At 43.0% G+C, this 71,862-nt stretch overlaps 3 protein-coding genes across 3 annotated transcripts in view; 2 read left to right on the forward strand and 1 right to left on the reverse strand.

The window, feature by feature from the left end:
* Nucleotides 1–1,369, reverse strand: part of ALDH7A1 (aldehyde dehydrogenase 7 family member A1) — a 32,111-nt gene extending 30,742 nt beyond the window's left edge. The window contains exons 1-2 of the mRNA XM_034773122.1: nt 1,036–1,369; nt 352–405 (exon numbers count right to left, since the gene is read on the reverse strand). Of these exons, the coding sequence (XP_034629013.1) occupies nt 352–405; nt 1,036–1,227 (246 nt within the window). The 5' untranslated portion in view covers nt 1,228–1,369. The remainder of the gene's footprint in view (nt 1–351; nt 406–1,035) is intronic.
* Nucleotides 1,370–15,288: 13,919 nt separating this feature from the next.
* Nucleotides 15,289–32,942, forward strand: PHAX (phosphorylated adaptor for RNA export). Its single transcript, XM_034773123.1, has 5 exons — nt 15,289–15,497; nt 17,160–17,776; nt 20,494–20,614; nt 29,905–29,988; nt 30,830–32,942. Exons 1-5 carry the CDS (start codon nt 15,393–15,395, stop codon nt 31,097–31,099), a joined length of 1,197 nt encoding a protein of 398 aa, XP_034629014.1. The 5' UTR covers nt 15,289–15,392; the 3' UTR covers nt 31,100–32,942.
* A 1,027-nt stretch (nt 32,943–33,969) lies between these two features.
* TEX43 (testis expressed 43) lies at nt 33,970–43,668 on the forward strand. The gene is made up of 3 exons (XM_034774205.1): nt 33,970–34,111; nt 35,309–35,417; nt 40,977–43,668. The coding sequence occupies exons 1-3, from the start codon at nt 34,077–34,079 to the stop codon at nt 41,181–41,183; spliced, it is 351 nt and encodes a 116-aa protein (XP_034630096.1). The 5' UTR covers nt 33,970–34,076; the 3' UTR covers nt 41,184–43,668.
* Nucleotides 43,669–71,862: the final 28,194 nt, after the last annotated feature.

Consider the following 71,862-nt stretch of genomic DNA (forward strand, 5'->3'; position numbering starts at 1 on the left):
TCCTTAAAAAAGATTATGGGAAGGGAGAGTAGCAGAATCTCCTCCTTTTCTGCAGCACCTCCAAGACTAGAGAGAGACTGAATAGCAAAATTGTCCCCTTCCCTCCAAAACACAGGCAGGAGCTTCACATTTACCAGCCACCTGATTGCCAGAGACTAACATGGGTAGAAGACTCAGAGACAGCAACTTGATCAGAATTTCATCTCCCTCTCCTTCCTAGCAGCTGGGGTGGAAGACTGGTCTTCTCATCAGGGTTTTGGACTTTATTTTCCAAATTAGCCTTTGGCTACCATGTGCCTTTTTTGAGCCCTTGCTCTAAGTAGGCACCAGAAAAAGAAAAGACAAACTTACCTGTCGCACACTTGCTATTGGCTCATCATTAGCTGGGCAATATGTTGTCACAAGCTAAAGAGAGAATATTTTACAGTCAGGTTAGGAATATTCATAACCAGGGGGAAATGTTGGTGTGTATTGGATGGAGAGGGTATGATACCTAGGGTATTAAGACACAGTGCCTTTTTTTATGCAAAAAGGAATATAAGCAATAATGCAAACACATACAAAAATATACTAAACACAAAGTGTGTCAGAAAAAACTACACCAACCAAGGAGATGTTCCAGGTGGGAGAGAGACCAGACTATATGCAACAAGATAACATCACCCTACAAAGGAGGCAAGCCAAATAATGCATACCAAAAGCTGGAGCCTGAAGAAATTGCCACATACAAACTTGTAGTTATTCAATCCTAGTGATTATTAACTTCAGAGGGCCTATAACGGGGGATGGGACAGACAAACATCTCTACTTTGCTCTCCCACTGAGACATTTTTTTGGTCACAGAAACAATAACTTTATAGGGTTTCAAAGCTGTCCAACTGCAACATAGTTAACAAGTTTTTTTCCTTTTTTCGGCAGCACATTGATTTCAGGAGCCTCCACCTTTTGGCAGCTGCTCGCTTTTCCTAATCCAGAAAGTCAGCCACTCTTTAAATCAGTGCCACTGGTTCAGGGTTCCTCGTGTTACAAACCTACCTCTCCTCTTCCTCCCCAGATCCCATTATACACGCCTTCATTTTCTTCTTTCAGTCCCAGGTCTTTCAACCACGCGTACTGGGGCTGATTGATCAGCAAAGTAGACATGAATGCAGCAGGCCTCTTACAAGATGCTAAAATTCTCTTCCTCAGTAAAACGTGCCTGGAGAGAGCAAAGCTTAGCTGCAGCATAGCAAACAGAAGCTGTAATACAAGCAGTCAAACCTACTGGAGGCAGCCAGCAATACGTAGCCCTGACCCGCCCCCAAACTCTGGGAGACATGATTGGTGAATTCAGGGGTCTGCCCACATTCTTGATCCGGGGAGGTTATTCCGCAGGATTGTCAAGACAAGCTGTTCCTCCAACCATCGATACATGAGAGAGTTTATTCTTACAGGAAATAACATATCCTTTTTACAGACCGGCTAGTGAAAGAGGGAGCGAATGAATTAGTTACTGCCATCTAGTGTATGAAGAAATCAATGCTACAGGCACCAAGCTGGGGGATGCAAGGAACGCCTTGTGTGCAAGGAGCGTGTTTGCTTCACTGTGCAATGAAATGTATTTTTAATTTTGCAGTAGAGAATGTTAAACTATGTAGCTTCCTTTTTTGCGTCAGAGTGAGGCTAACAGACAGTTTTGTAATAACTCATACTGGGATTTGAAACGAAGGCATTTGAGAACTCTGAGACAGCAAAACCCTTCAAAGCCTGAGTTCATAGAATCATAGAATATCAGGGTTGGAAGGGACCTGAGGAGGTCATTTAGTTCTGGAACTGCACTAAATTCTGTAGCTCAAAGGAGATAAAACACAATAATCCATCAGTACCGAGGCTGCAAATCAAGATCCACTCCAAAATATTTCACAAGGAAAAGATGCCATCGTAGAAAAGAACAGGGCAGCCACAACTGAAAAGTGCCAGAGTCCTGGAGTAGTGTCATGCTGAAAGCTCCCATGCCTGGTTTTCCTTGGCTTCTGTTGGCACACAAGATTACTGCTCGCTGGCAATATTTAGAAGATCTCTGGTCAGTTCCCCTCCATCTGTTGATACTTGGTTTCCCCTGCATATAGTCCTTGAAACAGGTTAATACAAATGGGAAAGGGCTGCTGTCTGCTGATCACTTGTCAGATTGCTTCTTTCTCCTTTTGCAGTGCTACCAGACTGCCAGTCTTTCACAATCCCAAGCAAAGGTGTATATAGTCTTTTGAAAGGACTTTTAGTAAAACATCAAATTTACAGCACCTATTTCCCCTCCAAAGGATCTCTTTAGAAGGGCTATGGCAAAAAGGTTCAGAAGTGACTACTGTTTTGGGGTGCCTCCATTTTAATATGTCTGACTGGAGACACCTTGAAGCTAATATTCACAGGAGCTGTGCTGTGAAGTCAGTGGCAGCTGAGGGATTCAAAACCAGCATCCACCTTTAAAAATGTTGGACTAAACCTGTAAGCCCTGAGCTTCTGCCTCACTACATCTCCGTTGAAGCTTTGCCCCACCAACCATGGAAATATGGGAACTGACTCCACTCTTGCTCTAATTCCACAGCTTTACAGGCAACCACAGCACTGCTCACTCAGACTTTTTGGGGCTACCTTCTCTAGCTCTGTGACACCTTTATGCTGCCTCCATTTTTGAGAGCTGCCTCCTTGGGCACCACTCCACTCACAAGTAAACATCATTTTTTGCCAGCCTTACCACTAGACTCTCACAGTCCTCAGCTAGTGTTTATTTTATGGCTCCAGAGCTAGCATGAGTGACCTCAACTCATTTTAGATCCCTTTGATGTCAGGTGTAGGGGCAGTGGTACTGGAACAATTTTTATAGTGGGGGTGCTGAAGACAGAAACCATGTATTTGGGTTGTTAATACTACCTCAAGCCAGAGGCACCCCTAGTTCCAGCACCTATGTATAGGGGACAAGTCTGTAAATTTGTTATGCCCTCACCCTCACTGCACAGGTTGATTCCAGACTGCCTGAATCCTTATGGCCCTAATTCCCCACTGCCTTGCACTTTGTGTAGTCATTTACACCCATGCAAAACAGGTGTAAAATATTCCTTTTCTCATTTTACACTCAGTTTGCACTGACTTTGCACAGGTGAAAGTGACTACAGGAGGTGCAAAACAGTAGAGAATCAGGACCAATATCCCCACCACCTCTAATGGTAGGTCAAGTGGAAGAACTGTAATTTAGCTTTCATCCTTAGAGTCCTCCACCAAAGTTGTCAAAGTCTTCCAGTAAAAAGAAAGAAGTCAGGACTTGATATTCATAATGTAGAAAAAACACTCAAAACACACAGGACTTGAAAGCATTAAAACTGCAGCCATGTTTATACAATATAAAAGAGTGATAGAGGACAAAGGCACATATTCTTATGTTATTTGCTTAAAGGAATACCGTCATCCTGAACTCAGTTCAAATCTCACAAAATAAGTTAAAACTGGTTTCAGGTACTACACCTGCCATTTTGCACCACACATGCCAAAGTTTATGGTTTTACAATTGCATTTTCCTATTTTTAAAAATGTTCTTTCCCCATTTTGTAAAAACTAGCACAAACAACAGGAGGAAATGACTAAGGTACCAATTCTGCACACTTACATAAATGCTTAATTTTGAGCATGAGTATTCTCTTTGAACTCACCCTCTTCAATGTGAGACTATTCACATGCTTAAAGTAAAGCATATGCACAAGTGTTTGAGTGAACAGGGTCTGTTAAAGAAAACATCCAGTATTTTGGTGTTGTTTGTTTGTCTAATTGCTTTCAGTTATAGCACTCATGATACTTGTATCTTCTCCCTTTAAATTGCAGTTCACATTTAATGCTTATGGGAATTTAGATGACTTACTATGGCCACTAGATAACTACCATATGTTTTCAGGAATGCAACATGTTTTGAATAACCAAAAAATATATAATTTAAAGTGGACACTAAAGCACCTGTTACCTCAAGGGGAAGAAGGTAACGCTTCAAAGGAAATACTAGAGAGATGGTAGAGGGAAGATATAACAGGGAAAGCCCCTTTTCTCAGAAGCACAGACGTGGCTCCCTTCCGTGTCTGTCACTGGTGAATTTAGCTACTCATGAAACAGAATAAAATAAAGAGAAGACAAGATAATATGGTGCAAATAAAGGTAAGTGTATTCGGGATAAAAGGTACAGAAAAATGGGAAGAAGGGGGGGGAGAAATACAAGAATAACACAGTAAAACAGCAAAACCATGAATCAGTAAAACAGTGAATCAGTGACTGACTCTAAGAGTTTGGAACTCAGGCCCATAAACCCTCCCGTGGAATTCTACAAAACAATAAACAATACCCCAAAACAGAAACCTTTCTTCTATTGCTCTGGGTAAGTTATTACATCACTCTTTGCCTCAGTTTCTCCATCTGTAAAATGCAACTGATACTGACCACTTTTGTAAGCGCTTTGAGATCTATCAAAGAAAAATGCTATATAAGAATTAAGTAGTAGTATTCTTATTATTTATTATTCCATGACAGTGATCATATGCAATGAAAAATTCTGCCTGGATGCAATAAAAGAGAATCGTAAAGGAAAAGTAATCAACCATTTTATTAAAAGGCAGCCAAATTCAAAGTGCATTCTATTGATGATTCCAGAAAACACCCTTCCAAAAACAAACAAAATGCTACATATTCAGTTCCACAACAAAATGTGCTGTTGACTTCAGTGGCTGCAGGAATGGGTTCTATTTGGTTTATCTGAAGAATATTCTTGGATGTTGTAGGCACTTGGGTTAAAAAGGAAGTGATCCATTTTACTCTGAAGGGAAATATAAGAAAATTTTGAATAAATACCACTTTAAAGTAAAATCAATGGTTCTGAAAGGTACCTAATTTTCCTCACTAGAAGATGAAGTCTTTTATCTATCCACACAACAAGCACAGCACACAAAACAGTAGTTCGAGCTTCCTCACCCCTTCCTGACAGAGTGCCTTCACAACTATGACCTGGAGGTCTCTATAGATTATAAAATAGTTCAGTCTCCATGACTATTCAATCACTGTCCACTCTGCTAAAACTACCAAGAAGGATGCCAGCTGGTACTAGAATTATACCATCAATTCCTTTCACACAGGTCACCACAAGACCTGTTAGATAACAAGTTTCAATCACTATTGACCTGGGCTGGGTTTGAACTAGTGACCCAGAGGTAAAAAGCACTGTAGCCCATAACTTCTTGAGTCATTCAGTCTCCCTGTAGTTGTAACTCTTAATGCAAACCTTATTCCTAAGGTTAATTTAATACCTAAGATCAAGCAGGTTCCAGTTGGTTGTAAGTTATGCAGCTTCTGATGCAGTTGGAACTTCAGCAGCTCCAGAGGTGGATCAGGCAAGGGCATGCTTTTAGAACAGTACCTGATTCACTTAATTAAGAGGGCTTTGTGGCCATAACTGCTGTGGCCTACCATTCCCTGACACAATGAACCCCCAGAAAGAAAAGGATCCCAGGCATCTGTGTTTGAAATTGACGAGAAGCCTCACAGAGATTATGAACTCAGATGACCCTTCTGAAACTTCAGAGAGTTCATGTTCAGAAGTTCTGACTCTGACACCTCTCAAAGGGACAATAAAAAGACACTAGAGAGGTACACTAGAAAGACACAGGTTTTCTCTCAATATTGAACACTGAAGTTCTAAACCTAGTACATAAAGACTGTATGACAGATCCAGCATGAAGAATTTTGAAAGGGGATATTTACTAATGCATTTTGAAAATCTTGCCCAGACCTTGTCTTTTCAGAAATATGCCCTCATTTGTATGTTTCACAGTGACCTTAAATCCACAGTATCTATAAGGTTTCTTTGCATTTTGGCTTTGGAGTGCTTCTGAGAGAGAGGCGGGATTGTCCAGTGGTTTGGACACTAGCCTAAGAGTTAAAAAACCTGGGTTTAAGTCCCTCATCTGGCCCAGATATCCTGTATAGGCAAGTTACTTAGCCTCTCTGTGCTTCAGTTCATCTGCATATGAGGATAATAGTACTTCCCTATCTCACAGGGGTGTGAGGATAAATATATTAAAGATTGTGAAGTACTCAGATACTCTGGTAATGGGGGGGGGGGCACACTTAATAAGTATATAAGATAGTCTTATTGTGTCCCACATTTGAGAACTGAAAGACTCCACCCTCTGAATGTCTTCCTTTTTCATATTCCTTGTTTTTCCATCTGCTCCTTAGAACTATGTTAAAAGTTTACTGTTAGAGTTTTTTATATCTTGAAGTGAATTTAAGTGTGAAATGTGCTAGATTTACAGACTTGGGGCTTGAAATCATCTACCCATGGAACAGATATAGCACATGTAGCACACAACTTGTCCACACTAGCCTGCCAATCTGTATCAATCCTGATTTGCAGGGCTGGCCCACAACATTTTGGCACCTGAGGTGGTGAGCTCAAATGATGCCCCCATTCCTCTTCGCTTGGGCCAAAATTTTAAAAGGCCTCAGTTCTGCCTTCTTCCTGTTCTACTCCTCTCATGGTACTGCTCTGCTACCTACCCCAGTAAAGGAGAACTAACAACTTAAAATGCCTTGTTCAAAAATTTTAAGTAACATTTAACTTTCAAACGCCTGAACAGCAAATGTAACTTTTCTTGTATGAATAGTAAACACTGGCATTTTTATCTCTTTGAATAATCAAAGTGGTGCTTTCCGTGCCTTCTTGGTTGCAAAGATTTGAACTGCTTCCTGAAGGTCCACAGTCTGGGCCAGCTCATGCTCTATTGAGATGGCTGCAAGGCCAACCAGCCTCTCCTGTGTCATTGTGGAGCGTAGATGTGTTTTTATTAACTTCAGCTTGGAGAAGCTGCATTCTCCACTGGCAGCTATTACAGGAAGTGTTAGAAGTATGCGCAGAGCAACAAAAGCATTTGGAAAGAGGGTGGTCATCTTATTTGTGCACATATATTCCAGAACAGCCTTTGGAGTTGATCCTGCTGAAATGTATCTTGAAAGGGCTTTCAGTTCATCACCTAAATCACTTGCATCAATATCGTGCATGTCATCATATGTCAACACTGTCCCTAGTGCCCTGCATTGCTGGTGTAGGTCTTCTTCAGGTATAGTGAGGAGTTTTGGAATATCATACAACATCCCAAATATACTGCTGTACTTCCTTGAGCTGCATGAAACGTTCTTCAACTGACTGTATTGCACAATCTAGCACCTGGTTAAAGAATTCAACTTTGAATTGTTGTTTGGGGTCTTTTATGGGATTATCCCATGCCTCGTAATCAAAATGTTGTCTTCTTTGGTGACTCTTGTATTCTTGAATGGGTGGGAAAATAGCTTCAGTGTGAAGTTCCTTTGCCAACATCTGTGCACTCTTCAGAACGTTTTGAAATCCCTCATCTGACCGGTAAGACTGAAGGTATGACTTCGCTTTGTCCAGTTGTTCCATTGCTCCAGATATATCAAGGTCAACACCTTGGAGTCTCTTGCTTACAACATTTATTTCAAACAGTATGTCATGCCACAACACTAAGCCACACAGAAATTTGAAGTTATGTATGTTTCTGGTGATTCCATTTCCCTTTGCCACTGTTCTCCCACAAACAGTTCCTGTCATAGCATTATCCTCCATAAGGGCAACTATGGCAACATCTATCTTCCCAATTTGGTATTTGATAGGCTTTATCGCCTCCACTCGACTTTCCCATCATGTGGCACTTAGTGGTTTCAGAGTCAGAGAGGATATTCCCAGATGTTGCTTCAAAAATTGCCATCGATGAGTTGATGCAGAGAAAAATACATAGATGCTTTGAATTACATTAAAAAATTCAGCAGCCTCACTAGAAGCTGAAGCTGCATCACAGACCACCAAGTTCAATGCATGAGAGAATTGCATCAGACAAAAAAAGATTGAGGGTTTAACTCTCGGATCCATGTCTGCACTCCTCTGTTTTTTCCTGTCATGTTGGCACCATTATCGTAGCCATGTCAGCTATCGCAATTCCTGTATCTTCCAGCTTTTTAAGAAGCACATTTGTCATACCAGCTCCTGTAGTATCATCAATGTCAATAAATTCTAGAAAATGCTCTCTGACAGTCACCATTGCAGGGACATTTTCACTAGGCTCTGTTGTTGTTATAAAACACACCATTAAAGTCATTTGTTCCGTATGGCTGATATCAGGTTTGCAGTCGAGAATACCAGAGTAATATCTTGCTGACTTCAGATCTACCACAATCTTCTGTTTGACTTTTGTTGACAGTAACTGTATGATCTCATTTTGAATGGTTTTTCCAAGGTAGTGGTGTGTTTACATTTCTTGGGTGGTGACTCTTCTTAGATGCTCCTAGAGTACAGCATCAAACTCAGTCATCAGCTCTACAATTTGAAGGAAGTTTCCATTGGTTAGCGCATACAGTTGATCTGAAGTGCCACGCAGTGCTAGGTTTTGGGTAGCAAGCATTCTCACAATGGCAATGAACCTTTTCAGAACATTTTGCTAGTAAAGAGACTCTGAACCAATCTTCTCTTGATGTTGATCATCTATGCTGGTCTTTAACCTTAGTCTCATCTCAAGCTCTTTCCACCTATGGAATGCTCTCTGGTGATTTGCTGCCTTCTCATGGCATGCCAGATTTCTAGCCAGATTTTTCCAGTCCTTCGTTCCTGTAGAACCCAGTGTGGCTGGAACATTAGACTGGAAGAGTTTGCAACAAAAACAGTATGCAGCATTCTGGGTTTTTGAGTACATAAGCCATGGCCTCTCCACTTTGTCACCATTGGGGATTTCACGGCAGTAATGTGTTGGATGGAAACTTCTATTTTCACTGTCTTTGGGGAACATGAAGTTTTTCACTTGCTGTGGCCCATGCAGTACAAGGAAGTCCCTCAGGCTACTGCTCAAGTGGGTCCACAGTCCTGGATCATCTAGACTTAAGGAACTAAACTCTGTTTCTTGCACCTCCACCACAGTCTTCTCTGATCTACACTTTTCTTCAGGAATGTGCATGGTTACATCCATTTGAGATGGAGATATGGATGCTGCAGTAGCTGCCAGGTCACCTGCACTCTGACTAACTGGAAGATCAGGCATCTCCTCACCACTCACATCCTCACTGGGCCGGAAGGCTGACCGTGAACATTTGTGTCTGTGTATCTCAGGAGAGCTCCTTCCTGCTTAGATAGAAAAGCTTCCTTTGCTTTCTTTCTTTTTCTAAATGCTGCCCCACAGAGGCATTTTCTTCTTTCACTCATGACTGCTGTTCTGTGCCAGCTATAGTGGCTCTCAACACTCCGTTGAAGGGGACAAATAAGCAGGCTGGTCGCAGGGCCTGAGTGAAGGAAGATATCAGCCTAAGGGCCTAACTGGCTCCTACTACTTCAGTTGACTGCCTGTTCTCCTCAAGTGGGTTCAGGGAAGCAGCAGGAAACAGGAAGCTCACTGAGAAGCTGGTGTTAATCAGTCCAGGCTCCTGGGGGTGCTAGAGAAGTACATAAGAGGCTTCTCCTCCTCTCTCTCCCTGCAGCTCCTGCTGCTTTCTGTTATTCCCTCTCACCTTTTCTCTTGCCTGCCTGTTATGTCTCTTGTGCCCTCCTTTCTCCAGCACAGCACTCCACCATCTCTGTGCATATAGAGCAGAGAGAATACATATGCACGAGCAGCAGACACAATTTTCTACACTCTGGGTCCTAGTGGAGGCCGTCTCAGTTCGTCTCACTGTAAGGCCAGCCCTGCTGATTTGGAGGAACTATAGTATATAGTTAATACCACATACCAGGTAGTTTAACATCCACCTTTGGCTACTCTTTTGATATTGCCAATAAGAGGACAATTAGGATTTTCTTATACTAGAAGTATAAGAATTAGATAAGTTCATGGAGGATAGGTCCATCGATGGCTATTACCCAAGATGGTCAAGGATGCTCTGGGTGTGCCTAAGGCTCTGACTGCCAGAAGCTGGGACTGGACGATAGGGGATGGATTACGCAATAATTGCCCTGTTCTGTTCTTTCTCTCTGAAACATCTGTCACCAGCCACTGTCAGAACACAGGATACTGGGTTGATGGACTATTGGTCTGATCCAGTATGGCCATTCTTATGACAGTCTCTCTCTTACCCTAAAGTTTAAACAGGAGAGATTGAGAGACACCCACACATCAAAATATTCCTGTAGTGGGGGAGCACTCTTCTGATAGGTGTGGGAGACCATTGTTCAAATCCTTTCTCCACCTTTAGGCAGAGAGTGGAACTAACATGGGTCTCCCTGATAAGTGCTCTAACCAGTGGCACCCTTCGACCCCTTGCTTAGACTCTGAATAGGGCCAAATCCATGAGGTGTGCTCAGACCATGCATTCCAGATCAGGCCCTGCAAAGAAGATATGGGAGGAATGCCTATTTTCTCCCAGTTTGTGGATTGTGCTGGGCTTAGGAGGGAGATAGAACAATGTGCATACCCAGAGGCAGAATCTTAGGCACCAAGGGAATGTTTACCTTGAAAATTTAGGAGCCAAGCGAGTTTAGGCACGTACAGGGAGTGGAAGTTTTGTGAATCTCAGTGAAGCCTAAAACTGAGACACAGGCACATAAATCTGTGGTTTAGGTATCTAATTACCTTTGTGGATCTGAGCCTAAGGCCCCTATTCTGCAATGAGCACCATACAAACACAGGGTTCTGCCCTTATTGCAGGGCCAGAACCTAAGTAAAAGCTGAACTAGAACTTCAGGATTTGGAACTTAAGTATTGCAGCCCATAGAGCTAGTTTTAGTATTGATTTTATTTAGCAGTAATGCAAGGAACCTATAGGCCTGTATCCTGTAAGATATTGGCTTTAGCAGTAAGCATAAGGCTTGAGGCCAAATTGTCATCCCTAAGTTTTGGGGAACTGGGAATAGAGTGTTTAAGGGAGAAGTCTGTACAGAATGACACCAGGCAACCACAAGAATATGAACAAAAAACAGTTTTTGGATATTTTAGGATAGGAACATCTGCAGATGTCTGACCACAAGACTACCATGGCAACAAAGTGACAGATATGATGATAAGTTGAGATTATTAAAATATTAACCTATAGAAGAAGGGCACCTCAACATTAGTAGGGTGAGGAAATAAAAATAAGGAAGAGGGAAGAAACCTCTACTAAATATGATTAGGCATACTATCATAACTAAAAGTTGTATCCCAGCCTGTGTACAAGAGGAGAGAGAGATGTAGCCCTTGGGAGGTGCCAGGATTATGGACAATGGTGATGATGAGGAAGGTGATGAGGAAGATAATGGTTAACATTTCAAGCTTTTCTGCAAGGCATAGTGAGTATATGGCTGTTCAGATGTACATTCTTTATTATTTCTCTCTACCATGCTGGGTTAGAGTTTTTGTGACTTTGCTAAATGTATTAATAAACTATTACAAATACAGAAGGGTTCCTAAAATGTGAGTGTTGCAACTGTGCACATTGTGATTTCTAACTGAACAGTAAGTTTAATAGCACTGGGCCTGATCTTGGGACAAGAACCTGTCAAACTTCAGAATGATAACTAGGAATTCTTAAGTAATCAATATAATTAATACACAATCCATAGATCAGGCTACAGTATAAAAACCCTTTTACACTGTTTTACTGTGAGTTAACCTGGGAAATTGGAGTATATAATGAGTCACATTTTATCCTGGCTGCATGTAACACGGGGCTAGGCCATACTTGCATGGAGGCCCACAGTAACTTACTCTGTAAAATTGGAATAATCATGTATAACTATCTAATAGCAGTTTTCTAATGTTTCATTAATATTTGTAAAGTCCATTACAGGCTAGGAAGGAAGGTGTTATATAACTGCACAATATAATTATATAAATAAAAATAGGGACTGTAATTGGCCCTGAAGATTGACAAAAGATAGCAACACAATCATACAGTATGGCTATCTGTTGAGATAATGTGGCAACACTGCAACACTATGCCATCAGGAAGTGGCAATCTGGTGACACCTTGCTGATGTGCTACCACATGGTATGCTCAGAGACAGGGCCGCCCAGAGGAGGGGGCAAATAGGGCAATTTACCCCAGGCCGGGGGCCCTACAGGGGCCCCCAGCCCCGCCTCCACCTTCCCCCATCCCCTGGCGCCTCAGCGCGCCGCGTCAGGAGTGGCCCTGGACAGCGCTGCAGTGGCGTGGCTCCGGCAGGGCCTGAGCTCCTCCCATTGAATTAGAGCCGCGTGGTAAGGGGGCGGGGCTGCAAGCTCTGGTCCCGCCAGAACCACACCGCTGCAGTGCTGTCCAGGGGCCAGGGCAGCTCCTGGACGCGGCGTGCTGAGGCTCCGAGAAAGGGGAGAGGCGGCGTTAACCCAGGAGTGGCCCTGGACAGTGCTGCTGGGGGCGTGGTCAGGGGACGGGGAACGGGGGGTTGGATCATGGGCATTCCGGGATCTGTCAGGACTTGGCGGGGGGGTAGATGGGGTTGGGGCAGTCAGGGAACGGGGGGGGGGGGGGGGGGGGGGGTCCCGGGGTGGTGGTTGGGAGGGGCGGTGAGACGACATGGAGCAGGATGGGTCAGAGATTATGAGGGAGCTGTTGGGATCCACTAGGCATAGCTACCAGGTAACTTGGGAGAGTGGAAGGCCAAAAGTGCCGATGAAGCTCTTTTGCTCTGGGTCTGTGAACCACAGTGACTCCATCTTGGGAACTCTCACCTACTTCTATGCTAACTGCTTACATGCTCTGAAGTAGGCTGAAGCAGAAATGTATTGGTCAGCATTTCTGGCAGATGGCTGTAGTTTCACTCATATTAGCAGAAATAATAGAGATAAGGAGGGAACAGAGAGAAATAGTTAGTTTGTAGCCGCTTTCCCATATATCCCCAAGGTATTTAGTGCAAAGGGTCAAGGGATGTACCTTGTTCTCCCTTCAAAATGACAAATGTATCCGCAACAGATGTCTCTTGTATCCCCTTCCCCAAAATAATATATGTATTCTGTGTAACCTGTTATCTATAGGTCAGCATAATGACGTAAAAAGGATGAGAACTGAGTTGTTTGTTACTGGTTATAAAAAGGGCCTGTTCGGCCATGTAAGGTGTGTCTCTTCTGGCATGAGTCGAGGAGCACCCTCTCAGCTGACTGACAAATAAAGGACCTGGTACCCGTCTTCTTGTCTCTCCGTGCCTCCTTGGTGTAATTAGGTAAGCTCCGGGGGGAAACGGGCCCTATTTGGCCAACAGAGCTAGTCAGGGGGCAGGAAGTGGGTGGGGGTCAGAGAGGGGGCAGGGCCAGGCTGTTTGGGGAGGCACAGCCTTCCCTACCCTAAAACTCATTCAGCAGTTTGAGGCTTGCAGACAGCTATTTAACACAATGAGCCAAGCTGTTATCTTTTCCCTTAGGGCTACCATCCCTTTCACTTCTCAAATGCCAAATTATAGTCTACATTTAATTTCAGTGCCATAGGGAGATTCATGTCAGGGGAGGGTAGCTTCATTTAAAATTAGCCACTTTAGATTAACAGTGATAGAGCCAAGAGAGCCATGGGGGAGGGATCACATGAGAAGAGCAATATCATACACCACCTACCTCCTTCCCAACCCTACCAAAGGAGACCCCCCCCCTACATTCCCTGAGGCTCCAGAGGGGTTAATTCAGTGGTTCTCAAACTTTTGTACTGGTGACCCCTTTCACATAGCAAACCACTGAGTGCGACCCCCCCTTAAAAATTAAAAACACTTCTTTATATATTTAACACTACTATAAATGCTGGAGGCAAAGCGAGATTTGAGGTGGAGGCTGACAGCTCGCGACCCCCAGTAATAACCTCGTGACCCCCTGAGGGGTTCCAACCCCCAATTTGAGAACCCCTGGGTTAATTTAATTTTAGCACCCTGTGTCCATTCACATGCATATGCTATTTTGAGCATTTCAGTTTTCACAATGTAGGCTCATTCCAGATTCTGGAACAAGCTCAAATGCTCAGTTCGTGGAGTATGTACATACTAAAGACAAACCCACAGTAACCGTCTCCAGTTTGTGAGGGACCCCATGGAGCCAGTCGCTAGGAAACAGATAAATTCATGGAGGTTAAGTCCATTAATGGCTATTAGCGAGGATGGGTAAGGAATTGTGTCCCTAGCCTCTGTTTGTCAGAGAGTGGAGATGGACAGCAGGCGAGAGATCACTTGATCATTGCCCTTTAGGTTCACTCCCTCTAGGGCACTTGGCATTGGCCACTGTTGGTAGGCAGGATACTGGGCTGGATGGACCTTTGGTCTGACCCAGTATGGCCATTCTTATGTTCTAACTTAAGTGAACCCAAAGTTATGGAGACAGATATGAGTATCGGAAACCTGGAAAAATCTCTGACTGGATGGGCTCAGGCATTTGTCACAAGCTGAAGTGGTTCAAAAGTTTTGGATTTTTTTTAAGCAGAATTTATTTATTGTTTCTTTAAACAATCAAACACAGCAAGCAGCAAATATTTCGCCACACACTTCTGAACCCCCAAACCATGTTCAGGTTTTGGCAGACTAATTTCAGCTTTTCAATTAAAAAAACCACAATAAATTTTGAAGGAAAGCAGACATTGTCCGTGATTTTTTCTGCTTTTTAAAAACCCCTAGTTTTTGATCCAAAAAAAGATTTTGACGGAAAATATTTGTCCAACCCTTTTAATGAGCTTTAGTGCCTTTTAGCACTAGCTGGTGCTGAGAACCAGTGATAAAGGTGACTTGAAAAGAAGTTTTCTCAAAACTGGGTTTGTGCCGAGATGCGGAAGGTTTTCAAATGTTTATTTTTCCCAGGGCTGCCGGGGAGAACTGGGGGGGGGGGGAGGGGAAGTGGGGCCGCAGGGGCCCCCGCGAGAATATAGTATTCTACAATATTGCAACTTTTTTTATGGAAGGGGCCCCCAAAATTGCTTTGCCCTAGGCCCCCTGAATCCTCTGGGAGGCCCTGCTCAGAGAGAGCCACAGGGATCTTTTCTATCAAGCTCCCATAACAGCAGTGACAGGGTGACATGCTCTAGCAAAGCAGTGGGATGACGTTGCCCGTGCAGAGACCTGACGTGGTGGCCGATGATGTAGGATGTGGCAAGGTGATGCCCGGACAACGTGCCTGGGATTCTTTTTCCCTTGGAACAGTCCCAACTAAGCCTTCCCTGGGGATTTCCGACAAAGACTACAGGTCCCGGCATGCCCTGCGGCGCGCCCGCCCGCCCAGCGCAAGGTACATTGGGGCATGTAGGCCCTGCGGATGCTCCTTGCATGGGCGAAGTAGGTGGCGCCATTTGCTTCCTTCTCTCCCCTGCGGGCGGAAGCGCTGGCGGTCCCTGGCCCCCTGCCTCGCCCCGCCCTGCTCCCTGCACTCAGTGGTGCGCCCGCGGTCTCGGGGAAGATGGCGCTGGAGGCGCGGCGGATGGAGCAGGATGCGGAGGACGGGGAGATCTCGGACTCGGACTCCGACATGCCGGCCACTGTCTCGGCCAGGGGCCCCGCGCAGGTGAGGGGAGGCCCCGGGGGCTCGGCCGCCTCCGTAACAGGGACCCCGCCGCGGCTCCTGACCCAGCCCCGGCTTCCCGCCACTGCTGCTGCCTTAGGCCGGGCCTTAGGGCGGGAGACTCCCGCGCAGCGCTGGGGGAGCCCGAGAGAACGCGTCGCCCCGAGGAAATGCCCCGTGCCCGGCCCCTGGCCTGCCGGAACGGCGCTGAGATGCTGCCGGGATGAGGCCAGGAGAGATGGGTTGGGAACAGCCCCCTTGAGAAACCGTCTCCCCTCAGCCCCCGGCACATCTCCAGTGCGGTGCTGGTGTGTTGCATAGTGAGCCTGTGTCTCTGGCTGGGGGGATTGGGGAGGGGAGCTGTTGTTGCTGTGCTTTGTGGGGAGGAGGTTGGGAGATGAGCAGTGGGATTTATTGTTAGGTATTGCTGGGTGTTTCTCTTCGGAAGAGACATTGAATGAGCCTAGTTAGTGTTTTTTATCAGATAGGTAGGTACTGTTGTCCCGTGAAACATGAGTAACCCCACCCGTTTGTCTAATTGCTTTTCCTCTACCCCCGTTTTCCAGCGTTATTGGTTTTTAATGGTTAGTTGTGCTGTACATAAGAATGGCCGTACTGGGTCAGACCAAAGATCCATCCAGCCCAGTATCCTGTCTACTGACAGTGGCCAATGTCAGGTGCCCCAGAAGGAGTGAACCTAACAGGTAATGATCAAGTGATTGTCTTCTGTGGTTTCAGAAACAGAACAGCAACTGAAAACGTTTCAAAAGGACATGTCATGACAGCAATTACTTCTTTCTGAATTTAAAGCTATGTCTCTTTTGTGTTTAAGCCTTTACCTGCTGAAGAGACTGCACTTAATTGGCTTTCAAACTTTTTTTTAGTAAATACTGATTTTCATGTGTATATTATCCGATCATATGAGAAATATATGGTGGTAGGAGCGCAGAAAAGCACTGAATAAGATAATATAGTCTTGAGATGTGCACCAGGAAAGGAGCATGTAAACTACAGATGCATTTTTAATGCATAGGGCTATGCTCGCCATGTTTTTCCAAAAGCAGTTATATATTTCATACAGTGGTAAGACAAGCTGAAGAGTCTTTACTTCTGTTGCTTTATGCCAGAAAATAATTCAGGAATGCCATCAGGTTACTGGAAGAGTGTGTGGGTTAAAGAGAGGAATGTAGTCATCTAAAATTGAGGGGACAAAAGATTATTTTTAAGATTATCTTGTTTTTTAGGAGCTCTTGTTATCATCTTTGAAAGAACTGGAATTATCGGTAAAGAATGCTAAGTTTACAATGGTAGCAGCAGTATGTCTTGTGGTTTGTCTGTAACTAGGAGCAAGAACTAGGTTATACTATCTATTCTTTACAGATATCTTGTGTAACCTTGAACATCTCAGTTTACCCATCTGAAATGGAGAATCATCAATGGGTATTCTGAATGAGACTTGGTGTCAGTATGGTGCTTTGAAGTCCTTTGATGAAAGTTCTAGTTAAAAATAAAGTATATCTAGTCTAGTTTGTTTTAAAATTATTCTCACATATGAATCAGAGTAAATTAGTCTATTAGTGAGTCTAATTGTAATCAAATCATCAAGGTAGCTTTCCTTTTTAAAAATACTAATTGAATTAATACAAAATGACTTTGCCATTTCAGAAACCACATGATGGCAACAGTTCAACCAAACCTTTCCAGAGCACCATTTCACCCTGTGCACCAAGTGTTCCTTATCGAACAACCAATGGTGTGGACTCAAGTGATGAGAGCTTCTCTGATTCAGATGATGACGCTTCTGTGTGGAAACGGAAACGACAAAAATGTTTTAACCTCCCTCCTGTTAAACCAGAGCCTTTTCAGTTTGGCCAGAGTCACCAGAAGCAAACTGTCCTCGGGGGTAAGAAGATCAACAATATTTGGGGTGCAGTGCTTCAGGAACAAAATCAGGATGCAGTGGCTACTGAACTTGGAATTTTAGGAATGGAGGGTAATATTGACAAGAGTAGGCAGTCTGAGACTTACAATTACTTATTGGCTAAAAAGCTGATGAAAGAAACTGACCAAGATGTGGAGATATTAAATAAAGAGCTAGATGAATACATGCAGGATGACAAAAAACCAGTGTCAAAGGAGGAAGAAAATGGACAAGGACTTCTCAAACGGAAACGGCCTGTCAAGGACAGACTGGGTGAAAGACTAGAAATGAATTATAAAGGGATGTACGAGATTACTGAAGAAGATTCTGAGGAAAAAGTGGCAGATGAAATTTCTTATCGGTGAGATCTTATGTTTCTTAATCCATTAGGTTATGTGAAAGTTACTGAAGGGAAGAATAAGACTGTGTTCTTTTGACTGTTTTAGGTGGCCATGTTAAATTATGAGATAAGGGTTTGAGTGGCTTGTTCAGGTTCCCAGAATCCTGAAACCTAAATGCAGTATTATTGGTGGGGCTGGTAGCACCACTTTTTAGTAAGGTTGCCCAACACTTCCCATTATAAGACCCTGTTTTCAGTTGGTTAAAATTTGTCAAAGTCATAAACATTTCAGCTTGAATTTTCCATGCAAGGTGTCAACCTGAGGCTAAATTTTTTTATTTATTTTTTTGAAAACTTCAGCCAAAAGTGTTCAGCCATTTCTGAGAATAAAGCTAGGGAAAAAATACCTTTTGCCCATGTTGAAAAACTGTGGAAACCTTTTAATTAAAAAGCTCTAGTGCCTCCTCCCACATATGCTTCAGAGCAGGTACTTGACATTTGCCATGGGGAGTGGCATTTGTTTCAGACATATGCCTTTTGCCATCCTTGGGAAAACCTGCCCAAATTTGATTAAGTTACAACTCTTTGAAAAATTGCAGTTCACAAATGCTCAGTACAGACTTAAATTTTAGTAGCTAAATGCCTTCAAAGATTCTGTCTGCACTGGGCATGCTCCAGCCCAGGATTGAGCAGGACTTTTCCTGCGGTTGCCACTCTGGGCTTCTGTGAGCTGTGCCTATGCCAGGTCCAACATCTGATCTGAGAGCTGGGAACCTGTCTCTCCTGTGCTCTGAAGATTTAATACCTGCTGGTCCCAGGCAGCGTGGAGGAGGAAGCCATCTGATTTGAATGTAACTGAGGCTGGAGGCTAGCGAGGACTGGCTGAGCAATGAGATTGGGAGCCAGAGATAATGGTAGGGGGAGACTGGGACTGAGAACCTCTTGTGGGGGGATAGAGGGGAGATACCTCTGGTGAGAAGCCTTGGTGGGTGGCAATGTGAGGGCAGCTGGAGGTCAGGGTGGCAAAAGAGAAAAATCAAATGAGGATGCCAAGAGGAGGGAACTCAGACTGGGATGAGAAACCTGATGAGTAAAGACTGTAACTGGCTTGGTGAAGAAAATCGAACTGTGGTGAGGCGCAAGGGATGGGGAAAAGACAGGATTGGGACAGGTCAAAAGGGACAGAGCGGAAGGGGTCAAGCATAGGGGACAAGCTGTTACTGCTCTGTTACTCCCTTAACTCAAGTGGCAGAGGTCTGTGCTGTGGACACTGCTGATGAACATTGTGGGTGTCAATATAATGCCATATGGTGGAATTTCTGTTTTTTTTCAGTTTGCCTTTTTTAAAACCTAGGCAATTACACAAAAACTGTTAGAAGAATATTAAATTTGTTAATTCATGCACTCAGAAAATAGTGTCAATGCCAATACCACGGTTACTTGTGCAACTTTATTTCAGGCCCCATTCTATGTATGCATCATAATACAGTCTTTAATTACATGACAACATGCTATTTTTCCCTTAGTGGGCACTGTCCATCCCGTGCACTGAATGAGGCAGGTGTCCTGGGGGGAGGGGGGGGGAGTAGTATGTGATTATGTAATTAAAAATGGTATTATGCATACAAAATTGCACAGACAGTCTTAATTCTGGCATTTCCTAACTTTTGAGTGTTTGACTTTGCTAACTTAACAACATTCTTTTAAGGTTTTGGTGTGTAATAGTAGATAGTTTGCATAAACTTACCATTGTGGAAAGTAACAAAAACCAAAACTGATATAAATGACAACCTTTGTATCCAAAAATGTACACTAATTATTCCCATTGCCTGTTCTTACTAAATATCTTCTGTTCTTCTGAATTTTGAAAAATTATAGTACAGTAAAATGAATTCTAGTTAACTACAGATGTGTAGAGTCCCCAGTTTGGAATTTTATGGCTTTATGAGTAATATCAATTTGTGTCATTACATTTTGTGAAGTTACACTAAAATATGCTGAAAGACTGTTTTCCTTCATTTACATGTTTAATACCTGTCTTTGTAGGAATTGTCATTCTGAATCAAATCAGTGTAGAAATGCTAGTTATCCGCCAGCCTCCCAAGTAGCTGGGATTACAGGCACGCCACCATGCCTGACGACACAAACCCTTAATTAAAAAAATAAAATATAAACTATAGGCCTGAACTACTTCATTGTCTCTTAAAAAGAAAACTGGATTTGAAAGGACACCATCATTTTGATCATATTTGTCTAAAAACTGCATCTATTTAGTTACAAAGAATTTAAGATAACTGTATGTGAACTTTGTTCATGTGACAGCACTCCATGTACTGTCAGTTTCATGGTTTTTCATGCATAGTTAGTAAGCTGTGATGCTGCAACTACATGTGCATGGGCAAATGCTTGCTGAAAAGACCTTACAAACATCAGTAGGGAAGAAATAAAGCCTTACAAAAATATTTAAAGATATTTAAAAACAAAACAGGGCATGTTATTTAAAGATTGAGCTATCAGAAGTACAATATTTTGAAATCAGTTTAAAAAACTGAGTTGACAGTACAGATATTTAAAGAGAAAATCTACATGTATCTTTAGTTTTGGGTAACTAAAGCTTATCTCCTACAAACAGTAGCATTTATAACATTACTCATTTGAGTAGTCCTATTGAAGTCATATGTTTAATTTTACTCATGTGAGAAATCCCATTAACTGGGGGTGGCGGGTTGCTTTTTTAGGCTTCGAGAACCAAAGAAAGATTTGATAGCCCGAATAGTGAAAATAATTGGAAATAAGAAAGCTATTGAACTGCTTATGGAAACAGCTGAAGTGGAACAAAATGGCGGACTCTTCATAATGGTAAGAAGAACTATTTTTTGCAATCGATCTTCATACTAAATACTGTTGCAGAGCTTTCACGCCTAATAAATTTTCTCAAATTCCCTGCATTAACTCTCAGTCCTCACCATGGCCGTCATTCCCATCCCTTTTCCATTTGATCCATGAAAACAAAAGTAAACCTTTAAATAGATCATGCTTACATATAAATAGACTTGGCAAATTCAGTTTTTATTTTTATAATTTTGACTTTATTTTTAGGCTTTTTTTTTTTTTGGTTTTCTTTCAGTTGTGGGAAATTATGGAGGCGTTAGACCATGGAGGTGGGGGAGATGTCAGACAATAATTATTTAGATATTGAGTTAAAAAAATTAGCATTATAACAGTTAAAACACAAATTGTCAACATCACATTTCAAGATGTACAAAGTAAATACCCTTAAATCAAACTACTAAGTTCTCAAGCAACATTTTTCTTTCTTTGACTATCTGTAAATTTCAGTTATCATCAATGGAGATATTTTTTCGTGGGTTTATGCGTGCAAAATGAAATAGACGTTTCCATCATTTACAGATAAAAATCTAATCCTTCAAAGCCTACATATGAAGTGTAATCAGGCTTTAGACTGAACACTGCATTGAAATAAATGGAGGTGAGCAGGGTGGAATTGATTTAATCATTAGTCAGGAAGACTTGATTTAATCATGGATTTCTACATAAAAGTGCATTCTTGTTGGTTGGTATAACCTTAATACACATTCTTCACAACTCCGAGATAGACGTAAGTTTCATTTTTAGAAGGTACACACTACATTTTTTTTTAAATGATTTCATAGAATCCTAGAATATCAGGGTTGGAAGGGACCTCAGGAGATCATCTAGTCCAAACCCCTGCTCAAAGCAAGATCAATCCCCAGACAGATTTTTGTCCCAAATCCCTAAATGGCCCCCTCAAGAATTGAACTCACAATCTTGGGTTTATTATTTTGAAAACTTTTCAGATTAGTTTTACAGCTATATCAGAAAATGAATGATCATTTGTTTACTTCATTTACCAAGGGTAATTGAAGCAGATAGTTTACCTCCCAATGATTTCATAAATATCATTAATATTTGGAGGATTTTCTTGCCATGCTGTATTAGGAGGAGAACATCACCAGATAGACATTAACGTTATGTATTCTGGATTTTTTTTCTTCAACAGCAAACATATAACATTTTAACAAAACAGGCATATGAATTTTTGAATTTTAACATTCAAGTTTTTTAAAATCAGGTTTTTGTTCAAATTGTTTTTAACTAAAATAGTTAAATGAAATATTTAAAAAAAAAAAAATTAAAGCGGCTAGGTCAGCCAGGTCAACATGAGAAATTTAAAATATTGGCTTCTGCAGCTAACTCAGTCGTCTTCACCTTCAGTTTCCTGTTCATTCATAATCTGGAAAAGAAAAACAAGCTTTCCTGCTTTTTCAGGTCCTAAACTATTTCTCATTTTGGAATAAATTAGTTCAAAGGAAGAAAATATTCTTTCTATACCAGCAGAAGAAGCTACTGCCGTTAAAAGCGAGATTATCAATTCAACAGTCTCTGAATTCAAGTGCTTAAGTGACTTCCTCCAGTTCACTGGTGTGACTTTCTTTAAAACATCATCAGCAAACATATATTTCTTGAATGGTTCACCCTTAGCTCTGAAGTTTCATAGTTGGCATTATGGAGGGATGATTGCTGGATGTCCATGTCATAGCCAACTCTTCTTCAGCAGTTAAGGTTTGACCCTGGTACTAAGTATTGAGAATATTTGCAAGAAAATGAGCTGGAGATAATGCTTGCCCCATTCGTTTTTTTTAATGCTTGTAATTTAACTGTCATTGCCTATTTCTCTTTTTAAGATCTCACTCAGTTCCTTCCAAATTTCAACAGCATCAGCAATAAAAATAGCAATAAAATAGCTATTTCCCTGCATTTTGTTGAAGGCTACAGAAATAGGCTTCAGGGTATTCAGCATATGTTCAACATTTCTCTTAAGCCCAATGTTGAGAACTTTGGCTGACAGTACTATCTATTTTTTCACTATTTTGTTCACACACTGTCATCAGATTAGGCCAGTTCTTTATAATAGCGCTCAAAACAGTCCACTACTGAGTTCCATCGCACATCTTTTTTCAGAGCAGCTGCTACAAAGTGGATGTTACGGAAGTATTTTGCAGTTTTAACAACATTAGCCTTTATTTCTGGAACACTGAAGTCTTTGGCTAGGAGGTGCATCAAATGAGCACTGCAACTGTATGTTGTTAGCTTGTGCTCTATTCACTCCTAAATAATTTCTTCTCGTCTTGGATACATTTGCAGCATTGTCTGTGACCAAGCTGCGTACTAGACATTCAAATTTTTTTTCACAGTTCTAGCTTTTACTGCTACTCCTTGTAAGTATTCTGCTGTTTGTGAATTTCCTGATGTATCAATTGTTTCTGTAAGGAAGACATTCCCTTCTTCTGTTGTCACACAAGCACATACAACTGTATCATTGTCGACATTGTTCCACCCATCAAGATTCAGGTTAACAATTTCACCCTAGACCTTTTGCACACTGCTCAATTTCTCTTTCATACACTTTATTCAGCAATTTGCCTGCAACATCTGCTCTGTTGGGTGGACTATATCCTAGTCTTAATGACTGAACCATGTTAATGAAGTATGGGTTCTCAATCATACAGAAAGAAAAGTTTGTTGCATAAACAAACTGGGCAATTTTTTTTATCAATTACCTCTTTTTGTAATCTGCTGGTTCTTATCACAAACTTATCTGTGATTGTTTCTGGGTGACGGAGACTTTTTTTTTTCCTTTTTGCTACAGGCGATATACTGTGGCTATGTGACATACATGATGTGACTGAAACACTATCATTGGCAGATAATTTTGAAACAGTAGAAAATGATGGTGATCTTGAAGGTGGATAGTCTTCAGAATCCTGTATGTTGAGGATGGATTCTCCTAAACAAAATAAGTCAATGCAGTTATTTAATAATTATTACCATACTGCTCATTTAGTATTGCTCATTGCATTCACTGACCCTCAGTACTACTTTAAAGGTGAAATTGTAAAAGGAAGATCTGCCTATTTCAGCTATTTATTTTTTATCACAACTGCATCTAAAACAATAATAGCATAGAGTAACAACTATATTTTTTGCTCAAACATGAGAATTGAAGAATGGTTCAGAAGGAAGACAGGCAGTCCTTAAGAAAGAAGTATGAAATAAAAAAGTTTACCAACCTGAAGATTCTGTATGTTCAGATATGTTCTTTTCATCATCTTCAACGCAGCTTCCTCCCGAGAAGGAACACGTCTCATGACGATGTTTCTTTCGGGCAACCAGGCCTTGTATTTCTTTGTTGCACTGTTTGCATTTTGCACGCATGCCTTTCTTACCCACAGGTAGAGGAACTTCATTAAAATATTCCCAAACTGGGTCTCTTTTACGGCCTGCTGCCATAATAGGTTTTCCCTTCTAGTGAGAGATGGTAGATCTCAAATCAATGAAGTCTACACTCAAAAAGACCTCAAGACTTCTGGAATATGCTGCTCAAACTGTTTCACTTTTGTTTCTACTGCCTATCTCTCCCTTATCACAGTTATCTCCAGATTTCTCCTTGTCCAGCTCTATTCCGCCCCAACAATCTTGTATTCATTGAACTTTTTGAAACTTTGCACTTTTAGAGAGAGGTGACGGATTGACTCTGTGTACACACATTTGCAGAGGGACAATAGGGTTGAGATCTATTATTTTTCACCTCTGTCTATTATTTATTTCTTTAAAAACATTTTTGCTGTTAACAAGCGTGTTATCTCTGGAGACACACATCCACAGTTTGAGAACTGCAATACTAAGCATCTCTGATGGTATCTTCTAGACTGAGCCCCGTTTGGTAGATAAAAAGATTAACCTAAATAATCTATACAGAAGCCCCTGGAGCCTCATAAGATTGGGTCCCTAATCCATGAACTATTGGAACTTGTTTACAAAACTTTCCTGAAACATTACATGAATATATTGTCTCACACTATAGAAATAGAATTTATAATCCCTGTTCCATGATGAGATATCTTTGAGCTCTAATGTATCTTAAAACTATTTTTAGATAGGTTTTTTTCTCAAAAAGCATTTTATCAAAAAAATACAATTTAAATAAAAAAACATCACTTTTATTTAAAAAAAAAATTGATTTTTATCCACCCTGGAGGTGAGAGAGTTCACATCTCCGAGCTATAGTTTCAGGCAGTCAGCAGACTCAGGAAGACACTACTGGGATGTTGTCTTCACAAACATGAGGGCTAGTAACTTTTTATAATGAAAGCTTTAGATTACTCCTGGGGGAATTCTGTGCCAAAAAATTAACAATTCTGCACACAATATTTTAAAATTCTGCAAAAATCTGCATATTTTATTTGTTAAAATAACACAATATAATCTTGCCAGTTTCAGTTATTTTGGTAATTTATTTCAAAATACCTTTCAGCAAGTATATCTGTAACAATACAGACAAAAAAAAATTGAGGAAATGTGTTTTTTGACAAATAGATTCCTTTATAGGCATATTAAAACAGAACTTTGAGTAATTCATTTTAACTATAATAGAGAAACATGTTTCCCGCACCTCTCAGTGCAAAGGCTTGGAGGAGTCAGGGCTAACAAAGGAGCTGAGGGAGAGGGAAGGAGTCTGAGTGTGAACCTGGAAGATTGTTGAATGTGGGTGAGAGTAGTATGGAACTGTTACTTTTTGGGGGGAGGAGGGATTATTAGGGAGTTGGGGAGCCTCTCCCATGTAGACCCTGGCTGACCGAGCCTCTTATTCAGCCAGGCATATTTGCCCCTGTCCCTGTGTGTCTGCACCTCATGTGGCTCTGAAGCCCCCCACTGCTCCCCATTCAGCCTCTGGCTCAATGCCATCACCCCACTAGCTCCTGATCCTGCTTCCCATTCTGTCCCTTCCCACTAGCCCTTCTGAACCCTAGTCTGTGACCCCCGTAGCAGCCCCATGTACACCACTCTGCCTCCTAACCTGGCTCCACAGGCAGGCTGCTGTGATGAAAGCTGCTGGCTGCTAGCTGTTATTGCTAGTCACCTGCTGTTTTGGCACCACAGCAGCCTCTGGTGGGCAAAATGTGGAACTGCAGCATTTCTTGGGCAGAATGTATTTTCTGCGGGGGAGGGAGGGGATTCTGCACTGGACATGAATTCTGTGTGTGTGCAGTGGCACAGACTTCCCACAGGAGTATTAGATTCTGCAGTATCTGAGTCTACTACATAGGCCATGTAAATACATTAAGCAGGTTTGGTGTTAGATAGCACTGGCCTACATAAACGTTTAATCAGCATAAAACTAGATGTCAAGATGACAGGCTCAACATATGACTTAAGCTTACTCCCAAGTACAAATTTCTGAATGTAGTTTCAGTAATTCTTCCCTGCTTTGCTGCCTACATTTTTGTAGTAAAGGGAAGGAATCTTGTAAATTTCACTTTACAGTCCCATAGCAGCTACAGACTTGCAGCTTGTTTGCATGCCTGTGATGAGAGGAATCACAGATGACTGATTTGTTGGGTACAGACCCTGCTAAGTATAGGCTTTCTTATTGGTTGGGGGCTATCAAAGTTTGTAAAACAACTGAGCTTTGGGAAGAGCATAAAATATGCATAAGTTACTTTAATCATATATTTCCAGCAACCATTCTTGATAATGAGATGTAATCCATTTGTATCTGAAGATTCCAGCTAATGAACTAGACTTCTCTTAGGAAGAGATGCTACCTTAAAGGTTTAATGCATGTGCCAGCTCAAATGAAAAGAAAGAATGTAACTCCTAACAATACTTAACCCCTCATACTCTTCAGACAATGAATTATTTTGTGCATGTGCCACAGAAGTATTTTTGGCAACACCTAAAGAACATCTCGTAGTTGCTGTTAGTTTCTATGTTAGGCTTTTATGCACAGAGTGATAAGTGTATATTGTGTATGTAGTTATTTTTCTTAAAATGATTAAAGGTAAATGCACTAAAACCAAATTTCAGTATTAGTATTGACATTTGGGTTGTTCCTGTTGATTTTTTTTTTTTAAATTGGCCTCTTTAATGATGTAGTATTTAGGTGTTTGAACAGTATAAAGCAGGGGTTGGCAACGTTCGGCACGCGGCTCGCCAGGATAAGCACCCTGGCAGGCCGGGCCAATTTTATTTACCTGCTGACGCGGCAGGTTCGGCCGATCGCAGCCGCCACTGGCTGCGGTTCGCTGTCCCGGGCCAATGAGGGGGGCGAGAAGCCGCGGCCAGCACATCGCTCACCTGCGCCGCTTCCCGCAGCTTCTTGCCGCCCCCATTGGCCCGGGACGGCGAACCGCGGCCAGTGGGGCCGCAATTGGCCGAACTTGCCACGTCAGCAGGTAAATAAACTGGCCTGGCCTGCTAGGGTGCTTACCCGGGTGAGCCGCATGCTGAATGTTGCTGACCCTTGGTATAAAGGAAAGATTTATTCTGTTGTTGTTAGCAATATATTAAATGTCCATCATTTTCAGGTGTCTTAATGTTTGGCTCCATTCATGCTTTAATATGACACCATTGCCACAGGCCGCTGTTAATGTTACATCAACTACTGAACCAGGGCCATCCTTAGGCATACGCAGCTGCGTAGGGCACCATGAAATTTGGGGCATCAAATTGCCCAAAATTTCATGGTGCCCTAGGCAACTGCGTGCTGCATACGCAGCAGCACCAGCCCTATCCCTTGGCCAGCCTGCCCTGCAAGGGGCAGGGCCGTCCCTAGGGGGGTGTGGGTCCCCGGACAACTCCCTCCGCCCTGCCTCTTACCCTTCCCCCCTGCTCTGCCCCCGGCCCGCCCCCATTCCACCTCTTCCTCCAGTGACCCCGCAGTCACCAGCAGCATCGGGAAGTGGAGTAACCCGGCCCCAGCCTGCTCTACTCCGCCAGCTGCAGCACTCCGCGTCCTGCCGCCGGTGAATGCGGGGTCACTGGGGGAAGAGGTGGAATGGGGGCGGAGCAGGGGGGAAGGGTAAGAGGCAGGGCAGAGGGAATTGTCCGGGGCCCCAGCCCGCTCGCTTCCCTTGCCCCAGCCCTAGCCATGTCACTCAGATTGGAGAAAGGACTCGCTGCCGCTGCTGCCAGTGAGTGGGGGATCCCTTCCCCCGAGCGACACCGTTTGGGTCGGAGCGAGGGAAGCGTAGCGGGCTGCTCCCGGCCCTCTGCTAATTCCCCGGGCCACGCTGGGCCTGTGGAGCCCCCAAAAGTGTCCCCCCACAGCTCCTGCCTCCCAGACCCGCAGGGGGGCTGCGTAGGGCACCCAAATGGCTAGGGACAGCCCTGCACTGAACTCAACTGGAGCACAGAACTACTGTGCAGGGAGGGAGGTTTCAGAAGTGTTTTTAACATCTATCATACCTCTTGAGACAAAAATGCTAACTCAGCTAAAATTAAGTATTTGAGTTGTTAAGTAAAAGGACACTACAGGACCTAATAAGTGAGATTTTAGATAGTAATGTGATGAAGTAACTGCTCACATTGAAAGGATCTGAATATCTAATTTCTTAGGGTAAGTCTTCACTTACCGGAGGGTCCGGCCGCAGGCAATCGATGTTCTGGGATCGATTTATCGTGTCTGGTTAAGACGCGATAAATCGATCCCGGAAGTGCTCGCCGTCGACGCCGGTACTCCAGCTCGGCGAGAGGAGTACGCGGCATCGACGGGGGAGCCTCCCTGCCGCATCTGGACCCGCGGTAAGTTCGGACTAAGGTACTTCGAATTCAGCTACGTTATTAACGTAGCTGAATTTGCGTACCTTAGTCCGAAGTGGGGGGTTAGTGGGGACCAGGCCTTAAACTGTTGTTGTCTTTGAAAAATATAAGTAGTTATGACAGAACTTAGAATCCTATGAGTTAAATTATCATATAAGAACTGCCTGCTGCTCCCTCCTCTCCACCTCACAGACTTATATGAATAGTTTGACATTTAACACCCACCCATGAAATATGATTACCACACTATGGACCATCCTTCATTCATTATCGAAAAGTCATCTCCCACCTCTATTAGGCCCATGATGCCATCCTCCATCACCTACTTGTTAAATTTTCAAACAAGCATCTTCATGCTTTTTCCCAGGCTGCCCCTCACACTTGGAGAAGCTCCCTGAAAACATCTGCAAAACTAACTCATTATCCATCTTAAAACTCTCCTTTGCTCTGGGGCCTACAAAAAACTCGGCAATGGTTAAGTTGCTGGTGTACTGAGGCCACTGCCTATCATGCTTCCAAATATTGTTTCATTGTTTCCTTGTACTCCCCGTCTGTATGCATCAGACTGGGAGCGGTTGGGTCATTACAAAACCTAAACCTAATTTCCCCCTTACTGTTACTCACACCTTCTTGTCAACTGTCTGAAATGGGCCACTCTCATTACCACTTCAAAAGATATTTTTCCTCCCTTGGTATCCTGCTGTTAATTGAATTGTCTGGTTAGACTGACCTTACACTTGGTAAGGCAACTCCCATCCTTTCGTGCATTTATACCTGCTCCTGTATTTTCTACTCCATGCGTCTGATGAAGTGGGTTCTAGCCCGTGAAAGCTTATGTCCAAATAAATTTGTTAGTCTCTAAGGTGCCACAAGGACTCCTCATTGGTTTTTATCAGTTGTCTTGTGTCTTATGTTTAGATTGCAAGCACTTTGGGGAAGGAATTTTTTTCTCTCCTGTGTTTGTACAGCACCAAGCACATTGGGGTCTGGTTCATGATTGCGACAGCTAGATGCTACGGTAATACAAATTAATAATAATCATAATACCTGAATAGGTGAATTGATAGCTGGTGTGATCTGATACACTAATTCTTGCCTCTTGACTGGTGCTTAAAGCTTTAAATGAGATTTTTTTAAAAAAATCTCTAACTCACCTATCCAATTATACAGTGTCCTATAGGTCCATTGGCCGCTTTTGGTAGATGAAGCTCAAAAAAAACCCTCTTCAGGGTTGGAACTGTTTTTGTAATATGCTTGTGCAGCACCTAGCGCAGTTGGGCCTGCGTCTCTGGATGCTACCTCAGTACAGCACCTAGCATGTAGGGTCATAGTACTTAACGGGGGCTCCTAGGCACTACCACAATAGTATTTTTATTATTTATATTTTGTAAAGAAAAGAGTTGCTCAAATAAAAATTAAGGGAAATTTTAGATTTCTTAAACGACAATTATTTTGAATCTGTTTTAGACTTGCCATTATGAATAATTTATTTTTCCCTTATGCAGAATGGTAGCAGAAGAAGAACGCCAGGAGGAGTTTATTTAAATCTGCTGAAGAATACACCTAGCATTACTGGAGAGCAAATCAAGGTAAACATGTTAGATTGTAAATTATTATGACTAAAGTAAATTAAAATCCTTCTTTGAAGAACTAATAATTTTGAGTGATTTTTTTAAAGGGAGGAGGGTTAAACTAATATGAAAATGTTCATTGTGACAATCTGTAACTGCACACACACAAAAATGTTAAAAAGACAAGGCCTCAAAAGTTGGGGAATGCCAGTCTCCTTGATTCAGCTGCTTACAGTGTGTATGTGTAATGACTAGGGATCTATTTAAATTGCAGAGAAATTGCACATTTTTTGTGGGTTGGTCATGGCATAAATAGCAAGTTTTGCAGATGTGTTCATACAGTATATGTACCAAAATACTGTAGTGTACTACTGTTACATTTGTAAGTGGCCCCGAGGTTCTCGAAGTTTTTTTGCTGGGACCCCTTTTGAAAATATTACAGGCTGTGACAATCTGCCCCCCTTCCAAAAAAGCGATCCTCGTGCCCCATACCACTGCTCTCCAACCACCCAGCTCTGAAGGCAGTGCTGCTGCCACTGCCAGCAGCAGCACAGAAGGGTGGCAATGCCACGGACCCCCACCTACAATAGTTGGGCTATTCCTTATAAATAGCTCAATTACCATTTCTATACTTTTCTAATATGTCTTTAAAGATTGAATTTGGGTCACTTAGCCTGCTAGTTGCTCAACCCTTTCTGGATTAGTGGCAGTCTTATTATTTTAAAGATTAAAGCCAATAATATTAATGGCTAGGTACGTGTAGGGCTTTCACTTGTTTTTTTTTTTTTTTTTTTCCTTAGCAATTATAAGGCAAACACTTGCATAATCAGCATATTAAATAAATATTTTCTTCTTCAAGGAAATCTTCTATGTTGAAAACCAGAAGGAGTATGAAAACAAAAAAGCTGCTAAGAAGAGGAGAATACAGGTTCTAGGAAAGAAGATGAAACAAGCTATTAAAGGGCTCAACCTTCAAGAGTATGATGATGCATCTCGAGAAACTTTTGCTAGTGACACAAATGAGGCCCTGGCTTCTTTGGATGATTTACAGGAAGGACATGGTGAAACAAAGCTGGATCCGGAGGATGCCATTGAAATTGATAATGCTCATGATCTGGAGATCTTTTAGTCATTAATGGACTGGATACGTAGAAGAACTAAATCTCTGACATATTAAATCAGCCTTTTATATTATACTTCTGTGTACTTGTTTTAATAAATTGCACAAGTAAATATGATTGGAAACACTTGTATTTTGGAGAGGACTTGATATAATTTAGCTAAATGTAAGTGCTTGGTAGAGATGTTACCTGTCCTATTTTATCAGTCTGGTCATTGTGTCCTTCAGAAGATGTTAAAATGTTTTAGATAATTCTCTGTCTTATAAAATCTGTTGCTGATGATTTTCGCTTAGTTGGCAAATTTGGGAATAAACTCAGGGCTAGTGTTTAAACAAAAAAACATATTTCATCTGTCAAAGCTAAAAAGTCATACTCAAGCAGGCGCTGCTCCTAAATCTAATGGGTGGGAAAAAGCATTTTGCTAATATAAAATACATATTCGTATTAAAGGTCCTATATTTTTAATATGGCAAAATACTGAGAAATATTACTTTTTTATAGGACTAAAAGTCCTGTAAAACCTTCTCTGGTGGGTTTGCTCAAAGGCAACTAGGTTACTGCGGTCTTCAGTCTCTTGGGTAACAACCTATTTTCTCAAACTAATCAATGGTGGATAGTACATTAGGCATAACTTTATAAAAGGCTCTGGTCCCTCCCATTTCTTATGATGATGAACTGAACTAGCTATCTTTTTTGTATACAATTTTGCAATATTGGACATAAGTCATTCAAACAATTGCTCTGAACTTTTATTGAGCATGACTGATCTTTTTGCTGAATAGGTCAGATGCTAATTTGAGATTCCCTTAAAGGATTTGTCTGCTCCATATTCTGTATGCATGCAGAAACAAAAGTGTTAGGTTGAGTTTTTTGCATGATTTCTACCTTTACAATATTCAGAGAATGTGTACAGAGATTTGAGCACAGGAGTGTGTCAGGAATTTGAGTTCTAATCCCATCTGTCACCTTGCCTTCTGTTTCATTTTTTTTCCCATTTCTAAATGGGGATAATACCTACCAAGCTCACAAAGGAGTTGTGAGGGCTACTTAGTTAATGTTGGTAAAGCACTTTGAAGATGGTACTTGATATAAGTGCTGAGCATTCTCTTTGGGATATAGCAGAAGAACTTGTGTGTGCTAGATTGTTCATGCAGCACAAACATCTGACATCTTAATGTTACTTAGAGTTGAGTGTTCTATGAATGGAACACATTAGTTTTCAGTTTAAAATGTTTCCAAAACAAAAAGCCTAATCCTGTAACTTTTGCCCATCCAAAACTTCCATTAATTTCAGGACAATACAAGAGCAATAGAAAAACAATATACAGTAGCATCCATGTGCAATTCTGTTTAATATGGTGAAATTCAACACATTCCAAAATATCTGAAGCTTAGGAAAAAAATCTATAGGAAGAGTATCCATAAAGTTGATCATCCTCCAACAGTAGTGATTTGTGACAGAGTATTTTGTATCTACTGAAAAGGTGTGGCTGTTCTCAATTATTTAATTTTTAAAAGAATGAGAAATTTAGCATCCTCAGGGCTTCTGTTCTCTGTTGCCACACTTTTCTGTTTAGATTTATAGATTCCATATTAGCAAAAAGAGTTTAGTGGCTGTATACCATACCCAAAATTATATGAACTTTTACCAACCATAATAGTGAAGTAGGAAAAAGATGAATTGAGTACTTTTAAAATCACTTAGAAAAACATTAGCCTGACCTATAGCAAATAGCATAAAGACACTGCATTTGTGAGATCTACCTAGGAGAAGAGTGGTGAAATTTCCCATATTTGGCTCAGTTTACAGCTGTAGAGTGCAAAAAATAAAGATTACAGCTTTAAAATTGTTTTTGGTGCTTCTGGTGAGGTTTCTTAAGTTTTTTTGAGATATTAACTGTGCACAAAGCAATATGACCATATGTACAAACAGATTAGAATGCAATTTTTTTTACTACTGAAAAAAACACCTGGACCAGGTATTAATATGGGGATGAGCTATCTTCCCTACTGTAGCTTTAAACTAATATTTATTACCTATCAATTTGTGCTCAGACAAAGCTTAATTTGTAAAGAAAGCGGTGTAGGGGCTCAAGCAATTTTTTTACTTTCAGAAGTGAGGCAGCAAGCCCAGACAGGGGCTATGAATGGCCAAGCCTAGACTTGTGAGTAGGGTGACCAGATGTCCTGATTTTATAGGGACAGTCCTGATTTTTGGGTCTTTTTCTTATATAGGCTCCTATTACCCCACCCCCGGTCCCAATTTTTCACACTTGCTGTCTGGTCAACCTACGTCCAAGGCTCAGAGATGGGACATATCAAGTACTGTGCCCATGCCACTTCAGAGAACCAGTATCTTTGGCACTATGGTGATGACACTGAGCACAAGTTCCCTCATAGCAATGAGCCAAAAATGGGGTTAATCACTTTAACCCTTTCCATGCACATTCTTCCCTGTTTGTATCTCCCTTTAACCCTTAGCTCACAAGGGTCCCTTCTGCCTGCCAACTGTTCTGGGAAACGTACTAGTTAAGGGAATACTTAGGCGTCCCATTAGGTACTGGGAATGAATTTAAGGGTGGAGGGTCAACCTTTCTCCAGTGCTGGTGGTTGAGCACATTCTCCCTTACTTGTGCTCAGCGCCCCCCTCTCGCCTCTGCCACAGTCACATCTGCAGCAGGAAGGGTCTGTGGTTCCCCTCTGGTGACTGGGGGGGGGGGGGTATCTTGCCCCTTCTTTTTGAAACCTCGGGCAATTCCGTCTCCGGAGCAAGCCCATCCCCTGGCTTGTTTGCAGGTGCAGTGCAGAGGAGCTACACCTGCCCTCCGCGCGCGCCCGCCCAGCCTGGCCACCTTCTGGAACGTGGGCGGTGGCGGCGGCGGCGGCTGCTGCATCACAAAGGCGCCCACGCCGGAGCGACCCCGCGCTGCGAGCGGTCCCGGCGCTGGAGAGGCCGCGGGGAGTCGGGAGTGGGCTGCAGCCGCCATGGTCTCCGTCGGGACCAACACGGACCTCAAAGGGTGAGGAGGAGGAATATGGGGCTGCTGCGCCCAGCAGCTCCCCCACCCCCGTACCCGCATATCCCCTCCGCACTCCCGTATCCGCATTTGGAGGGGCTAATGGGGGCCACCCTACTAATCTCTGAGCTCTCCCTGAAGCGGCATCAGTCACCTCTCCGTCCCGCTGGCCCCTTCTCTGCCTATTTCCTCCTACGTGTCTGAGGGAGCGGGTCGGCAGAGATTTCTGATTGGCAGCTGCCAGGGCTTTCCCCAGAGCAGGGACCTTCCAGCACCTAGGTTGGCCCTGCCTCAGACTGCCTGGTGTTAGCAGACACCCCTCGTTCTGTGCCTTGTTTCTAAACTAGATTGTTGCCGTCCTCAGGGCAGGAAGCATCTTTGCCTGGGAAGTGTCAGGTAGGCCCCTTGTATCCTGGGCTTATAGACAGAAATACAACCTTCTCCTCTGCCCCAAGAAGCGCTCCCATAGGCACTCTACATATAGAGTAGAGCACCAGGACCACACTCAGCCAGATGCAGACCCCAGGGTCCCACCACAAATGGAGGAGTAGCTCACAAACCATGCCCCTGCTAGCCCCAAGCTGTGCGAGCGTACAAAGCCAGCTCTGCTCCTGTCTGGTGTCTGCCTGAGGCTAGGTCTACACTACCCGCCTGAATCGGTGGGTAGAAATCGATCCCCTAATCGACGCTCTTACTCCACCAGCGGAGGTGGGAGTAAGCGCCGTCGACAGAAAGCCGCGGAGGTCGATTTTGCCGCAGTCCTCATAGCGGGGTAAGTCGGCTGCGATACATCGAATTCAGCTACGCTATTCACGTAGCTGAATTTGTGTATCTTAAATTGACCCCCCCCTGTAGTGTAGATGTAGCCTGAGGGTGAGGAGGGCATGCAGTGATTGGAAGCATAAGAAATCATGCTCCTCAATTTATGAGATCAAATTAATTTCTTTACTGTTATGCTAAATACGGAAGAAAAAACATTTGTTAGTTCAGCATAGTGTCCTAGGAAAACATGAAATTTCAGTTAGATAATAAGCTTGTCTGGCGGTAAGGGAAGAAGCAATATTTTTATTAATTATAATTATATTAAAGACTTTCCCTCTCTATGAATTATATGCACTCGTTTGTTTCAGTTAATAACCCAACCCAGTCTTCTCTCCTAACACTGCCACACTGTCTTTTTTTAAATGTTTTGTCCCACAGGCTTGTTCACTGCCATTTGCCAAAGTTATCACACAAACATGGGATGATTCCAACGCATTACGTGATGCCCTGGAAAGAAGACATGAAGAACAGGAAATTCACTTTAAAGGTAGTGGAACCAGAAAAATATTTCCTCCTGTTAACACTATAATAGTGGCCTAATTTCCAAAGGTGCTGGGCACACTCAGTTCCCATTGTCTTCACTTCTGAAAATCTGGCCAGGCAACTGTATTTGCTGTTGTCTCTGCACCATCTTGCCACTGTTGGTGGAAGTATATTTTACTCTGTAGCTTGTGACAGGTTTCAGAGTGGTAGCTATGTTATTAGTCTGTATCAGCAAAAACAAAGAGGAGTCCTTGTTAGAGACTAACAACTTATTTTGGGCATAAGCTTTTGTGGGCTAGAACCCACTTCATCAGATGCATGGAGTGGAAAATACAGTAGCAGGTATATAGTACATGAAAAGATGGGAGTTGCCTTACCAACTGGGGGTCAGTCTAACGAGACAATTCAATTAACAGTAGAATACCAAGGGAGGAAAAATCACTTTTGTAGTGGTAACGAGGATGGCCCATTTCAAACAGTTGACAAGAAGGTGTGAGTAACGGTAGAGGGAAATTAGTATAGTAAAATTAGGTTTTGTAATGACCCATCCACTCCCAGTCTTTATTCAGGCCTAATTTGATGGTATCCAGTTTGCAAATTAATTCCAGTTCTGCAGTTTCACATTGAAATTGCCACTTTTAAGTCTGTTATTGAGTGACCAGGGAGGTTGAAGTGTTCTCCTACTAGTTTTTGAATGTTGTAATCAGGGTTTTGGAGCTGTGCTCCGGCTCCGCTCCAGCTCCAGGCAAAAACCTGCACTCCGCTGCTCCACGCTCCAGCTCCGGGCTCCGCTCCAAAGCCCTGGTTGTAATTCCTGATGTCAGATTTGTGTCCATTTATTCTTTTGTGTAGAGACTGTCCGATCTGGCCACTGTACATGGCAGAGGGGCATTGCTGGCACATGATGGCATAAATCACATTGATAAATGTGCACGTGAACGAGCCCCTGATGGTGTGGCTGATGTGGTTAGGTCCTATGATGATGTCCCTTGAATAGATATGCAGACAGAGTTGGCTCTGGGGTTTGTTGCAGGGTTTGGTTCCTGGGTTAGTGTTTTTGTTCTGTGGTGTGTAGTTGCTGGTGAGTATTTGCTTCAGGTTGTGGGGGCTATCTGTAAGCGAGGACTGGCCTATCTCCCAAAGTCTGTGAGAGTACGGGATCGTCCTTCAGGATAAGTTGTAGATCCTTGATGATGCGCTGGAGAAGTTTTAGTTGGGGGCTGTAGGTGATGGCTAGTGGCGTTCTGTTACTTTCTTTGTTGGGCCTATCTTGTAGTAGGTGACCTTCTGGCTCTGTCAATCTGTTTCTTAACTTCACCAGGTGAGTATTGTAGTTTTAAGAATGCTTGATAGAGATCCTGTAGGTGTTTGTCTTTGTCTGAGGGATTGGAGCAAATTCGGTTGTATCTTAGAGCTTGGCTGTAGACAATGGATCGCGTGATGTGGTCTGGATAAAAGCTGGAGGCATGTAGGTAAGTATAACGGTCAATAGGTTTTGGGTATAGGGTGGTGTTTATGTGACCATCGCTTATTATCTCTGTAGTCTCTAAGGTGCCACAAGGAATCCTCGTTGTTTCTGTAGCTTGTACCATCAGAAACAAGCTTCCAGTGTTCTGATTTCTTCCTCTTGACTGTGAATCTCATGAAATCTCAGCTGAAACATGTCTTTCCTTCCTTGGCAATACCTCTTAGTCCTTCTTTCTCCCTCTCTCTCCCTTTGCACAGGCATTTAGCAATAATGATTACTGAAAGATGCAATACAAAATAGGTGGGCTAAGTAAAGTCTTAGCAAACTGAAGATTGACTAAAGCAATTCCTTAGAAGGCAAATTTGAACTGGATTCTGAAATAAATGATAATCTAGTGGAGCTTTTGGAAGGTAGGAATGTATTGTGCTTCTTTGTATGTGTGAGAAGGTGAGCTGTGACATTCTAATTTTCTAGATGTAATGGATTCTGAAGATGTGGTTCTAAGGGATACCTTGTAATAGAGGTGAGAGGAGATAAGGCAGAGATGGTATTGAGGCAGTTGTGTATATGAGTGATATTGTGAACGTCGTAATGGATAAATCTGCATAGATAGAGGTAAAAGTAAAAGATTTGCAGGAGCTGATGATGCTAGGATTATTACTAATGGGGACAAATGGAAGGTCTGAGTTGAGAGACTAAGGGTATGAAACCACATGTGTCTGATGAAGTGGGTATTCACCCACGAAAGCTTATGCTCCAGTACTTCTGTTAGTCTATAAGGTGCCACAGGACCCCTTGTTGCTTTTTACTAGAAAGGTAAGTCAGCCTATTAGATCAACTTACAGCCATCGCAGTAATTATTAGGTGGTGCACGTCCACACTACCCTCCTTGGGGCAGTGATGCACGTCCTCACCAGGAACACTTCCACCAACCTAAGAGGAGCAGTATGTGGAGCTGAGAACCCGGTCTCTCAGCTCTGTTGGCAGCTCCCTGGCAAGAGCCTGGCTACCCCACAGGCTCACAGGCTGTGCCCCGCTCCCTGTTACCCTCTGGAAGCAGGGGGAAGCCCTCTGGGCTTCTGACCCTGGTTCCTAGCCAGGAGCAGGGTCCATTCTTGCCCCAGCCACCCAGCTCTCCAGAGGATGGCGGGCGGGGGGAAAGCTAGGCTCTAGCTACCAGGCTTTCTTGTCAATTTACAGTTCCTGCCACAGACACTGCATTGCCCTAACTACATCTACATAAGCTTTACGCCTCTCGTGGAGGTGGAGTTATTATGTGGGTGTAGTAGGGCACTTACATCGGTGGGAGGAAGGCTGTAGTGTAGACACTAACATAATTAGGTCGACGTAAGCTGCCTTATCTCAACTGAACTGTGTAGTGTAGACCAGCCCTAAGTAGAAGAGGTTGAGATGTGTTCTTGAGGATGTTTCACTTTCCAAGAAAAGCCATTCTCTCTCACACATTTTTGTTGAAGGAAACTGAGAAGCTGTAAGTTTATTTGCTCAAGACAGGCTAAGTTATTAAAGGAATGAAAATAAATATACAACAGAGCATGATCAGCATAAAAGTGGCAAAAAATGAACCGAACTGTATATTTTTGTCTGTAAAGCAGCACACACTGGGGTACATTTTAAACCATTCTCAAATTCAGAAACATTTAGACCCCTAAAATATTGAGTAATATATTCCGCTTGTCACTATAATGTCACAGAAGGGACACTAGATAAATCTAAGATGTTTATTTTCAGATGTTTATTTTCAGTCACTAATAGCTTTCTCAAAATATGTCCTTTTAGGCTTAGATTTGTCATTCTTTGTTTTAGCCTTATGGTAAATTAAAAAAAAAATCTGTTGAACCTTTCTAGAACTATTAAAACAAGAAAAAAGATTTACTTCTTTTAAAAACTTTCTTATACTTTTTTTACATGCTTGGATAATTCAAGCATTATTAATTGTTTTAAACTTCACACGTATGTAAGTCCTTCCTGAGAAAGAAGTGCTTTGCTAATCAATTTGCAAAGTTAGAAGTAATTAAAATTCACATATAATGAGTTACATTAATATTCCTTAGCTAAGTCCCAATCCTGCAGACAGGTGAGTATACTTTATCTCTGAGTGTAATCCATTATTGAACTCATTGGCTGCTCCCATCAATAAAGTTACTCTAGGAGTCTAGGCCATAAGTGTTTGCATGATAGGAGCCTAACAACTACAAAGTCTGATCTTCCAGAGAGGCATAGTATACAGAAACAAATAGAGATATGTATATTATTCAAATATACTCAAGTGAATGATTACATACATATATGGACATTTAAAGAAATAAAAACAACAAGGAGTCTGGTGGCACCTTAAAGACTAACAGATATATTTGAGGACACCATCAGAGGACCCAACCATATCGGCCACACCATCAAGGGCTCATTCACCTGCACGTCTACTAATGTTATATATGCCATCATGTGCCAGCAATGCCCCTCTGCCATGTACATTGGCCAAACCGGACAATCCCTATGTAAAAGAATAAATGGACAGGAATGGTAACATACAAAAGCCAGTAGAAGAACACTTCAATCTCCCTGGACATTCTATAACAGATTTAAAAGTAGCCATACTTGAACAAAAAAACTTTAGAAACAGACTTCAAAGAGAAACAGCAGAATTAAAATTCATTTACAGATTTAACACCATTAATTTGGGCTTGAATAAGGACTGGGAGTGGCTGGCTCATTACAAAAGCAGTTTTGCCTCTCCTGGAATTGACACCTTCTCATCTATTATTGGGAGTGGACTACATCTACTCTGATCGAATTGGCCCTGTCAACACTGGTTCTCCACTTGTGAGGTAACTCCCTTCTCTTCATGTGTCATTATATAATGCCTGCATCTGTAATTTTCACTCCATGCATCTGAAGAAGTGAGGTTTTTTACCCACGAAAGCTTATACCCAAATATATCTGTTAGTCTTTAAGGTGCCACCAGACTCCTTGTTGTTTTTGTGGATACAGACTAATATGACTACCCCCTGATATTTAAAGAAATGTACCTGTGAAAGCCTCTAGATATGCACATATGGGAATGTGTACCACATGTCTAACGCTCAATTCTGGTGTGGATTTGTCTGCAGAAATCAGGAGGCTGGGTGCACAGTGTCAATTCACTGGCTTATGTGCATGCAAATGGGAGGCCCTTTGAAAATTTGGCCTAGAGCAGGGGTGGCCAAACTGTAGCTCTTTTACTCTACATGTGTGCCTCCTGGAGCCCCCCATGCTCCCCATTTTCTGCCTACCAGACTGGGGCTGGGGGAAGCTCATGGCTTCTGCCCTGCAGCGGGGTAGTGGGACTAGGGGCTTCTGCCAGAGATAACTGGTACCTGTTGAGAAAGGAGGCACAATTTAAAGGTTTGCACCCCCCGCCCAACAGTTTGAGTCACTCCCCACCAGGCACACTTCCCCTCTTACCCTCAGCTGTCCATCCCTGCAGCTCCCACATAGCTCCCAGTGGAGAAACAGCTGCAAACAGCTGGGAGCTGCAGGGAGGGGCCTCTGCTCTCCCTGTTGCTCCCAGCTGTTTGCTGCTGCCTCTCCCCATGGCTGCAGCTTCCAGCTTGCCAGCTCCAGCTGCCATACAGGGAGGGGATCCAGCAGCACCATTGGATTGCCTGGGGACAGCAAACCCCCTGGCAAAAATCTGGGGGCATATGTGACCCCACGTGACCCCCCCCCCATGCATCGCTTCTGGCTTCTGCCCAGTGGGGAGGGGAATCTCTGGGCTTCAGCCTCACTGGGCACAGCTGCCAGGGCTTGGGGCTTCAGCAGGAGTGGGGTTTAAGCCCCTAGCCCAGGCAGGCATGCCCCAGCTCTTGAACTTCTGAAGATTGTCGTATGCAGCTCAGAAAGTCAGTAAGTTTGGCCACCCCTGGCCTAGAGTTTTTGGTTGTTTTTGTTTTTTTGTTTTCCTCTATTTACTGAGCCATCTGTTAATAGGTTGTTATATCAATTAGGGTTTTCAGTTAATAGTATAATTATTAAAGGAGTTAGTTCAGGCAAAAATGAGTTTTTTTCATAGGCAACCATTGGAATTTCTTTACACAGCATGCAGAGGTTGTTGGGGTATATACGGGTGCCACAGAAGATAGTCTGTTTTTGGAGCACAGAGAAAGACTTTGCCATGGAGAAGAAAGAAAACACATACGGGAGAAAATTCCTCAGGAAATAATGATTGCAGATATTCCCATATATTCTCATCTCTCCAGATACCAGAAGTCTGTGATTGCTCATGCATGGAGGATGAAATTCTGACCTGCTTTTTCCCTCAATACAGTCATGTTTGAACTGTATAGGCTATGAAGTTTAAATCTGCTGCAAGAAAAAAACTGCGTGGTGCTTTTTTTCTCTCTTTAAAATAGAATTAACATGTTTTTAAAGCTGATTAGATGTTCTATTTGAAATGAAAAATAAGTTCTGTCTGCAATTTGACCTGCATATTTTTGATTAGGGAAGGGAGAATCTCAAAAGTTTCAGACTTCCCAGTTCGATTTAGATAAGGCGCATACAGACATTTGGATGCTTATCTGAAGTTTATACAAACCTTTAGACTCTACTCAGCTTTCCACCACCATCTCCAACAGACTGGTATCAATCCCATTCTTTATCCTCTATTGTTTTCTTGGAGAGAGTCCCACTAGCTGTCTACCAGCCCTCCTTACATCTTCTAAGGGTGACTAGCTAGCTTCCTCTCCTGGCTCTTCAGGGGGCAGCTGGCTGGTTCACTTCCCTCTTCCTTTTGTTTAGGTGATAGTTGCATTCCTCCCCCTATCTCCAAATGCTAGGCAGGTAGCAACATCAGGATCTGGAAATTGTCCAACTGATACTGTTGCAGCTGTTGCACTCGACTCAGCTCTTGGTCTGAATTGCTTCCAAGTATATTATAGTAAAAAGAAATTCCCATTATTGGCTGATGGAGGAATTATGGGTTTACAAAGCCACTGAAATCATGGGGAAGTAAAGGAGACAAAATTTGGAGAAATACTAAAGGGTCATCAGTTAAAAAGGTGCTGAAAGGCTGAACAAATATAAATGGAAATAAATAAAATACATAAATGAGAACAGTTGGTTCCAGTCATACAGGAGCTCTCTGTATGGAATCAATTCCACTTGTCAATCAAGAACAGATGCCATTAAAATGATTTAATTGAATTTTGCATTATAATGGCTCTTTAGTCATAATTGCTTATTCTAAAAATGCCACAGGTTCAAACTTCAGAGAGTGAGAAATGGGGAAGAAAGAAAATGAAAAACCTTTTAAATTTAAAAGCTGCTATGTATTTATAAATGTTCTGGGATAAAAAACATACTTTTGCATAACCAGTTTTGTTTATATTTCACATCTGCTGGAAGGAAGACAATTAAGAAATTTTGGGCTTGCCATTTTTATACACTAATAACATTTAAAAAAATACATTGGCATGTAATTTTAAAATATTGCTCTCTTCACAAATACACTTTATTTCAAATTGTGATTAAATCTAACAGTATAACACTTTCTGCTCTGGGTTGAAGAGGATCCTCCCCTACCCCCCAACTAGATCAAAAGCAGAAAGGAGCTGTCTTCAAAGCCTAGGTACTTATAAATTAAAATATAAAGTCACCATGAGCAAATGAGCAGTAGGGTTTCAAGAACATTTTTATACATAGTTAAAATGTGCTCAATATTTTGTGTCTAGAAATATTAATCACAACATAGTGTTTTTCACCCTAAGTGGTTCCAAATCTGAAATACTTTCATTTATAATTTTTTTTTAAGAAAAAATATAACATTACATTTGTATTGCTTATGGCTTTTCCCTTCAGAGCTACTGTAGTTGTGGATAAAATCTGCAGCTGACATAATTTTCTTTTATAGATAAGGAAATAAAAATATGACCTAAAGCATCACTCCCAAAAACTATGAGTCAGATTGGAGTCCCTGCGACATCAGCACACCGGGACGGTAAAAGGCTTGCAGCTGGTTGGAAGGAGAATGTTCCTGATAATGAGCATTGTGCTGGGCTGCCATAAGCAGCTCTACTCAACTCCCCGCCCCCTTGTGCCCTGGTACAGGGTGTGTGTCAGAGATGGGGGCATGTAGTGCTGTGTTAATTTTGATGGAATAAATGGGCCCAGAGAGTCAAAGGTGTTAACATAGCCCTATGACTGTAAATGCTAAACAATTAAATGTTTTGGGAGGGGTTGAATACAGAGACTTTGGCCTGCTTAATTCCATGGCAACTACCTCCATTATATATCTTTATTAAAGATACAGAAGAAGAAGAATAAAGAATTTGAAATGTGAAGTACTGTATTAAGTAAGGTTTTCATTTTAACAATATTCCTTATTCCCCTTTGCTCTAACTACAGAGTTTCTATAGGGGAAACTGCCTGTTAGACAGGTTTTTAGATGGTATTATAGATAACAATGATCCTTCTTGGGGAAAAGAGAAAAATAGTTGAGATGATCTGGCGGTGTTGTTGCAAACTGATTCTGCTTCCTTTAAAACAAACAAAATAACCCAAATGCACACAGAAAGGGACAGAAAAGAACAGTGATATTAAATGCAGCTCCTGTCTTTGGTGCTGACTCTTATTCACAACTTCACGGCTAAAAAAATAGACACGGCACCCTATCTTATTAGCCACTCCAAGACCTAGCAAATTTGTACAGCATTGAGCTGTATAAGGCCTGGTTTACACTGGGCGGGAGGGAGATCGATCTAAGTTACACAACTTCAGCTACGTGAATAACGTAGTTGAAGTTGACGTACTTAGATCGACTTACTGTGGTGTTCACCGCGGTGAATCAACTGCTGCCACTCCCCCATCCACTCTGCCTGTGCCTTTTGCGGCAGTGGAGTACAGGAGTCGACGGGAGAGCACTCATGGATTGATTTATCACATCTAGACTAGACACGATAAATCGACCCCCGCTGGATCGATTGCTGCCCGCCGATCCGGCAGGTAGTGTAGACATACCCTGACATTGCTTTTAGCTACCTCTTGGGTCACAGGCTCACGGCATTGTTGCAAAAGAGACAGTCTTGACCAACTGAACTAGACTTTTATTAAACAGAAGGCAAAAAGAGAGAGAGGAAAGAAAAGAAATAAGGTGGAGAAGGAAAATGATGTGGAAGGGATGAGGGTAGTGGGTGAGTGACAGCAGGAACTCAAGTGTCACATCCCAGGTGATATTCAGGATTTAGTGGAATCCACTGGAAGTGGTAGGGTGACCAGACATCCTAATATTATCGGGACAGTCCCAATTTTAGGGGACTTGTCCCGCATCCTGACCTTACATTGATCGGGACGCCCTTTGTCCCGATACTGGGGACCGTCTGGACCGCAGCTGCGGTGCCGCCGCTCACCACTTCCTGGGGAAGTTCCCAGCGCCCTCCTGCCGGCAGGAGCGCCACATGCTCCAGGGGCGGGGCTTGCAGGCCCCGGGAGCGGGCAGAGAGCCCTCTGTCCCCGCCACTCCCCACCCGACCCGCAACCCTAGGAGCCAGAGGGACCAGCTTGCCGGATGCTTCCCAGGATGGGAGCCGCCCCAGGTGAGCACCGCTGGGACTCCCCACCTCACCCCCGGCAGGTCCCTCTGGCTCTTAGTGTGCGGGGGGCTCTGCATGCTGCCGGCGCCTGCAAGCTCCACTCCGCGGCTCCGGCAGCTCCGATTGGCGCTTTTCCCAGCCAATGGAAACCATGGAGCTCGCGCTTGTGGCGGGCGCAGCACGTAGAGAGTGGAGACTCCCCTCGCCGCTCTCACCCTAGGAGCCAGAGACCTCCCAGCAGGGCTGGTGAGTGCAGCCAGGGAAAGGGGCAGGGTGTGATGGAGTGAGTGTCTGGGAGGTGTGTGTGGGATGCTGGGCTGTGAGGGTGTGGAGGGCGCTGGGCAGTGGGGGAGGTTTGTGTGTTTTGGGGTGCTAGACAGTGAGGGCCTGTTGGGGGGTGCTGGGCAGTGGGGGAGATCTGTGTGTGTCAGGGCACTGGGCAGTGCGGGTCTGTGTGGGGCATTGTGTGGTTGTGGTGGTGGGGCCATGGGGAAGGGCACTGGGAGGGAGGAAGGAAGGGAGGGAGGGGAAATCTGTGTGTATTGGGAAACTAGCGAGTGGGCGGTTCTGTGTGGGGTGCTGGGCAGCTGTGGTGGGGCTGTGGGCAGGGGGGGCACTGGGCGGGGTGTGTGTGCACAGCACTGTGCATTTGTGGTGGAAGGGTTGTAGGGGGGCTCTGGGCATAGTGGATCCAGGGGGTGCTGGGCAGGGGAGCTGTGTGGCTCAGCATGGGCCCACCCCCAACAGGAAGGGGCACGCTGGTAGCACATGGACCAGTGTGCCTCTGGCTCCGGTCGAGGCTGTGCACTGTGTCTGTCTGTCTCTTTGCCCCCCCCCCCCTCCTCCGCTGATATTTCACTCTTGCGATCTGGTCACCCTAGGAAGTGGTGATGTCATCAGTCCCCTGTCTCTGGCCCAGTCTAGTCTGAACATCTTTCAGGATCACAATGATGAAGGCCCAGAACGTCAGGGTGGATCCCAGGTCCCCAAGAGATGGTGAGAGCGGCTGACATGGTGAACCTTGCCCTTCAGTCCAACTGTCCCCAGTGTTTTTCACACCCCCACCTAAGGTCTTTTTTTAAGGACCCCAAAAGGGAGTGATGGTGTGTTTTAGTCTATCCCCTCATTATTTGCTCCACCAATTACACCTAATTTCCAATGCACCAGTGTTAGGCCATTAATTTCCAGTTCCATTCTCCTCTTGTTTACCAGTCATCTCAACATAATCCTTGGTTGCATCAGTAGACTTTAATTTGAACTCATTCAGTCTGTCTTTAACTTTTACTGACCTTTATAAATAATTGTATATAACAGGCTGAGCTGGACCTTTGTTACCTTGAACAACTTAGAGTACGGGCCACTGCACAACAGCAGGGCATAACATTACTGGCATTCTTGGTAGCATGTCTGCCCATAGGCAGTCCAGGAGAGGCTGCTGTAATTTAGGGCACCTCCTGGGCCTAAGTTACTCCAAAGGCCATTTCAGTAGCATTTCAGCCCCTGAACCAGCCCAGAATCGAATGAGGGGTGGAATTAACATTCTGGCATTTCTGAACTATTGAGTGCTTGACTTTGCAACCTTAGTGCTCTTTTAACATAAGTTTCTGTGTGTAATTTATTTTAAGACGTGGGTACTAGATACACAGTCTAATTGGTTTAGTAGTCTGATTTTTTTGCATTTGAAGTCAAGCATTTGAAGAGACGCCATCATCTTCAGGGCTCCCAAAAGTGTCACCTATCATATATCTGTTGTGCAATCTTCTTCATGTTCTAAAACAGTGGTCTCCAAACTTTTTTGATTGCGCACCCCTATCAGTAAAAAAATTTTGAGCACGCACCCCCAATATATGTATATTTATTTATGTATAAATTATATACATGTACTATTATACTAATATATTATGTACATTATAAAACATACAAAAATATAAATTAAAAAAGGATGAGATAAAGATGAAATAAACAATATTTTTTAAAAAAAATTTTATTGTATTTTATTTATTGGTACAAAAAACCTTTTTGCTTTCACAAAAAAATTATTAATAATATTTTTTAGTGAGAGCAATGTGATTGAATATGCTTCATTATTTCTGAAAAGCTTGGTTTAACACTTTGTGATACAGCGATTCGAAGGTCTGGATTAGGGTTAGGGTGCGGGAGGGGTTCAGGGTGGGGTGCGGAAGGAGGCTCAGGGCTGGGGCAGGCAGGAGGTACAGAGCACTTACCTGGGGCAGCTCCTGTTTGGTGCAGGTGGCTCTGCGCAGTGTGGCATCACCCCCATGGCCACGATTCTGGGAACTGCATCCCCCCACCCCCCAGGCCACCCGGAACGCAGGGGCTGCAGGGCCCTGGGCTGAGGGGGCCCCGGGGCCCTGGCCTGCAGCTCTAAAGCCCCTTTCAGAATGCGGCCCTGCGAGCACGGGCCGGAGGACTCAGGACTGGAGGAGCAGGGGCAGCTGCGCAGCCAGCGGCCGGAGAGAAGCGGCGCTTTCTCCTTCAAAGTGCCGCTTCTCTCCAGCCGGCTTTGAAGGGGAAAGCGCCGCTTCTTTCCGGCCTCTGGCTGTGCAGCTGCCCCTGCTCCTCCACGGGCCGGAGGACTCAGGGACGCATTTTGAAAGGGGCTTTATAGCTGCAGGCCAGGGCCCCGGGGCCCCCTTAGCCCAGGGCCCTGCAGCCCCTAAAGCCCCTGCATTCCGGGTGGCCCTGCCTGTGGGGGGGCAGCTTCCCCGCTCGCTCGCTCGTTCCCTCCCTCCTCCGGCCGTCCTTTTTTTTTTTTCCAGGTGTATCGATCGTCTTGCGCACCCGACTTTGGAGACCACTGTTCTAAATGACTTTTTATTTTTAATTCACTCACTGGTCACTAAGAAATGCAATGAGGGGAAAATAAAATGTCACTATTAGATGTGATCACACCAAATTACAATAAGCCTGTATATTCTGCAAGTGAACGGGACCCAGAGAGAAAGCAGTTAAGACAGTGAATGGACCCAACATGTCTCAGCTGGTAGAGTACTACTGCTGGGCCACGGGGATGGGCTTGCTTGTCTGGGGACTATAGTTGAAGACAGAGTAATAACAAAATGCTTCTCACATATTTTAATTTTGGCCCTGAAGCTCTTTAATATAATGGTGAAGAACCAGTGAAGAAAAAAATAATGCTATATAACGTTTAGGCCTGGATCCTGTGAGGTGTCAGGTGGCAGTAGGCATGCAGCTCATTGCAAGACTGCATCCATAGTGCGGAACAAATCTGTCTTAGTAGCATCAGAGTCTTGGAGGAAAAAGTTGACTTCAGAAGAAAGTCCTTCCCTATTCAATGCTCTCTTTGGACCATATTGTCCCTGGCCTTATGTGGGGGTGGAAGGATGAGTGTATAACAAATTTTCCCCACTCCTTGCATAACCCACCTAAGGGCAGGCAAAATTGTGGCCCTGCATTCACAGCAGCACAGGGGCTGCTCCATCTCTACTCTGCTGAGAGCACATGGCACCCCAAAAGGGCTTGAGAGGAGGTGGAGCCATGACTTTGTTCCCCTTATGCACCAGCCTGTAGAGCTGGCCCCACAAGATACATCCTACAATGGGATGTAGTAACAGGTGTGCAATCTCTACCCAGGAGTTCCAGGAAGGCATTCACATGTACCTGCTAAATGGGTTCTTAGATGTCCACCTACATCTTTCTGCTCCTTCATGAGTCACTGGGCCTTATTCATGGCCATTAACCTACCATTAACCAGCCGAGGAGGATTTCCTCTGCCTAGGTGAATTGTCAGTTGCCACAGAGATACCAGAGTGCCTCTGATACCTCCAGCACCAGCTCCTAGAATATGGGACATGGCTCAGAAAAAGGAAATGTGACTAGAGCTCTTCTACACCTGTCTGATTTGAAGCTGTGAGTAGCTAGGTGTAAAATAGAGCCCTGTAGCAGCTCTATTTTATGATGAGGCCCAGACCGAGAGTTTTGCAAAGTCACCTTTTCCCTTCACCCCTTCTCTGGTTTTACAGTGAACATAGCTCAGCCAAACCATAAAAATCTGCCCATTAAATTAAGGGCAACAGATAGGATCCCCATACTAGTGATTGTGCTGGTGGACTGTGTTGCTATGGAACAAGCCTCATATCCTCTTATGCATCAGTTTCCCAATCTGTTAAAAAGGGTATGTAATAACTACCTCCCAGGAATAGTAGCAAGATTAAATAGTTAAGGCTGGTAAAGCACTTAACAATGAGTGCTCTGGTTTTGCCAAATTAATATTTGATGGTAGCAATTATATTTCATTTTCTTTTTTCTTAAGTTGGCAACAAGCAGGCTCTGCTTTTCTTATACAATCATCACTCTGTCATTTTAAACCCACATGCTGTTAGTAAATTGCTTAGTATTTCTTGTATTATTTTTTATTCGATTTTGCTATTCTGAGCTGTCTGTTGTCTGCTAACTGCTTAATTTCTCTTGTTTTCAGTTTCCCCCCCCACATAAGAAGGACTCAGGATTAGTTTGCTTGAGAGAACATTCTTAGTTGCATAAGAATCTCTGCTTCTTTAGTGAAGTCATTCATTATCTTCAACATGAACTTGAGAGGTGGATTTAACCTCTTGTATGATTAAGGTGTCATTTTGCGATGAGTTATTCATGCTCCAGCTCTGTATTGTAGTGGGTTTGGTTGGGTGGTCATTTCTGGACAGAATGTGCTCAGCCATAGAAAGAGTCTCAATGTCACATTTCTGTACTAGTAAACAAAACATTTTAAAAATTGCTCTTATTGTCAAAACACTTCTAACTGGAGTAAGAGCAACATCTGGAGTACAGGTGTGGAATCTCCCACAGATTAAGTTGTCTCAAACATTTACACGATTCTTTTTAATTTAACATCTCTATCTCTTTCCTCAGTGCCTCCATATTACAAATTGGCTGCATTCTTTCCTTCCCTAGATTTATGAGGTAGTCAAAGGCATCTATTCTCCCAGTTTAGCCAAATGAAAGTGGAGCAAATTAATGCCTAAGTTCTGCAGCTGCAATGAAGGCTGTACATTCTCCTGCCTAGTCTATGGGGTGAGCCTTGGGAAGAGGGTGGGGCCCAAACAATAAGAAGAGGCTGAGGGCTCCCCAACCTACATATCCAGCTAACTGTATGGAAGGACTTTCCCCCAATCCCCAGCCATGGCAGCACAGCTCTGAGTTCTGCAGCTGTCACTGGCAGCATTAATTCACCATGAGTTTTCCTGCAGACAGGCTCAGAGTTTTCAGTGGGGGCTTGCCAATCGGTTTGGCTCCACCACAGTTTCTTCCTCCACCTCCCTTCCTTCACCTCTGGTTCTGTGTTCTTTTCTCATGCATCCCAGGGACATGTGGATCATTTGCAGAGGTGGTCTCACAACAGAGAGGAACAGTGATCCATTTAGCCATCTTTCCTGTACACAAGATCTATGTCCTGACAGATTTACAATTTCTGAGACAGAGATTAATGGATTGGACCGTGGTGGCTTATAAAGATGATACTTTGGGAATATCTGAGGCTGCCATCTTGGACTCTGAAATTTAAGCTTCTCCCCTGTGAAATGGAGCTAATAATGCTGCTTACCCACATTTTTAAAGAGAATTGAGATCTATAAATAAATAAGTTTTAAGTCATATTATTATCACTAAAAGAAATTGGCTTATAAGGAGTAAGGGAGAGAACTCTGCATCTTTAATATTATGAAATGCTTAGCTACTATGATGGTTGCTATAGAAACACAAATAAAATAAAATAGACATAACTCAAAGGAAAATGGTGACTGCCATCAGGGAAAGATGGAAAGAACAGAATAAGGAGAAAGGGAAAGCTTCTCTAGGGAGCATTATTTTCCAAGGTACAAATCATTTAGTTTGTATTTGTTTCATATTTTTCTTGGGTTTTCACTGTTTTTTAATTTATTTGTCTATTAACTTTTCAGTTGGGCAGCAAAGTTGGATAGATAGCCCCAGAGATGAAAGTATGATGAAAAATTAATTCAACAAGTAAATTTTGAGGAGGGATTTAAAGTAAGCAAATAAGGTGAATTACACAGAGAACTGTGGCTGCCCTTTTCTCCAGATATCCCACATTTGCTGCCATACTGCTGCAGCGCCTTTGGTACTAGCAGTGCCATGAGCTCTAGTATAAACTCACTACCAGTGTCATATTATTATTGTATTTATTTGTATTATCATAACACCAAGGACTCCAGTGATGGCCCAGGACCCCAGTGTTTTAGGTGCTGGACAAACACAGAATTGTTTAATAACTCTGCTCAGAAAGCATAGTGTTAAAATGTCTGTGGCTGATCTGCTGTCTTGCTCCCATGGTTGTTAGCACCAATGGAGCTGCAGTGGTAATTCAGCAAAAGTGGAAGGTGTAGACAAGGCCATTGAGAAGCAGACTATTCCAGGCACTGGGGAGGCAGGTACTGGATAAAGCATGGAATCATGACTAGAAGGAGACAAAAGTTGATTTAAGGTTACTTATACAATTCTTTTCATATTTATGTTAAAAAAGTAATTTTCTTTTACAAACTTTGCTACTGCTATTTCTTTAAGAGTAATAAGAAAGAAAATGTTGCCCACTTGTTCTTTTTGTTTATATGTGCATTTGTGTTCCTTGACATGTGTGTCTCCAGAATCTTGCAATCCAGGCACCATTGCATTTGTCCCTCAGTGTCCTCATTTCCTACAGAAGGATGAGCTTGATCACCTTTAACTAGAGATAAGTCTGAGCTGCAAAATTTAGATCCAAATCCTGATTTCAAATACCTCAAAGTCTGAGTGATTGGGACAGGGGTTTGGTTCCATTTATTTCAGAGGTATGTCCCTTTGAGGTGTAACCTGTGCCATGCTTAGCCTCCCTCCCTCCCTCCATGAGTGAAGGGAAAGAATGTGAGTCATATGATGGGGGCTATCTAACTAAAAATCAGTCTTGCTGGGGCATATGAAGTTAGCCTGAGTTCATTCAGGAGAAAATACTCCATTAAAGAGTAGCAGAATAGCTAGGAAGGAGCCAGTGATGAGGCTTAGGGTGGCTAACTTCCCAGAGCTCCTAGGTAGAAATGTTTGGCAAGGGACTTGCAGGGAGCAGGAGCCAGCTAAAAGGAAAGCTTCACTAGGGACAGGCCTATTCGTGGATCAAGGGTGTGAGCCATGACGGTCTGGGAAGATTGGGTGGAAGATGATCTCTGTTGTTTTGAACTTTATTTTAATACACCAGACTCCCAAAAGGGGAGCTGTACTGAGGAACACCTGCTGTCTGAAGTCTGATTTCCTGTAATGAGACAGCATAGAGACGAAGCCAGAGTAGGTAACCCCGGTTATATGGTGCCTTAAGTGCTAACTGTAAAACCTAGAAAATCAAAGTTTTGGGGTATTGGGACTTGTCTGTATTTTTAACTTGTCACATCTACAGGAAAATGAAAAATAGCAAGACAGGAGAATAGAATAATGTTGAGAAACACCATTTCTCCTCTCCCTCCACTGAGTGTCACTCTTACTCCAAGCTTTTCTTAGCTAAGCAGCATTCTGATGAAGCATGGAAACAGTTTCTTCAAAAGTCTTGCTCCTATCCTTTCCCATTCCCCAGAGCCCAAACCCACAGAAGTTGGATGAAGGCGTTTCCATCAGATCTGGAGGAAGAGGGGAACATGCCACAAACAAGATTACTGCTAAATTATGAATCCTCTTAGGTTATGGCTCTCTGTTGGATGTGCTCTAGAGGGTACCTTCTAGCAGACCCAGTCATTGCAATCTTTATTATAAAATTATTTTCTCTTCCATTTAAAGCTATGTTCTCTTACTGAACTAAGCTGGATGTGCCATTCACCAACTGAAAGGTCACACTCAGGTGGCTTTGGTTTTAAAAACTGATCAATTGGTGATTGACTTACATGAGTGAGAGGTAATGTGGATTTCTTAGTGAGAAGCTAATTTGTTTTTTTATGCAGTTTGAGCATGAATTTCCATAGTAAATCCATAGATGGCAGTTGAAGCTGTGTTTAGCAATGTGAGTGCTGTGTTGATTTCCCCAGTTTGAGTTCCTTCTTTTGATAAAAAGGGACTGCATTTAATTTTATTCCTGTTAATATCAGCTGAGAATAACAACTCAAACTCCTGCCAAAGCCCAAGTGTAGGATACAATGTGTGACAAAGATCCATAATGAGGGACACATAAAAAAAAGTAATAGGGGGTTCTGTGGCACCTTTAAGACTAACATCTGTTAGTCTTAAAGGTGCCACAGGACTCTCTGTTGCTTTTTACAGATCCAGACTAACACGGCTACCCCCCTGATACTAGAAAAAAAGTGTGCACGCAGAAAACATAACTCCAGTGAAGTCCAAGGGTTACTCCATCTTTACAGTGTCATATACTAAGGCTGGGGTTCTCAAACTGGGGGTTGGGACCCCTCAGGGGATCATGAGGTTATTACATGGGGAGTTGCAAGCTGTCAGCCTCCATCCCAAACCCCGCTTTGCCTCCAGCATAATAGTGTTAAATATGTAAAAAAAGTGTTTTTAATTTATAAGGGGGGGGGGTCACACACACAGGCTTGCTGTGTGAAAGGGGTCACCAGTACAAACGTTTGAGAAACACTGTACTAAGAGTAGCATCTGACCCACAGATTCTAACTAGTCTAAACAGGTTTTTCTTGGTATAATAACAAGTATGATGCTCCTCCCCAAGAGGAGGTGGAAGAAACCTGTAACAAGGTGGTCTGCCTCTTCAAAGGTCAGAGAAGTTAGGTAGTAGCCCGCTCTGTTCTGGAGAGGAGCCTGGCTGGTAGGTACTGGGAATCATTGGCCCATCTGAGCAGCATCAGGTGATTAGGTCTGATGATTACCAGCTATGGTATATAGATGCAGGAGAGGGCTGGGAGAACATGCTTGTAATTGTAGTAGAGGACTGTGAGAGGCCCTAAAAATTCCACTAAGATGAGTGGAAACCCTGACCACAGTTTGTGTTGGGAACAAGATTATTACCTTATGTTGTCACTTAATGTTTCCATTTGTGTGTGTGTGTACCGGTACCTGTGTTATGCCAATGTACTTCTGAACATATACATTGTGCATTACATTACTCAAATCAGGGTTGTGTGTGCAAGGTATTGCAAATTGTATGAGCAACTCAGGCCCAAACAAAAACGTAAGCATACTTAAAAATTAGGATGAAAGTGACTGGCTCATTTCTCTCACTCCCTGATCTCTAACTATTGGAGATCCTGACATTCTAAGCTTCTTTCTTCTTCTCATCTTTGACTCAGGAGGAATGCTGTGTTAGCAAATAAAACGTTTTTCATGCTATTTTAAAAAATATAAATGTAATGTTTGTGCTGCTGCTCTGAATGTGTTCCTAAATTTATTTTGATTAAGTTGTGCCAATATGCAACACTTTCCTACCAAGCTATTACTCACTGAGGATGAAATTCTTGCATTTGCAAAGGACCAGAATTAGGCCACTGTCCCATTTGAGTCCTACTTAATTTCTATTTTGAGGCTGTAAGTGGGACTTAAGCAGTGTTGCTAACATTCATGATTTTATCATGACTCTTGTGGCGTTTTGTGTTTTTTCTTAAAGCGCTAGGTCCTGCAGTGAAGTGATTATGTGAGAAATTCAGATTTATTTATTTTTAAAAGTGTCTAGCCCTCATTATTGCAGAGGAAGTTTTGAAGATGAGACTCCACAAGGCTCAAAAAACAAGACAAATTTAAACACTTACAATGTATTATTTTTTAAAGCTCTTGTTTTTGGGGGACCTGACCCATGATTTTTGAATGCTTGAGCTGGCAATGCTGCTTAAGTGGGACGTAGTCCTTGTACTGGTCCTCTACACAAGGCTGAATTTCTCTCTGACAGGAAGAAAGGAGAATGAATATTACACAGTGTATCTCCACTGTTCTGTGTTGTAGCAATTAGTAACTACAGAGGGATTGGAGGTGCTTTGGCACAGCAAGAGCCGTCAGAAACCTTACCATGTTTGGCCAGGAAAGCTAAGTTAAACGAAGAGAAAGGAAGAATGGATGAGAGTGAGCAACAGATCTTGTTCTGGATTTTTTGGATGTAGATCTATGGAATAGACATCTTTCAGGTCAACGATTGCCCTATTATAGTGTGTATTTTCAAAATGTTGATTCATTACTGTAAAATGTTAAGGAAACGTTAGCCCAGAGGCAAAAGAATTTATTACAGATGTCTTTGAATTTATCTGGTGAATCAGTTGTGCAACTATTTGACAGTTTTAAAGGAAGCTCAGAATTAGATCCTTCCAAAGCATTTAAATGTATCTCTATACTGTAACAAGAGATTCCTCTCGCAACATCCTACCATCACCTTAACAGTTACCTCATTTACTACATAGTTTCTTTATACCATCCTCTGCAGGAGAAGAGAGTTATTTAAATAAATAATTTGTGAGTGGAAATGGTTTCCATTTTTCCATATGTGGACGATAAAAAGCACATCTAATTTTGCTCATAAGATGAAGTTTCTGCTTACTAAATATAAAATGCTTTTGCAAGCAGAGAAATTGTTAACCCAAGTTATTATACTTTACTTGCTGTTACAATACCCTCAAGAGGAGTACACAGTGTTTGCTTTTACAAATGCATGTATATGCACCAAGAGCCTTTTATAAGAAACATTAAAGCCAAATTCTGCCCTCTGCTGAACAAGTGAAGATCCTATTGAAGTCAGTAAGAACCAAGCTTCATACCTCCCAGGATGGAATTTGGCCCTTTGTTGTTAGATATCATTTGAAATTAATACCCAGATCCATTAAACTATGAGGAGCTAATCTTCAGGATTCCAAAAATTCTTCTTGTGCCAGCTGGTAAATTGGTGAGTGTAAAATTTAATAAGTAGACAGGTAATGCTATTTCCCAGGGGAAAACAGACATAACTTGAATGCAATATCAGTAATGCCAAGAAATTGCAATCAGAAACACAGAGCACTTAACTTTTTTTCATTGTAGGGAAATTGCTAAGCATATGGGCAAGCATCAGACTCTGCAGGATGTTGTACTTAAAGTACTGCACAGGATCTTTTCAGGGGGACTACAGCAAACACCACATATATTGGTAATACATGCATCAGACAACACTGTATCATATGCATATGATCTATATTACACACACACACACACACACACTCCGTCTTGTTGTTGTTACCAATTAGTTGCTCCCCTTAACTTCACTGGCCAGGTGAGTTAGATGGGGGAGGGGTGGAGCCGGGCTTCTGCCGATCCAGATCGATGCTCCCATGTTGACAAGACGAAACCCGGGGTCCTCTGCAAGACACCTCACATTTATAGTAGCCTCCCTCTCATGCAAATCTATACCAGATTCAAAATCTGTATCTGTGTCCGTTGGTCCTTTGTACTGCTTTTTTCTGGGTGTTGTCCCAATGCCATTCAAAGAGGGTGTTTTCAAAAGAAAGTGCTTGCTTCTAACCCCCAAGGCCATCAATATGTCTGCTCTTCTTTAGTGAGCCCACTTGACAAGTTTTATTGTTTTTGGGTCTGGCTTCCATCCCCTCTCCAACTGTTGCAGCTGTCTGGAGGCGCTTGCCTTCCACGCCTCGCTCATTCAACAGGGCAATTGATTAAAAAGGGGGTGGGAGGAGATTTTATTCTACTCCTACCGGTAGCAAAAAGACATTTTTTTAACATTATACCAAGGCTCAATACAAAGTTTTCTATATAAGGATCTGATACAAAGTTGTATGAAAATAGAGGCATAATACAAAGTCATATCAAAGTTATGTGAAGATGCTTAATTCAGAGATTTTTCTACATAGCTACTGTGAAAAGAATCCAACTAATCACACAGAGATCACATTTGGGTTGCTGCTATTGGTATGGCTTATTAATTGCCCGTTCATGCTGGAGTAATGTGCTGTCTGTTTTGAGAAAACTTACTCACTGGACACTAGAGGTTAGAACATACACATGACTGCAATCACTGGTGCCAAGTACATTTTGAAAACAGTTGAAGAGAGAACAATTCTTCCTTTACTGTCAGTTAATGGTACGAACTCTGACAATTTTTTATATGTTCAATGCAATGAACGTGGCATTCATTATTGCTGTGAGCATTATTACCTTTCCCTGTCACTCTATGAAAGGCAGCAATTACACCTCTACCCCGATATAACGTGACCCGATATAATACGAATTCGGATATAACGCGGTAAGTCAGCACTCCAGGGGGGCGGGGCTGCGCGCTCCAGCGGATCAAAGTAAGTTCGATATCATGCGGTTTCACCTATAACACGGTAAGATTTTTTGGCTCCCGAGGACAGCGTTATATCGGGGTAGAGGTATACTAAAAATGGCAAGGGTCAGGTCATTTTTATAACACCTCAAAGAAACTGCAGAAGAGTTCTTGCAACCTGGGGGTGTGGAAGTCATTTCTACTGAATACTTTGCTAAATGCATAACAGTACCAGGAAAAAATATGGTCTGGCTTCTGTGAGACTGTTGGGAAGCTGGGGTGCATCAGAGACTACCTGTGCCTGGTGTCCAATGTTGCATCATAAAACAGAGGAGGATTTTGTCCTTGTAATGTTAATTTAAAAGGATAAAATCTGATGGGAGTTTATTCAGTTGGATCAAATTCTAAGTCTAGATTCTCACAATAACAATGTTTATTGCATAATGATTTATTGTTTTGGTGAATAACAAGATCTAGGATCCCTTGAGTTAAACATTAAGCTCTGTACATATTTACCTCCTGAATCAATAAAACTAGACATTCTTTACTACAAAAAAAAAAAATTCTTATTATTGTAACCCATTTTGCTATAAAGTGGTTGTCCACATAAGAGTCTGCTGCAGCTTCCAATAGCAGATTTAAGAATTGTTTAGTAAGCTTATACTTTTAGCACAAAAGGGCATGGGTTCAATCCCTGCTGATGAACCATAGTGGAGATCATCATGTTATATTTTATTCACTGTACTTAAAGTTGTCAGAGCACAATTACTACCTCATTAACATTCTCTGTTTTCAGAAGTGCTGAGCACCCACAATTCTAGCCAAAGTCAAATGGAACTGGAGGTGCTTCGCATATCTAAAAATTAGGCCCTAATTTCCCAGTTATATAGGTCTCTGCTTTCCAACTGATTTACATAATAACTCTATGCTTATATATCATAGCCATTCAGTGTCCAGATCTCTACACTTTGACTGTCTGAGAGACTATAGCAGTGTTGCAAGATATATGACCCTGCATACAGATGCACAGCTCTTCTGTTGTCCCACATTCTAGGAGTTAACATCCTGCATAAAGCTTCTGAGCTTTTTATTAGACTGCTTTTTACATTGATTTCATTATTAAATTGAACTGTACTACAAGCACCTGGCACAGCCCACTCCCTAGATAAAACTATTAAGATGATTTTATTTTTTATTCTTTATTTTATAGAAGTCAGACAAAGGAAGTTCCAGTGTTTTTATCTGAATTGAATTCAGATATCTTGGGGCAGAGGTGTACAAGAGCGAGATATAATTTTACTATTATAGCTAAGAGAAAATAAAGGCAGTATGGGGACTATACAGCAACATGCCAAATGCATCTTTTGCATTTTGTTTTCGAAATTGACCATAGTAGCTTGTTTTAGTTACATTGTGGTATTTATATACAGTCATCCAAGGATTAGAAGTGTAGCTAATAGAGAGAAGTTCTCATGTAATGTTTAATAGACAATTGCATTTGAAAATCTTTCTTTGCTCTCAAAGTATTTTAAAAATGTTTGCATGAGCGGTGATATTGCTTGCCAGAAGCATCTATAATCCTTTGTCTCATAATTCACTACCACAGTAACTGAACTGTGAGAAAAGATTATTACATTTTCTGACATGGTAGACTGCTCTAGACTGAAGAACAGGTGGAAACAGTTGATTCCACAGATGTAGCTAAGACCGTGTAAAGTACTGGAACAGATTTATAGTCTGAACTGGATATGTCTGAAGACTTTTGTCTCAAGCAAACCTCCATTTACTTTAGTTCTTCTTAATGTTAAACTGAATGACAGAGAAAAAGCAGCAGTCAGCCCATAGCAAATTTCCACCAAAGGGAATATACTACTTTAGGAAGCCATACACTTGCAAAATGAGGTTTGTTCTGAATGCTGCCAGCTACCATGGCACCAAAAGTGCAAAAGGCTATTGATAGATGGATTTTATTGCTTTTGTTAGAATTGCCTGTTTGTGCACCAGGAATATTGAGAAGTTGTACTATATTTATGTGCTACTAAATTAAAGAGTATATAGTGCTATAGGAAACCACATTTTCCAGATACTCTCCAAAAAAATATGAAGTATGGAACTCATCTTCCCTTAATGTTAAAATTATATCTTCTTACATTAAAAAAAAATACATTTTGAAAGTAAATCATTCTTAGGAGATGCTGCCATAAATCAACCTTTCTTTCAAATCACAAAAACTGCAGTCTCAAAAAAAAAAAAAAAAAAAAAAAAATTAGAAATGTAAATATATTGAAGCAAGGTGTCCCTACTTGGCACTGCAAGAAAGACAAATACATGACAATTAATTGGTATAATGAAGACACTAAAAAGATTAGCTATGACCACAATATCATTAAGCAGCCTCATTTTTATGACCCAAATTTAAATATTATTGTCCATTGGATTGTTCAGATTGAGACTGCAATGATATAAATGCTTCTCAATAAATGTGTCAATAATAAGATTAGGGTGAAACAAAGAGCTCTTTATTATTGTGTTGATTGGCCTGATCTTGCTCCTAGAAGTCAATGGCAAAAATCTCATTGGCTTCAAATGGAGCAGAATTGGGACCTAAGAGAGAAGGAAGTGACTGGGGCATGATCCTCCTGATCTTCTTTTCAATTAAAATCAAGTTTTCATATTGTATAAAATGACTCAGTAAAAAGTCAACTTTAAATTGCTTTAACATAATTTTCAGTTTGCAAATACTTACAGTGCTTTGAAGTTGTCACACCGTGAGAACAAACATTGAAATACCTTATCTACCCAAGTACACAAGAGAGAGGTGATATAAAATATAATGCCTTGTCTACATGGAAGTTTCAGCCATTGGTAGCCAGCAAATGGTGCAAATCCCTAAGGTGTTTGCACCAGTTCAGCTCACCTCAGCTTGAAACTGAGGGGTTTTTCCATTGAGGTAATGCATCTTCCCGACCAAGCTACATCTATACTTAGGCCTGGTCTACACTAGGCGTTTATGTCGAAGTTAGCGCCGTTACATCGAATTAACCCTGCACCCGTCCACACCGCGAAGGTATTTAGTTCGACATAGAGGTCTCTTTAATTCGACTTCTGTACTCCTCCCCGACGAGGGGAGTAGCGCTAAATTCGACATGGCCATGTCGAATTAGGCTAGGTGTGGATGGAAATCGACGCTAATAGCTCCAGGAGCTATCCCACAGTGCACCACTCTGTTGACGCTCTGGACAGCAGTAAGAGCTCGGATGTTCTGAACTGCCACACAGGAAAAGCCCCGGGAAAATTTGAATTTGAATTCCTTTTCCTGTCTGGCCAGTTTGAATCTCATTTCCTGTCTGGACATCGTGGTGAGCTCAGCAGCACTGGCAACGATGCAGAGCTCTCCAGCACTGATGGCAGTGCAATCTCAGAATAGAAAGAGGGCCCCAGCATGGACTGATCGGGAAGTCTTGGATCTCATCGCTGTGTGGGGCGATGAGTCCGTGCTTTCCGAGCTGCGATCCAAAAGACGGAATGCAAAGATCTATGAGAAGATCTCTAAAGACATGGCAGAGAGAGGATACAGCCGGGATGTAACGCAGTGCCGCGTGAAAATCAAGGAGCTGAGGCAAGGCTACCAGAAGACCAAAGAGGCAAACGGACGCTCCGGATCCCTCCCCAGACATCCCGTTTCTACGAGGCACTGCATTCCATCCTCGGTGCGGCCGCCACCACTACCCCACCACTGACTGTGGACTCTGAGGATGGGATAGTGTCCACGGCCGGATCCTCGGACATGTTAGCGGACGGGGAAGATGAGGAAGGAGATGAGGAGGACGAGGCAGTCGACAGCGCTCACAACGCTGATTTCCCCGACAGCCAGGATCTCTTCATCACCCTTACAGAGATCCCCTACCAACCCTCCCCAGACGTTACCCCGGACACAGAATCTGGTGAAGGATCATCCAGTAAGTGTTGTAAACATCTAAACATTTATTTGTAACAGAACATGAATATTAACAATTTAAAAAATGGGTTTCTCATGATTAGTTTGATTAACTTTACGGTTCAGTCATGGGCAGTGCAACTATTGAAAAAAAATCTAGCAATGTCCGGTTTTGCATGATTGTCCTGCCCAAGCCGCTCTACTGTTTAGTCCCTGCTACTGCAGCTACAGTAACATGCGGTCTATATGTCCGGGGATGGAGCAGAAATCCTCCTGGGACATCTCAAGGAAGCTCTCCTGCAGGTAATTTGAAATCCGCTGCATTAGGTTCTTGGGGAGAGCGGCCTTATTGGGTCCTCCGTAGTAGGACACGTTGCCGCGCCACGAGACTAGCAAGTACTCCGGAATCATTGCTTGGCACAGCATGGCGGCATACGGCCCTGGTCTTTGGAGGCTTTCCCGGAGCATTCTCTGTCTGTCGCTCTCAGAGATCCTCATGAGGGTGATGTCGCTCATGATGACCTGCTTTGAATGAGGTAGGGGAATGTTAGTGTTGGGACTGCTTTACCGTTCCTTTACAGAACTGTAACCGCTGGTTTGCAGCCACGCGGTGGAGGCGGGAGAGGGGCAGCCGAAAGGGATCGTTCCCGGGGACAGCCGCGAGGGTGTGGGACAGGAGCAGACTTCCTGCTTGCCGGATTGCTGGCAGCAGGGACCGACATTGATTTCAATGTGAAATGAGGCCATTGCTAATATTAAAGTTTTAAGCTGCCACGAATCTACGGCTTACCATGTCTGCGTGCAAGAGAAATTCCGTTGTCCTGACACGGTTCTCAAATGTGCTCTGCAAAACCCCAGACACTGAATGCGAAGGCCGAGAATTCGACCTTGTGCTGAGTGCGCATGTGATAGGTGCTGTGCATGGTCCTGTTCACAGAGAAAGACTATGTTCTTTGTTCACAACTACATTTATCTTTCTGAGGAATTCACTCCCTTTTTCCCATTCCCACAGCCCCATCTGCGACTGTCTCACAACCTAGCCTGTCATCACACTCCCAGAGGCTAGGGAGGATTAGGCATAAGAAGAAGAGGACACGGGAGGACATGTTCTCAGAGCTTATAGCCTGCTCCAGAGCCCAGGCAGCACAGCAGACCCAGTGGCGGGAGAACTTGACCCGAATGCACCAAGCCAACATGGATCGGGAGGAGAGGTGGCGTCAGGAAGACCAGCAGGCGACTCAAACCCTGCTTGGACTACTGAGGGAGCAAACGGACACGCTCTGGCGCCTTGTGGATGTTCTGCAGGAACGGAGGCAGGAGGACAGAGCCCCGCTGCAGTCCATCTCTAACCGCCCTCCCCCGCCACCAAGTCCCATACTCCCCTCACCCAAAGTGCACAGAAGGAGAGGCGGCAGAGTCCCTGCTAACTCTCACTCCACCCCTGCAGAGAGCTCGAGCAGCAGAAGGCTCTCATTCCCCAAAGTTTGACAAGTTCTTTCCTTCCCGCCTGACACAAGCCCCCGTCCAAGTTTCACTTCCCAGTTCCATGTGTAGTTGATAATAAAAAATATGTTTCTGTTAACTACTGTTTCCATCATGTTCTTTTGGAGGAGGGGGGGAAAGGGGGTTGGTAATTGGACAGGACAGTCACCTTTGGCAGGGTACATAGTCGGGGGCAGGCACAGCAGCAGGGCACATACATAGTGCAGTGATGCAGTGACTACTTACCCTGGTTAGTCTGGGAGGTTGTTTTCATGTTATGTGGTGGGGGGTGGGTTGCTCTGTGACTTTGTGGCAGGGGAGGGCAGTTAGAGATCTTAAGCGGCGGTCCTTAGGCAGGATCCCAGAGCCACACAGCAGGGGATCTGTAACCATCCTCCCCCTGCCACAAAGTCACATAGACCCCCCATACACACAGTCCCTATCAGGAGGGGTGACAGGCTCCGTTGAAACAACCATCCCACCGCAGCGGAGCCTGTCAGTCCTTGAGTTTAGAAGCTGCATTCGCGCGACTACACTACACCCGCTCCGCACCACAGTCTGCGTCCCAGTTTTAAAAAATTCCCGCGAAAACAGTATTAAAGAAAACGGTGTGCTTTAACAAAGTAGAACTATTTTTATTTTGAAACGTGTGTTGGAAGTGGGGTGAAGGGGGTATGTAACTGGATAGGATAGTCAACATGAACTGGGTAAAGAAACGGGGGCAGGTTCGGCTTCTCTGTACACAAACTTTAAAGTCACAGGTTACCCTGCTCACTCAGGAACTTTGCTTTCAAAGCCTCCCGGATGCACAGCGCTTCCCGCTGGTCTCTTCTAATCGCCCGGCTGTCTGGCTGTGAGTAATCAGCAGCCAGGCTATTTTCCTCAACCTCCCACCCCGCCATAAAGGTCTCCCCCTTGCTCTCACAGAGATTGTGGAGCACACAGCAAGCTGCTATAACAATGGGGATATTGGTTTCGCTGAGATCACAGCGAGTCAGCAAGCTTCTCCATCTCCCCTTGAGACGTCCAAAAGCACACTCCACCACCATTCTGCACCTGCTCAGCCGGTAGTTGAAGAGTTCTTTTTCAGTGTCCAGGGCACCTGTATAGGGCTTCATGAGCCATGGCATTAGCGGGTAGGCTGGGTCCCCGAGGATGACTATAGGCATCTCCACATCCCCAACAGTTATTTTGTGGTCCGGGAAGTAAATACCTTGCTGCAGCCGTCTAAACAGACCAGAGTTCCTGAAAACACGAGCGTCATGAACCTTGCCCGGCCATCCCACGTAGATGTTGGTAAAACGTCCCCTGTGGTCCACCAGTGCTTGCAGCACCATGGAAAAGTAGCCCTTTCTGTTAATGTACTGGCTGGCCTGGTGTTCCGGTGCCAGGATAGGGATGTGAGTTCCATCTATGGCCCCACCGCAGTTTGGGAATCCCATCGCTGCGAAGCCATCTATGATCGCCTCCAAGTTTCCCAGGGTCACTACCTTTGGCAGCAGTACATCAACGATTGCCTTGGCTACTTGCATCACAACAACCCCCACGGTAGATTTGCCCACCCCAAACTGGTTCGCGACTGACCGGTAGCTGTCTGGCGTTGCAAGCTTCCAGAGGGCTATGGCCACTCGCTTCTGGACAGTCAGGGCTGCTCGCATCCGGGTGTCATTGCGCTTCAGGGCAGGGGACAGCAACTCACAAAGTTCAAGGAAAGTTCCCTTCCGCATGCGGAAGTTTCGCAGCCACTGTGATTCATCCCAGACCTGCAGCACTATGCGGTCCCACCACTCAGTGCTTGTTTCCCGTGCCCAGAATCGCCGTTTCACAGCATCAACATGACCCATTGCCACCGTGATGTCCTCGGCGCTGGGTCCCCTGCTTTCTGAGAGGTCTGTGCTACTCTCAGACTTCAGGCCATCACCGCGTTGACGTAGCCTCCTCGCCTGACTTTTCTGCATCTGCCTCAGGGCAACCTGTATGATAAGCTGCGAGGCGTTGAGAGCGGCCACAACTGCAGCGATGGTTGCAGCGGGCTCCATGCTCACAGTGCTGTGGCGTCCGCGCTGTCAATGACTGGAAAAGTGCGCGAAATGATTTCCCGCCGGCGCTTTCAGGGAGGGAGGGAGGGCGGGAGTGATGAACGGATGACGACAGTTACCCAAAAGCACCCTGGCCCCTTTTTTTTTTACCCAGAAGGCATTTGCGGCTCCACCCAGAATTCCAATGGGCGGCGGGGACTCCGGGAACTGTGGGATAGCTGCCCTCAGTGCACCGCTTCCAATGTAGACGCTTTCCCCGTTAGTGTGGACTCACAAAGTCGAATTACTGTCCTTAGTGTGGACACACACGTTCGACTTTGCAATATCGATTCCAAAAATTCGATTTAAGTAAAATCGAACTACTCTCGTAGTGTAGACAAGGCCTAAGGATGAGGTCAGCTTAAATATGGTGCTTAAGTAAATCAATCTAAATTTTAAGTGTAGACTAAACCTGAGGTAAATTGTACTGATGAAAATCAGATGTTATAGGTGCTTTGTATGTCTATATTAGGTGTTCGCATTAGTGTAGTTAAACTGATGGCTGACCACCAATACAGTAACTCCTCACTTAAAGTCGTCTGGATTAATGTTGTTTCATTGTTATGTTGCTGATCAATTAGGGAACATGCTTGTTTACAGTTGTGCAGTGCTCCCTTATCAGCTCCTTTGGCAGCAGCCTGCTTTGTCCACTGCTTGCAGAAAGAGCAGCCTGTTGTAGCTAGCTGGTGGGGGCTTGGAACCAGGGTGGACCAGCAGCCCCCCTATTAGCTCCCCGCTCCCCTAAGTTCCCTGTGTGGCAGCCACCCAGCAGGCTATCAATTGCCAGCAGTTCAGCTGTCCCTCCCCCCACTGCCATGTGCTGCTCCTGCCCTCTGCCTGGAGCTGCTCCTGGGAGCCTCCTGCTTGCTGTGCAAGGGGTGGGGGGAGGGGGAGGTAATGTCAGGGTGTCTCCTTCCCCCCTGCTCCTGCACCTCACTTACCCCATCTCCATGGGGGGGAGAATGACACAACAGGGCTCAGGATGGAGGGAGCTTCCTGGGAGCAGCTGCTGTCTCAACTTGCTGATCTACTTGACAAGGCAGTGTACTTAGAGTGGGGTCAGCGTACTTAAAGGGGCAATCTCTCTTTCTCACACAGGGTGTGTGTCTCTGTCTGCCATGCTGTCTCCCCTCCCTCCATTTGTGCTGCCTTGTACAGTGTAGGCTACATTAATAACAATGGGTTAACCCTTGAGGGCTCAGCTGAGTGCTAGTTCATCATTTAGCAGTAGGGCATTCCCCGGGAAATATCCCACCCGCTTCCATCCTCTGACTCCACCTCAACCAAGCTTCACAAGCATCATCGCTGTGTACAGTATTAAATTGTTTGTTTAAAATTTATACTGTGTCTGTATATATATACACATCTATATATGTATAGTCTTTTGTCTGGTGAAAACAATTTCCTTGGAGCCTAACACCCCTTTCCCCCCATTTACATTAATTCTTATGGGGAAATTGGATTTGCTTAACATCGTTTCACTTAAAGTCACATTTTTCAGGAACATCTACAACGTTAAGTGAGGAGTTACTGTATTTGTAACCAGGGCAAATCCTCAGTTTAGATAATGCCAAAACTTTCCAAAACAGTGTGCAGGACAATGGTGAGTTGCACACTGGGATACCTACCCACAGTGCATTGCACTGCACAATGACACAAGCACTCCTGTTGAGTATGTGCAGTGCTGACACAAGGAACCAAGTATACACATGCACAAGCGATAAGAACATAAGAATGGCCCTACTGGGTCAGACCAAAGGTCCATCTATCCCAGTATCCTGTCTTCCGACAGTGGCCAGTGCCAGGTGCCCCAGAGGGAATGAACAGAACAGGTAATCATCAAGGCCTGGTCTACACTAACCCCCCAATTCGAACTAAGGTACGCAACTTCAGCTACGTGAATAACGTAGCTGAAGTTCGAAGTACCTTAGTTCGAACTTACCTCGGTCCGGACGCGGCAGGCAGGCTCCCCCGTCGACTTTGCGTACTCCTCTCGCTGAGCTGGAGTACCGCAGTCGATGGCGAGCACTTCCGGGTTCGACTTATCTCGTCCAGACAAGACGCGATAAGTCGAACCCAGAAGTTCGATTTGCTTGCCGCCGAACTACTGGGTAAGTGTAGACCTACCCCAAGTGATCTATCCCGAACTTCTGGCAAACAGAGGCTAGGGACACCGTTCCTGCCCATCTTGGCTAATAGCTATTGATGGACCTATTGTCCATGAATTTATCTAGTTCTTTTTTGAACCCTGTTATGGTCTTGGCCTTCACAACATCCTCTGGCAAGGAGTTCCACAGGTTGACTGTGTGCTGTGTGAAGAAATGCTTCCTTTTATTTGTTTTAAACCTGTTGCCTATTAATTTCATTTGGTGACCCCTAGTTCTTGTGTTATGAGAAGTAGTAAACAACACTTCCTTATCTACTTGGGGGGAACCTTTTCTAATTAGCTGTATGTTGACAGTGGCCTTGTACATAGGAATTATCAAATATAGGAAGCAGAAATTAGAAACACAGGGACAGTGCAGCATTTACACAGTCAGTTATATAACAGATACATTTCTGCTTGATTGAGTTCAAACAACAGGGAAGAACACGGTCACTATTCCATATGCTGAAGTGAGGATTCTTCAAACCACTCTATCTTTTGCAAACAACTTCAGAGATTATTTTCCTCACTACAGTATCCCAGAAAAAAAAAACATGATTCTACTTCATACCAACTCTGCTCCATCAGTACTATGCAGACACCCACTCAGAAGACTTGCATTATCTAGAGAAAGAAAAGAACTATTAACATATATATCAACTACTGAGTGAGCATGTTATAGCAGTGGTTTGCAAACTGTGGGTGTTATAGCAGTGGCTCTCAAACTTTTGTACTGGTGACCTCTTTCACGCAGCAAGCCTCTGTGTGCAACCCCCCCTTATAAATTAAAATAACTATTTATAAATGCTGGAGGCAAAGTGGGGTTTGGGATGGAGGTTGACAGCTCGTGACCCCCCCATGTAATAACTCATGACCCCCTGAGGGGTCCTGACCCCCAGTTTGAAAATCCCTGCTCTAGAGGGCACAAAGAAACTTCAGCCTTTCGCCCTTTTAAAAAACAAACATACAAATAAAACACGGGCTGGCTGATTTTCAACAATTTGGTAAGTTTCATAAATACAGTAGGCCTACTATGCCTTTAAAATTAATTTTGATTCTCATTTTTAAGTCATGTAATGATTAATAATTGATATTAAAAGACATAAACCGGCAACATATATAATAATAGTTGAGAGCCTGGAACCTCTTGAATGAGTCAGATGCTCTAACACTAAACCAAATGAATAGTCTCATCTTTATGTTTCCCCTCCACCTTTTGTGGTGAAAAACAGTTTCAGATTACAAGTAACGAAAAAAAACAGTTTCAGATTTGCGGAAGGGTGATGACAAATTCCATGAATGGTAAGGAGGGGGTGTGACTAGAAAAGTTCATGCATCACTGTGTTATAAAACCATCCATCAGTACAACAGGAACATCATATCTGTTGGAAAAGAGCAGTACTAATTTAAAAGTAATTGACCAAGAACTTGTGCAGAGTCACAGAGATTTGACAAACAGAGGAAGGTCAGTCTGCATCTCATAATTTAACACCTTTATAGAGCCTGGATACAAATGTGCAAAATGAAGGGTATTCACAATTCCTATATTAATCAGAAGAAGCAGCAGCTAAACCATTATATTCTGCACAAGAAACCTTTCCTGTTACCTTTCTCAGCATCAGACTTCGGACTTCATTGGACTTTGGATTAGCCCTATAATGAGGTGAATGAGAGCAGTGCTGAACATGTACAAGTTTTTCCTGTGCTCAGAATTTTGTTTAATGTTTTGTTATGGTGTGTTTTTTTGGAAAGTACTCTTTATCCCGTCTTTCCCCTTTTGCTCTGAAGCAATATTATAAATAAGGAACTGAGAGCCTGATTCTCTTCTCACTGACCTCAGTATAAATTGAGAGTAGCTCAACTGAAATCAATGAAGTTAGACTAGTTTAAAACTGGTGTAATTGGGAGGAGCATTGGTCCTGATTGGTATTTACTAGCTACTGCTGTTACAAAAAAGTTCTGGCATTTTGTTCTTGTGATCTTCTGCTCATTTAAAGCACTAATTATAGCACTTTCTCCTCCAGCCTCATCTGTAATTTTTCTCAAATGGAAATTAATAAAATACAGTACTCCCTGATAAAATTGATACTAACATTGGCTTGTATAACATGACATTTAAAACATCTGCCCAAACACACTGATTATCTTCTTTAGAGCATTCTTTCCTAAATATTTAACTAAAAACTTAGCTTCAAAGGCACGACCCATTTTCAGATCAAGTGAGCTATTTGGTTCTTAACTTCTTAAAAGGTAGATAGGAAAATATTATTTCCCATTTTAATTAAATAACTCACAGAGAAAACTGTTGAAAACAAGTATTGTTTATTTATTGTAGATTATGACTACTGTTAATCTTACAAAACTTCCAGACTTGGCCTGATTTTATAAATTAATTTATTTATGGCAGCTTACAAACTAATAATTTAATTATAAACAGCTGCATGAATGCAAAGCTTAGGTTTCCAGTTAAAGATTAGAGGAACAAACACCACAGAGTTAAGATGGAAATTTTGTACGTTTAGAATAGAAGAGTATTAATATAGTATGGTTTAACCAGTAAATAAGAATGTGTTTAGGAAATATCTGGCAAGTATGCAATGGTCTCTACAATTTATGATAACCATAAATATATTCAACTATGGATGCAATTAGAATGCTATTTGAGTATATAATGTATAACAAATTAATTATAAGAGTTGTAAAGCATGCCAAAGAACTCAATTACTTATAATAGATTGAAATAGAAAAAAAAGTTGTAAACCAACAGGATAAGCACAGTATTCCTTGGCTTTTCTCTACTAGTTAAGGAGGCCGGGGGGAGTTGGTGGGTCCCTTAACCAGCGGAGTCTAGAAGCTCTGAGGTGTCAGTGTCCTCAGCCCCTTTATGCCTTATGAGGTCACTCAATAGCAACCCCTCTTGTTGACTTAGGAATGCCACTGATAGGCTCCAAAAGTAGTCTATAGTACAATTTATGTGCCCCATATCAGGAACAAAGAGGTACAGTACAATGCCCAGAACAAAGAGGTACAGTACAATGTTCAGCTTTACAGAAAAATATGTAATGTGTCTAATAATGATCTAATAGTAGCCTGAGGCACAGCTTAAAAGGCTGTAAAAGAGTTTCTTCTGACAGAAGAAGATGAACCAGATTTCACTAACGGGACAAGCAAGAAGTCTCAGACCTATGCAAGTAATAGATGTAAAAATATAACCGATGATGTGCTAATTTGAAGAGCTACCCAGTGTTCTAACCCACGTACATGGAGCAACTTTTAAAACAATGGGGTGGTGGTTGCAGGATTTCTTTTAGCAAAAGTCCATTGTCTTTGACTACATACGGAGGAAACATCACCTTCCTTTGTGCTATTTGTTTTTTATTAGGCTGAGTCTTAACCCTGCAAATGGGAGCTGGTAGATTTTGTGTGAAAAACCTTTGTCCTTTTTCTACACCTCTACCCCGATATAACACGACCCAATATAACACGAATTCTGATATAACGCGGTAAAGCAGTGCTCCGGGAGGGCGGGAGGGCAGCGCACTCCGGCGGATCAAAGCAAGTTTGATATAATGCGGTTTCACCTATAACGCGGTAAGATTTTTTGGCTCCCAAGAACAGCATTATAAAGGGGTAGAGGGGTATGTGGCATTCTCACAATATATAAACTGATCTGACCAGCCCCACTTACCACCACAATAGTTTTTTGAAACCAGATAATCTGATATTTCACACAGTACCCATATAGTTCTCCTCAGGTGGAAAGATAGGGAGCTAAAATGTGATGGTCCCAATGACAAGTTAAAGATTACAACTGGAAACAAATTGAGTATCATTGGGACTCCTTAAGGGTTAAGGAGGATACCCTGAAGAAAAATATATCAGATCTCAAATCTGACCTATATAATTAGGAGGTGAAAGGAAACATACCAGCACAGAGCTCCCTTGGCAAACTAGCTATTCTCTGCTCCAGAAATACCAAGACCAAAGCAGAACCACAAAGTTTTGTGAGGAAAAATTACCTCCATGATTAAATGAAGATTAAAGGATTTTTAAAAAATAAGAAACATTGAATCAGAGCCAACATTAAACACCTTCAGGGGCCTCAGCTTGTCCTCCTATAAATATCCCAATTTTCATTTGGATCTGATATTGCCAGTGCACGCTGACCCTTTCACTATAGTGTCAGCTGCAGTGTAAAACTACATAATGCTGTAATCCTACTTTGCTGTCAATTTTATGTTGCAGAGCTTGTTGCAGAGATGGTGTTTTCACTTTTTCCAGCAGTTCTGCTGATTTCAAAAGACTGGAAAAGATAGAAAAATCAAAATAAAGTTTGAGAGAGAGAGAGAGGAATTAAACAACAAAGGCGATAGCTACTGGAGAACTTGTCTGTGATTGTCCATAGGAACTATATTACTCTTTTTTAATCAAGGAGGCGCCCTGGGAATGGGAAATCTCTCTTAAAGGAGGGAACAGCCTCCTGGTCCAGATGTATAGGAAGTGGAATGAGGTACCAGAGTCCTGCGACTGGCACGGTAACAAACAGACTCCATATGGGTGGCCCATCTCCTGGCAAAATCACTGGAATTCCCAGGCAGAACCATGGCTCATACTAAAGTGGGAGAAACCTGTGAAATGATTAGGGAAACTCCAGAGACTAGAGTTTTTCTCTCACCAACCCCCTCCCACAGGTATTTCCATGCGAAGAGGTAATCTGGGTTGGAATCAGGCCTTTCGATTGTAATCCCTTTTACTTTCTCTTCCTCATCCACTTTTTAACAGGGGTCAAGAGAGCAAGTATTTTTTAAGAGAATGTTTTAAAAACCATTTTGTAATGAAATCATTTTATTATTACAAAAATCCCAAATTGCTTTGCTAGGAATATTTTTCATTAGGACTGTACAGTATATTGCTTGAATTTGTGTTCTGTTGTTGGTGGGAGGTGCAAACAGTGAGAACTGGAATTGCTGCTACTCTTAGGCCTGATAGCTAAAGAGATTGTGCTCTGTTCACCTCTATGTGGGGGGTAGGGGGGAGGCACTGTGGGAAGAAGACGAGAGTGCTGGCTGCACTGATTTAGCTGCAACACCTGTAGTCCCCATCCTCCCTCCGCCCCCCCCCCCCCCCACTTGCACTGAAGTAATTTGATTCAGTCTAGGTAGAGGAGTTAAGACTTGCCTAGAGGAGGTACTATCATGGTGCTGGCAATACTTCTGCAATGTTGGGAGTACTTTTTTTTTTTTCTTTCTTCATGGACAGGGAGTGTGTTACAAATGCTGCAGGCATCTTAATCAGTGACAACATTTTTTTCTAGTATAGACAGGCCTAAACAATATATGTATCTAAACTTCCTTGAGGGAACACTGTCAACTCAATCATGGGCCAAATCCTCAGCTGGTTTTAATCAACACAGCTGAATTCAGCTGCCACAGAATTTCTCATCTCCTACACTCACAGTGCTGTGGAATCCATGCCCTTTGCCATAGAGTACACATTTTACCCATCATAATCCTTCAGTGGCTAGATGCTGTGCTATTTCAGAGA

Source organism: Trachemys scripta, chromosome 6 (assembly GCF_013100865.1).
Source record: "Trachemys scripta elegans isolate TJP31775 chromosome 6, CAS_Tse_1.0, whole genome shotgun sequence".
NCBI classification, from domain to species: Eukaryota; Metazoa; Chordata; order Testudines; family Emydidae; genus Trachemys; species Trachemys scripta.

Excerpts from the sequence above, each read along its gene's own strand:
- TEX43 (XM_034774205.1), top strand. The coding sequence starts at position 34,077 with ATGGTCTCCGTCGGGACCAACACGGACCTCAAAGG. Across the intron at positions 34,112-35,308 it reads ACCAACACGGACCTCAAAGG|GCTTGTTCACTGCCATTTGC; the intron begins GTGAGGAGGAGG and ends TTTGTCCCACAG. Across the intron at positions 35,418-40,976 it reads ACAGGAAATTCACTTTAAAG|CATGCAGAGGTTGTTGGGGT; the intron begins GTAGTGGAACCA and ends TTCTTTACACAG.
- PHAX (XM_034773123.1), top strand. The coding sequence starts at position 15,393 with ATGGCGCTGGAGGCGCGGCGGATGGAGCAGGATGCGGAGGACGGGGAG. Across the intron at positions 20,615-29,904 it reads ATGGCGGACTCTTCATAATG|AATGGTAGCAGAAGAAGAAC; the intron begins GTAAGAAGAACT and ends TCCCTTATGCAG. Across the intron at positions 29,989-30,829 it reads TTACTGGAGAGCAAATCAAG|GAAATCTTCTATGTTGAAAA; the intron begins GTAAACATGTTA and ends TTCTTCTTCAAG.